The sequence below is a fragment of the Lupinus angustifolius genome, chromosome LG11 (genome assembly GCF_001865875.1).
Source record: "Lupinus angustifolius cultivar Tanjil chromosome LG11, LupAngTanjil_v1.0, whole genome shotgun sequence".
Lineage (NCBI taxonomy): Eukaryota > Viridiplantae > Streptophyta > Magnoliopsida > Fabales > Fabaceae > Lupinus > Lupinus angustifolius.
The window spans coordinates 12278861-12333843 of record NC_032019.1 but is presented as its reverse complement, the minus strand read 5'-3'; the positions used below and the strand labels follow the sequence as shown (position 1 = coordinate 12333843).

Sequence of the window (54983 nt, the reverse complement as noted above, 5' to 3'; positions counted from 1 at the left end):
ATAGATTCATTAGGAAGCATGCGAAATAACTCATACTCATGCGTAAGCGCATTTAGTCTAGCACACTTAACTTCATTTGTGCCTTCGTGGGTAACTTGTAAAGTATCCCATATTTCTTTTGCATAAAGGCACTGCGAGACTCTAAAGAAATCGTCATATGATAAGGCCGAAGTAATAATGTTCTTGGCCTTAAGGTCATGTTGGACCTTTCTTTTCTCAATATCCGTCCATAAGCCCTAGGCTTTTCTTTAAACTCGCCATCCACCATATGAAGTGGAATGTATGGACCATTGACAACGGAATCCCAAATGTCCGTGTCTATTGCCTCGATATAGATTCTCATGCGAACCTTCCAATAGGCATAACCTTCGCCACTGAATATGGGAGGGCGGTTAATGGATGCGCTATCACCGCCAAATGGGTTATTAGAGCCCATATGTAGTCCCACTCGGATCACGCGGATGCAGTTGAGCTAGGATGCACATATAACATGTATATATATGATGCATGAACATATTATGAATGTCATATCTCAAAATAAAATGATTCAATGTATTATGTATATGAGACATGTATTGAGTTTACCTAAGCCTTAGACTCAACCTAAACTAATTACTAGTCTAAGTCTAATACCAATCTTGAGGCTTAAGCACGTTGATTTGTTGATGATCTTCAAGCTCTTATGAAACACAAATTGTCCTCATCAAAAGTGAGCAAGCTTTCCAAAGTGCTCCTCTTGACATGCGCACTTTCAACAACTAGTAACATATCCGTGATTGACAATAATGATAATAACGATGTGTTATAAATAGAACCTAGAAGAAGTAAGAGAACAAGGACTGCTAGAGCGTATGGACATGATTATATGGTCTATACATTGGAAGAGGATCCATAAACTCTCCATGAAGCTTTGATTTCTTTGGATGCTGATTTGTGGATAGAGGCCATAAATAATGAAATGGATTCTCTAGAGTCTAACCAGACCTGGCATTTAGCTGACTTACCCCTTGGTTGCACACCTATTGGTTGTAAGTGGATATTGAAAAAGAAACTGAAACCTAATGACACAGTGGATAAATACAAGGCTCGCCTTGTAAATAAGGGTGTCAGGCAAAGGGAGAATCTAGATTTCTTCGACACCTTTTCACCTGTTACTAGAATAACATCCATTAGAGTATTAATTTTGCTACTTGCGATACATAATTTATTAGTACATCAAATGGATGTTAAGACTGATTTTTTAAATGGTGATTTGGAAGAAGAAATCTATATGTAACAACTTGAAGGTTTTGTAATACATGAGCAAGAAAATAAGGTTTACAAGTTAGATAAGTCACTGTATGGTCCTAAGCAAGCACCTAAATAGTGGAATGAAAATTTTAACGACTTAATGATATCGAATGAGTTTAAGGTTAATGAAAGTGAGAAATACATTTATTACAAATAATAAAAAGACATTTGCACTATCATATGTCCCTATGTAGACGACCTACTCATATTTGGTTCCAACATTCATGTTGTGAATAATGTGAAATCATTACTGTGTAACAACTTTGATATGAAAGACCTTGGAGAGACAAGTGTAATCCTTGGTATAAAGATTACTAGGTCAAAAGAAGGAATTTCTTTGGATCAATCTCACTGTGTGGAAAAGATGTTAAAGAAATATAAATAATTTGACTGTAAACCTACTAGCGCACCATATGATCCAAGTGTAAATTTTTTTAAGAACATTGGTGAAGGTGTATGACAAGTTGAGTATGCTAGCATCATTGGTAGCCTTCGATGTGCCATTGATTGTACTAGACCCGACATTGCCTATGTTGTGGGATTATTATGCAGGTTTACTAGTAAACCTAGTATGGAACATTTGCATGCTATAGAAAGGGTAATGAGATACCTTAAGAAAATAATGAATCTTGGATTACATTACCAAAGGTTTCCAGTTGTCCTACAAGGATTCAACGATGCTGATTGGAACACTCTTTCAGATGATTTCAAAACAACCAGTGGCTATATATTTATTATAGCCGGTGGGGATGTTTTTTGGAAGTCAAAGAAACAGACTATTTTGGCTCAATCTACTATGGAAGCTGAGATGATAGCACTAGCAACAACTAGTGAAGAAGCAAGTTGGCTGAGAAGCTTGCTTGCAGAGATTCCCCTACGAGAAAAACTGATTCCAGCTGTGTTGCTCCATTATGATAGTACCATGACTATTGAAAAAATTGAGAACTACTTTTATAACGGTAAGAAATGAAAAATTCGTCGTAAACACAACACTATTAGATAGTTACTCTCTATAGGAGTTTTTAGGGTAGATCATGTATGTATTAAGAATAACTTAGAAGATTCTTTGACGAAAGGACTAGCTAGAGAGAAAGTTCATAATACTTCTCATAGTATGGGACTATTGCCCTTAGAACGAGGATCACTGATGATGGTAACCTGACCTAACTGACTGGAGATCCCAAGAAATAGGTTCAATGGGTAATAACAAGTCGTGAAGTGATATGAGAATGAACATGCTATAAAATTATGAGAAGCATGATTCTTGCAGCATATGTAAGGATGAGTTAAACTCTTAATGAGATCAATATTCTAATTGGAGTGGAGTACCTAGGTTACATGAGTACTATTAATAGACCCACCTATGTGAATGTGGAAGTGGTGCCACTTCCTATGAAATTTTGGGGCATAAATTTCTAGAGCGTTCACTATACTAGGATAGACGTGCATGGTCTTTAACGCACAGACTTTACAGAATACACCTTTGAAAAGGTTGTATGTGGTTTGATGCTGGAGATAGAGTTCAAGACTACGAGTCACTCTAGTAAAATCTGGATCTTATTTATGCACAATCTTATTGAGACCACGAAAATTCTCGGAAATTGTTTTTTAATTTCAAGTGGAGGATTGTTGGAATTTTTTGAAAGAATGATGTTTTGAAGTGAAATGAAAAAACTCACTAGTCTCACTTTGCTTGGAGGAGGCTTTATAAGCCTTAAGTTGTGGCCCAACATTCTTTTTAATAAAATATTTATTTATTACTTATTTAATTTTTTGAGGACTTTTTGGCTTGGACTGTGTGTTGATCAAGTCAATATACACATGCAACAAGGAAAGAGCCTTAGAGAGTCGTTGGAGGAAATCTCAACCATTATGATAGAGTCGTTGGTAATAGAGCCGTTGGTAATAGAATCATTGGTAATAGAGTTGTTGGTGAAAGAGCGGTTGGAGGCCTCCGGCTGTAAATAGAGGCCTCAGGCTATAAATAGAGGCATCCTTCCCTCATTATAATTTGCATCAAGTTGAAGGTGTTTACCTCTCGACTTCTCTTTCTCCCCCTTATATTCCGCCGACGTATTTCCGGCAACCTTCTCCCTCTTTCTTTCTGTGACACTTGAGAATTGACACATGCAGCCAAAGTATGAATTTCGAGAACTGACACTGGTAGTTAGTATTATGGAAAAAGAAATGGCACGGGTAGCCATATCGTGGGAATTCGAGAATTGGCTCTAGTAGCCACATTTTGGGTTTATTGAAGAGCGATTTTTACATAAGAAATCGTATAATAGAGAACTGAGTTGTTTTATCCCAGGGACGACGTGGTTGATAAAACGTCTTGAAGAGAGCGACTTGGTCGTGACTCAACCAATAATGATTATTTCATGCCATTCAGAATTGTTGCGAGTTACAGTAACAACAATTACTATGGACTACCCAAATGCTCCCTCATAGATGAAATTTATTAGAGTATAAAGTATGCCATTTTTACATATGGTTCACATGGTTTTACAAGTTGAAAGAATAAATTGTTAATTCACTCATATTTTTTCACATCTTCAAATGTGATTGTACCAATTTTTATTATTATTATTATTATTATTTATTATTATATCATAAATAGAAATAGTTATTATATCAGTAAGTTATTTGTTGTAAATCAGTTAGTTTCTATTTAGCTTATGTTAGTGAACTAGGGATTAATAGTTGGATGCCTAGGTCATGACAATCAATGGGATCAACTATCCTATATTTTGTGTCTCATTATATTATAGTCTAATGAAAAGTTGTCATATATTTGAAAGTAAAAATAAAAAAACATAAAATAATATTTTTATGCTATTTAGTGAGATATGGTTGGCTTGAGACATAAAAATATAAAGTTTTGGGGACAGAGGATCCTGATTGCGATTCACTTCTATATCTAGGACTATGTACTCATCTTTTAGTTTATTAATTATAATAGATTCTCTATAGTTCTATTCCATTGCTCTCTAGATTATTTTTTTGGGTTAGTTTTTTTTTGTATTACCAAGGTATCCCTCATTCTTTTGGACTATGAAGCACAGATTCATCAAACACCCTCACGTGTCGGTGTCCGACACGTATCCGACACGGATACGCTCAGATTCGCGAAGGATACGTATCCATAGAGTATCCAAAAATTAAAAAAATAAAATAAAATAAATAAGTATTAAGACACGTATCTCATTCGTTTTCAATAAAATATATGATATATGGATTCGTTTTCAGTAAAATATAGGATATATAAATTCGTTTCCAATAAAACAGGATAAGATAGATTTGTTTCCAATAAAACAGGATAAAATAGATTCGTTTCTAATAAAACAGGATAAGATACATTCGTTTTCATTAAATAAGATAAAATACATTTGTTATGGAGGGCAATGATTTTAGGATAGATTCGTTTTCATTAAAATAGGATAAGATAGATTTGTTATGGAGGACAATGATTTTAAATTTGCATTATATTTTTTACTTTGGATATTTTGATTTACACTTATAACTTTATATCATATTTTATGTGTTTTTATTATTTTATACGCGTATCCCTGAACGTATCGTATCCTGCACTTTGGAAAAAATGCGTATCGACGTATCGGATACGTATCGTACCCGACACACGTATTAGTATTCGTGCTTCATAGCTTTTGGATAAGAAACTAATTCTTTTAGGGTGCGTGACTGTCCCTCCCGACAAGTGTCGCTCCAAAAAATCAGAATCTTTACCTTTTGGTCATCCTGGAATCTAGCAAGACTTTACACCACCAGACCAACACCTTATTAGTCATTCTAAGTTAGTTTAGTATACCAACACCTTGTTGGTCATTCTGGGTTAGTTTACTTCTCTTGCATGTATCACATGAACAATTGTTACTATGATTGGTTTTGTGTAATCACTTGACTCTCCACATGATGCTATTGTTGTGTCTTTACGATCTTCTCCACTATCTCTCACTCTTCCATTTCCATAGATAAAATTAACATATGAGAATTTCTTAGTGTGGTGTTAATTCCTTGAAGTTCTCATTTCCAATCCTAAGTGATTTCTTTATAAAATTGATCGCGTGAATTGGCATATCAATGTTGTGCTTCAAACCTACGAGGAACATGATCATATGTTATTCTTCATTTTAATCAAAACAAAATATGAGTTTATTCTCACATGGAATTATAGGTTGCAAGCATTCATGACAATTATAGCAAAATGTTTATGAATATTGCCATGCACAAATGAGAGATAGGAGCTGCCAATTAAGGTCACAACTTAGTATGATCAAAACTAACAAGACATTGATCTAGTGGTATAAGGCTCTGCTAGATCTCAGGACAAAAAGATTCAAGGTTCGATTCTTGAGAGCGACCAACACTCACACCTTAAAATGGATTAGTTCCTTACCCAGAGTGATATAATCCCCTTGATAGTACCCAAACAAACTTAGTAAGATCACAAAAGACTCTAGTTCCATTACATATTACTTCATGCACATTGAATTTATCCTTAACGGTCTCACTGAGGAGTTTCAACCTGTGATAGTTCAAATCCAAGAGGAATTGCCAATTGTATTATCTTGCGTTTGTGGCATGTCTTGAGAAGAATCATCAAAAATAGATATTAGATGCTCTTAATATGAATATTGGTGAAAGATCATCATTAGAATCTCCAACGTCAATCTTATCATGATGCCTAATCACATTCCACAATCCAGGGTGCCAGTCATGAAATCATTTGCCTCATTACTATAGTGGTTATCGTGGTGGTAGAGGATCTACTGTCTCAAACAACATCTCAAACCATGTATTGGACCAATGACATTGAAGTAAAAACAAAAAATAATAATATTTAATTTTTTTAATTGACATGATATATTTTCATTGGTTTAATACATAAATTGAAACATTATTTAAGAAAGCAGATCATTGTCCCCATTTTAGACCTAGAGACTGTTACTATTGTAAACGTTATGGGCATGTGCCAAATTAGTTTGGGTCACCTACTACTTCACCCTATTATATGCCTTCCAGTTTTGGTTTCAACCCTGTTTATTCCTATGGTGCTTCTCCTGGTTTTGGTGTACTTATGGCCACTATGATCGACCATATTTCCCACATGTCCCATATGACTTTTCATCTACTAGAAAGCATAAGTCTTTGTCTTCTTTTCTTGATCAATATGACTCAAATTGTAGCTATCAATGCTCTCATTCTCATATATAATGCTTATGCAACACCTATTACCTCGAATTAGAGGGATGCTAACCATTCGTAACATGTCTTGTATCTTGATTTGAGTGCTAATAATTATTTTACATCCGACCCCACTCTTTTATAAGAACCATTAAAACACTTCACCTTAGTAGAAAAACATGACAGAAGCCCAAATCTTAGACCTATTAGAAACAAATAGAACCCAATTTGGTTTTTTGATTATGAAGTGAAAAATTAAATATTTCAATTTCTTCTAATTTCAGAATAGGCCTTATGTTCTTGAGCCCAATTCTAGTAGAGTAACCCTATTTCTCTACCTTTATGTATTAAAACTCAACCGAGTTATTATAGAGATGCTATGAATGAAATATTATTTTACAATCTTTTCTCTCTTTCTCCTTAGTCTTCCTTGTAATTTCTGCATTTAGCCATTCCTTAGGAATGAGGGCCTTATTAGAAACAAAATCTACACCATGCACAATAAAGAATGAAAGAACAAGCAGATTATGGGAGAGTGGGTATACCTTAGAAGCTATGGACTGGGTTCTTCTGCCCTACATCCATACTGCAAACATAAAGTTGTGGTGATGTTGGTCGCAAAAGTTAGCACGACGTTTCTACGGGCCATTTCAAGTCACTCGCCATGTTGGTCAAATCACATATGAATTGTCTTTTCCGGCAACATCCTACTTCAACCCTTGTTGTTCTCCTAGTGATGTTGTTTCCACTAAAGCTGCTATAACCACCCTCCAGTTCTGGTCATGACCCTACCATCACTGCCTGGAGCTGCTATGAAACAATCACTATAGCCCACCTTTGCAACCTCACCATGATGGGAGGATACTTTGGTAGCCCATAACAGAGGGAAGAACACAATGAAAGACCACATGATGGAAGAAAAAGAAAAGGAAAGTCCAAGGGTTTTGGAGCCATACATTTTTGAAAATGAAGAGAGTGGAAGAATGGTTGAGAAAAAGGAAGAGGAGAGCCAAAATGATATATAACCGGCTAGGGAATATGTTGCCATTAAAATTTCTCTAAAGAAGGGAGAGGATTATAGAGTCTGTTTTGGGAATTAAAACAATATCCAATGACCCCATTCAATGCATTTCAAAACAATTTCGATGTTCACAAGCCCCAAGTACATGGTTCCCACAAGCAATACCGCGTGTAGTCTACCCTCGTCAAAAGCAGCCGTTTTCCACCCTCATTAATGCCTCCCACGTCTAAAGGCGAAATTAATGAAAAATTTCCATCTCAATTGTCCATTCTAATCAATGAAGTCGCGCCAAAGAATGAAAGAACAAGCAAATTCAGGGAGAGTGGATATTACCTTAGAAGGTCGAGACTGGGTTCTTCTGCCCTCCAACCACACACTGCCAACAAATAGGTGCATGACGTTGGTCCCAAAAGTTAGCACAACGTTTCTATGGGCTATTTCAAGTCACTCGCCATGTTGGCCATGTCGTGTATGAACTGTCTCTTTCAGCCACATCCTACTTTAACCTAGTGTTCCATATCTCCCTTTTGAGACGTTTCCATGGAAACTAGAGGAAAACCTTGTTTTTATCCCAAGTGATGTTGTTTCTACTGAAACTTCCGTAGACCACCATCCAGTTCCGGTCACGACACTACCTAGAGTTGCTACGGAACAACCACAAGATCCCACCTTTGCAACCTCACCATGACGGGAGGATACTTCGGCAGCCCGTAATAGAAGGAATAATACAATGAAGGACCACATGATGGAAGAAAAAGAACAGCAAAGTTCAAGGATTTTGGAACAAATGGCCATACGATTTTGAAAAATGAAGAGAGTGGAAGAATGGTTGAGAAAAAGGAAGGGGAGAGCCAAAATGAAGAGATGGAATCGGCTACAGAACTTGTTCCCATTAAAATTGCAATAAAAGAGGGGAGAGGAAATTATGAAGTCTGTTTCGGGAACTCAAACATATCCAATACAAGCCCCAAGTACACGCTTCCCACATGCAGTACCTCATGTTGCCTTCCCTCTTTAAAAGGAACCGTCGGATCTTCTTATTCCATCTCCACCGTCCAAGACTCTACACCACTCAAAGCCCTCATTAATGTCTCCCACATCTCAAAGCAAAATTAATGAACAATTTCCATCTCCACCATCCATTCCAATATGTGAAGTGGCGCCAAAATACATCACACCATCCACATGGTCTAGTTGTCGTACTGGTCACACCATCCACATGTGGCTTCTTGCCTACTGGTCACACCGTACACCTTGAGGACAAGGTGTCTCTCCAAGGGTTGGGTAATGGTAGTAGCATAAATCCTAGACCCATTAGAAACAAATAGAACCCCATTTGATTTTTTGATTATGAAATGAAAAATTAAATATTTCAATTTCTTCAGAATAAGCCTTATGTTCTTGAGCCTAGTTCTAGTAGTGTAACCTTATTTCTCTACCTTTATGTATTAAAACTCAACTGAGTTATTATGGAAAGGCTATGAATGAAGTTTTATTTTACAATTTTTTCTCTCTTTTTCCTTAGTCTTCCTTAAGTGTAATTTATGTTTAGTAATGGTTTTGGTAGCTCTATAAAATCTTGTGGCAATTTCATTTTTCACTCATCTCTTGGTCCAAATGTCTTTCAATATTCGGAAATTTTTCTTCCCATTTCGTCTATTAGTAAGAATCTGTTTAATGTGTCTCAATTTGCAAGAGATATTCTCTATTTGTTTTAATTTTATCATAACATATATTTTGTGAAATGTTAGGCTATTGATCCAATGTTGCTAAGAGGACCTCTTACACAAGAGGGCCTCTTTCATGATGTGCTACCTACTTAAGCCTCCCGCCCTTCAATTGTTTCTTCCATTCATTATAGCGTCCTATATTATCTAAGATTGTACATGTTTTCAATAATAATAACTTTATACATAATAATTCTAGTTCTAGTCCTAATTCTTACTTCGTTTGGCATTATAATTTAGGTCATGCACATAAAAAGATTGTAATTGATGTGCTTAATCATTGTAAAATATCTCATTCCAATAAAAAAAAATCTTTAGGTATTTTTTCCACTTATATTGTCTTGATAACGCACACAAAATTTATGTTGGTACATCACCGAATGTGTATTACTGTGTATTCTAAATATGGTTTCAGATACTACTTGCCTAGATACAATTACTAAACGTACTTAGTTCTTTCTCCTCAAAGAACAATCTGATTCAGTTACCATTTTTCAATTCTTTATAACCATGGTTCAAACTCAATTAATTGTATTAAGAATAAATGACACTGACACTCCGAGTTTTAGTAAAATTACACAAATTATCAATTTTTTTTTTAAACATACACAAATCACCACTAATTATGTATATACATTACATCGATTACCCTTATTGGAGAGATAAGTATAATTTCTTTAACAAAAAATGGCGATGATTATAATTAAATAAAATAAAATATGGTATATTGTGAAGACAAATCCAAATAGTATAAGAATCAATCTCTATTCAACATTTTAATTACTTACAATATAGTATAAGAGTAATTTAAACATCTCCTTAGAATTAATGATGCAGTTTGTAACTAACAAAAAAATTAATATATATTGACTCTTATATTATTTGAACCTACCTTCACAAAATATTATATTTTATTTAACTTAATTACACTCGTCACAATTTATTGTTTAAGAAATTATACTTATTTCTCTGACATTGTATGTATATATGTAGGTTTAAAAAAGAAATGAGTAATTTATATAATTTTATTAAAATTTAGGGGTTGTAAACTCAAACCATTCACTAATTACCTATAGACTCTTGGTATTAATCGTAAGGTTGTTTGTCCTCACATTGATCATCAACAAGGAATAATTAAGCAAAAGCAAAAACATATAGTTTGTAAAAATATCATTCCCATCCCCTTTTGTTCCCTCTCCATATCTATTCCCATAACTCTGTCCGCTTATGTTCCTTCTCATTTAATGCAAACTAGGTTTAAATCTGGTATTATCAAGACCATATACAATAGATTATTGTTAACACAAAGTAGAACCTCCTAGTTCAAAAGCTGCTCTAGCTGACGCAATATGGAAAAGAGGAATACAATGTTCTATTGGATCTTGGTACATTGCCTCTAGTCCCTTTACCACCTCTCAAACAAGCCTTGGGAATCAAAAGGATTTTTAGAATCAAACAAAGTGTTGATGTTTCTATCAATAGATAGAAGGCAGGATTAGTGGCGTGATACCACCTATCATGTGAACAAAGCGTGAGTGCCTCTATGGTCCCCATGAAAAGCAATGGTCAGCAATAAAAAGAATTCTAAGGTATCTCAAAGGCACTAGCTCTCATGGCATTCTATTGTAACCAACTTATAATACCCCTTTATCTCTGAAAGGGTTTTGTGATGCTGACTAGCCATCTAGTATAATGAAAGGAAGTCCAACTCTAGAGCTTGTTTGTTTCTTAGGCCTAACTTCATAATGCATGTTCTATGAAATAGATTTTGTAACTGCCCCTCCCAACAAGTATCGCTCTTAGGAATCGAATGATCGACCTTGAACCTTATACAGATCTAGCACTGAGGTAGCAAACATGAGTTTAGCTCAAGAGTTCATGTGGATCATTCTATGATTACAGAACTCAACTTTGCTCATATTGTTTGTTTCTTTAATTCTTTGTGACAGTCTTAGCTCAATAACGATCGCTCATAAACGAGTTCTCCATCAGAGAGCCAAGTACATTCAACTTAACTTTTACTTTGTCAGGGATAAATGCAACACAAGACCTTGCACGTCAACCATATTCCAAGTGAATTTCAGACACCTGACATTAGCCCTTGTCAACCACAAGATTCATTACTCTTAAGCAACATGGTTTTTGTTTTTTAATCTTAACTACTTAATTTCTCTCTCCAGATTTCCGGGGGAAAATTAGAGAAACATAAGTAGTTATTGTATAGTTAGTTAAGTTAGGTACTGCTAGTCAGTTAGTTTCTGTTTATCTTCTGTTAGTGAACCAGTCAATGATGGTGGGATGCATTGCTCATGACAACTTTCATACTCTTCTATATATGACAATGTACTAATCTTTCAATTCAGTGGATCATAATAAAGAATCTCTACAGCTCTATTTCATTGCTCTTTAGTTTCTATTCTAGGTTAGTTTACTTCTCTTTCATTAATTGGATTTTTTTTTTTTTTTAATATTTTTACTATCTATTATTTACAACATCACTTACACAATAACCATTTGGTAAGTACATTATGGTGATGGTCAAATCAACCCCTGTACACAGAGTCTATGTTAAGATAGTGGCTTGCTAACAACACTGTTAGAAGTACTTTTTATAAAACTTCTAGGCATGATGTATTTCTCCACAAACCTAGTCTACTAAAATAAGATTTACAGCAATAATACATAGAGATAAAATTATCCAAAATCCTAATCTAAAATATATTTACTAGGATGTTGTAATTCTCCAAAATATAAACTTTAAGACCAGTGTCAAAAGTTGCCCATAATATATACATAATTTAAAATTTATTAGCTTGAGATATCAAACAAGAGATTCCTTACAACAAGGAAGTACTCAAGGGATTGGCAAAGTAATGGTCTCTACAAATCATCTTGGGTGGTTTGTATTTGCTTCCAATGAGATTCCTTAGCAAAGAGGGCACCCCATCAGATTCATTTTGATGCATCTTCTTCACAATTAGGTGTTTATCCAGAACCATCAATTCCAAAAGAGTCTTACAGCTCTGTTAGAAACTCAAATCAGCATTTACACCAAACAAAAGAGTGCAAAAACATAAAATAGAAAACACATAGGCAATATCATAAACAAAATCATCCAATGTCCCTACTAAAGATGTAAAACAAAACCCATTGTACTTCCTATTTAATAGATGACATTGTAACAAATTGTAGTTATTTTTTTAGAAACTTATCCAAGGTTTTGCAAATCCTAGGCATACACATCTCCAGTTTTAGTGTGCACAAAGATCTTCACTTGTCAACTTCTTCTGAACTTGAATGGAGGGTTAAAATATTTAGCAGTAGAGTATGTACATACGAGGGGTGTAGCAAGGGATTTTGCATAATTTGAAACTGGAGGAGTGTGGAAAAGAGCTATTGATTCAAAAACTTATCTTAAAAAGATTCAAAATAAAAATCAAGGGAAGGGAATCTGGTGAATAGCTCTTTAAGAGAACAAAAAATTCATGCAGGCAAAAATTTCACCCCTTTGGAACAAAAGGATTTACTACCCTGGATCAGATTATCATTTTTTTTAATACAAATAAAAATTTATAATCACTATCCTAGAATGAAGAAAATGTGAAACTAGCGACTAATAATTTCAGAATACAAGTATAGAAATTTTAAGTGTTTTGGTTACCTGTGGGTTTAACACACGCATCTGCTGTAAAATACCACCCTGACACAGATACAAAATGAAATTGTTAGCATATTTTCCCCTCATTGAAAAAGATATAACTTGCTTTCCCCCAAGTTTCATTTATTATGTAACTACTATTTTAAAGATAAGTAAAGTTGTCACCATGCATCACAACTTGTCATTCAATTATTTTCAGTTCTTAATATTTAAAAATCGATACTCTTGGCAAACTTTAATTTGCTCAATTATTACGTAACCACTTTGATATGTTTTCATTCCATTTTGTAACAAATAGCAATGCAGGAGCAGTAGAAAAGGAAATAATTAATAGCAGTTATTAATTTTTTGTTGTTGCAGGATCCGGTTATGAGTAGTATTTTAGGTCACATTTGTGTTATTTAAGAGTTCTTTTGCTATAAACCATCCAGCATCTGGACAACAGAAGGGGCACTTGCTAATCCAAGTTCAAGCAGGGAAGGACCACGAGAGTGGCAAAGCTCTCCCTACCTGTAACATCAAGGATTCTTAACTGGCTTGTTTCAGAAGTGAGTGCCAAGGAGTTCAGGTTGGAAGTTGTTTCATGTTGTATTCTAGTAAGCTGTGCCCACAAAGTAGTAGTTTAATAATTGCTGTTTGTAATATCTATGTGCTCAGAAAGGTCATCTGAATGATGTTACTAGATCTATAAAAGCTAAGCCTCAACCTTTTTTATAGGAAGCATTTCTTGAATCCAATCCATATTTATTAAGAACTTAGTATTTTCCTGATATGCATTTGTTCAACCAGAAGAATCTGCCCATTGGCTTTGTTTGACTAATTCTTCTCTCAAACTTCTATATTTATTGGTATAATCTTATCTACAATCTTTGTCGCAACAGATAGCTACATGTAAATGACATATGAGCCCACTTTGAACACATTCTCTTCTAGTCTGTACCAATAGGGATCTAATAATGAAGCAGACTAAAAAGTGGCCAAGGACTCATTAAGTATGCAATGTTAGGCTTAATAGTATAAACTAATACAATACATTAGGACATTTTACATTGTTGGGTGTGAACATTGTATTGTATAACCTTATACATCAAATCCCTCTCATACATTAAAGAGGCATTAAGTTAATATGGGCTAAAGGGTGAGATTAGGCTTCATAGGAGTTTGATGTATAAGCTTTTGTTGAAGTATTCCCATTGCAACCTGTATCACCTATTCACCACCGCCTTCACCCCACCACTGCCCCCACCACCACTATCGTCGTCATCATGACCACCTCTATTAGAATAATGCATATAGTGCATTTAGTTTAGTTATCAATCTGTTACATTTTAGTTAAGTAAAGTAACTAAGTTTGTTACTATAGTTACTTTACCATTTTACCCTCTTTAATTTTTCTATATAAGTAACTCAGTTACTCTTTGTATTTGAAGTTTTTCATTAATAAAGAATATCTTCTTCTCTCCAAAACCTTCATCTTTCTTCTTCTCTCTCTTTCTCTCTGGTTTTCTGTTTCTTACATGGTATCACGCCGTGGCAACTGACAACAACACAACGATGTTCAGATCCTCTTCTCCGATTTCTCCTTCCGCTGCCTCGCCGCTTGATGCGGTGTCTTCTCCTCTCAATGAAACTCACTGAAAAGAACTATCTAGTGTGGAGACACTTCATGCTAGCCACATTAACTACAAATCGCGCTAATCGATTCGTCCTTGGAACTGAAATTTCCCATCGTTTTCTTAACGATGATGATAGGTTAATCAATCGTGTTAATCCTGCTTACTTACGATGGGAAGAACTTGATCAATGCGTGTTTTCATGGATTCTTAACTCCCTATCCGAAAGTCTTCAACCACGAGTGGTTGGTTGTGTGCACTTGTGGCAGTTATGGGAGGAGTTAGATTCATTCTGCAATTCGCAAACAAAAGCCCGCAGTAGACAACTGCGTTCTCAACTCAGGTCCATTTCTCAAGGCTCAAGCTCCATCTCCGATTACTTCACTAAAATCAAGAGTCTAGTTGATGCTTTGATCTTCATCGACACTCCAATTTCTACCTCAGAGCATATTGATTACATTTTGGATGACTTAAATGAGGAATATCAACTGATAATTACTTCTATTGAAAGTCAAATTGATTTGCCTTCCATTCATAATCTTGAATCGTTTCTGTTGACGTTTGAATCCAAGATTAGAGAAGAACAAACACAAATCTATTTCTGATGCTTTGTCTGTCAATATTGCTTCTGAATCTCCATTATCTCCCACTCCTGTTTCTTCTCAATCTCGAGCATCTCTCGCTCCATCAGTTTACTACTCTCCAAGGGGTGAATCGCCTAATCCAGCCTCCTATGGTTTTGGAAATACACATGCAAGTAATTTTCGAGGTTACCGTGGTCGTCGTGAGAGTAATGGTGGTTGTAATCGTGGAGGACGTTATCCCCGTGGAGGACCTTCAACTGCTTTTTGTGTTTACTGTAATCGCTCTGATACCATGTAAGAAACAGAAAACTAGAGAGAAAGAGAGAGAAGAAGAAAGACGAAGGTTCTAGAGAGAAGAAGATATTCTTCATTAATGAAAAACTTCAAATACAAAGAGTAACTAAGTTACTTATACAAAGAGTAACTAAGTTACTTATATAGAAAAACTAAAGAGGGTAAAATGGTAAAGTAACTATAGTAACAAACTAAAGAGGTGTGTAAGTTAGTCCAAAATGTGGAGGTGCATAATAGCAAAAGGCAACATCATGACCAGAACGATTGCAGTCTATTTAATTAATAGACTTCCCTCAATCACTTTCAATCATAAGTCTCCTTATGAACTGTTGTTCAAACAAATTCCAGACTACAAGTTCCTTAAGGTGTTTGGGTGTGCTTGTTTTCCTCTGCTTAGACCCTTTACCAAACACAAACTGAATTCAAGAAACTCTGAGTGTATTTTTCTGGGATACTCTTTAAGCCACAAGGGTTACAAATGTCTCTCTAACGAAGGGAAAATTTACATATCCAAAGATGTTGTCTTTAATGAGTCTCATTTTCCTTCTATGTCTCATGTTTCTACCTCTGTTCAGCATTCTGCTCCTGATAACTCCCAGTTAGCAACTGTGTTCATAAAATTTCATAATTCCAGCTGTCCTACTTCTACATCTTCTTTATCTCCTTCTATTCCTAACTTGTCTGTTTCTCCCTCTCTTACTCACCTATTGAATAATCCTCAGTCTGCTCCTGTGCCAAATTCTAATCTCCAATCTCCAATTTGGCTTGCATCCCCTAATTCAGTTCCCTTGTCTTCTTCATCTCCCAATCATCTCTCCTCCTCTACCTATACTCCATCTATACCAACAACAACTTCTACAATTCCAAATGACTCTTCTCTTGTTTCATATCATCCTATGCAAACCAAATCTAAATCTGGTATTTTCAAAACCATTTATCCTAGTGTTCATCTTACACATATTGAACCAACCAGTGCCAAAACTACCCTCACTATTCCAATCTGGCAGCAAGCTATGAAAGCAGAATATGATGCTCTCATGGCCTTAGATACTTGGACTTTAGTCCTTTACCTCCTATGAAGCAGGCCATTGGGTGTAAGTGGGTTTTTAGAATCAAAGAAAACCCAGATGGCACAATTAACAAGTACAAGGCAAGACTTGTTGCCAAAGGTTTTCATCAAAGACAAGGAGTGGATTACAATGACACATTTTTCCTGTTGTGAAACCTGTCACAATCAGAATACTCCTAACACTTGCTGTCTCCTATCACTGGATGATTGAACAACTAGACATCAACAATGCCTTTCTCAATGGTTTTTTAAATGAAGAAGTCTACATGACACAACCTACTGGTTTTCAACAGAGTGATAAATCTCTTGTCTGCAAGCTAAACAAAGCTATCTATGGCCTAAAACAGGCTCCTAGACAATGGTTTGAGAGATTGAAGGGCTCTCTCATCAAACTTGGCTTTCAAATAAGCAAGTGTGACAACTCACTATTCTTTCAAAGCTCTTCATCTCATCACCTATACATCCTGGTTTATGTGGATGACATCATAGTCACAGAGTCATCCTCTACCCTTGTGAAACAAGTTATCAAAGATCTCAGCAACACATTTGCCCTGAAACAGTTGGGTTTTTTGGACTACTTCCTAGGAATTGAAGTCAAGCACAGGAAAAATGGTTCATTATTCCTATCCCAATCCAAGTACATTCATTAGGGATCTTCTTGATAGAGCAAATTTATCTACTGCTAAAACTAGCATTACCCCTATGGCTAGTAACTGCAAATTGAGCAAGCATGGCACTGACTCTTTTGCAGATCCTACATTCTATAGGTCAATTGTAGGTGCTTTGCAATATGCAACCATTACTAGACCAGACATCATTTATAGTGTCAATAAGGTTTGTCAATTCCTGGAAAACCCTCTGAATTCTCATTGGACTGTTGTAAAACACATTCTCAAATATCTTTAGGGCTCCACATCCATGGGTATATCCATCAATCTTGTCATTAGCCCATCTGATTCAAAATTGTCTCTCATGGCCTATTGTGATGCTGATTGGGCTTCAGACATGGATGACAGAAAATCAACCTCTGGAGCATGCTTATATCTAGGACCAAACTTGGTGACTTGGTGGTCTAAGAAACAAAATACTATCTCAAGGTCTAGTACTGAAGCTGAGTATAGAAGCTTAGCCTTAGCTTCCCAAGAATTGATGTGGATTGAGTCTCTGCTTACAGAACTGCAGATACCATTCACTACTCCTATTATCCTTTGTGACAATCAAAGCACAATGGCCATGTCTCATAATCTAGTTCTACATAATAGAACCAAACATATAGAATTAGATCTCTACTTTGTTAGAGATAAAATTCAAAACAAAACTCTTGTAGTCAAGCATGTTCCCTCTGAATTCCAAACAGCTGACATATTGACTAAACCTCTTCCAAACAATCAATTCCTTACCTTAAGGAATCAACTCAGAGTTCAAGAATTTGACACATCAAACTAGTACCCTAAGGTTCAGAGGGGTATATTAGAATAATGCATATAGTGCATTTAGTTTAGTTATAAATCTGTTACATTTTAGTTAAGTAAAGTAACTAAGTTTGTTACTATAGTTACTTTACCATTTTACCCTCTTTAGTTTTTCTATATAAGTAAACTCAATTACTCTTTGTATTTTAAGTTTTTTATTAATAAAGAATATCTTCTTCTTCTCTCCAGAACCTTCGTCTTTCTTCTTCTCTCTCTTTCTCTCTGGTTTTCTATTTCTTACAACCTCAACCAAAACCAAGGCCACCACGTCAATTATCATCACCACCCCATCCCCATCGTCACCTACACCACCACCTCCTCTGCAAGACTGTCACCACCTCCACCATTATCTTTAGCCACAATCATCACTATGGCCTCTACCACCACCAAAACCACCATCCATTCCCCAAAATCATGTGATTTGTGGAATGGTGTGATCTCTAGCTTTCACCTCTAAGCTAGTGTTAGAGTGCTTCTTGCAGAACATTTCATATGTACCATTTTACTTCTACATAATTAGGACTAATGCTCATGTTCTTGCATAGCATGCCTCTCAGCTCTAGCTTACCCTTTAACATCTCTCTCCATCCTCACACTTAGAGGACATCATCTACAAAAAAGATGCATTGTGACACTAGCTCTTGAACATTTACGTAAGTAATTCAAAAACCCAAGGTAAAAACATGAGTGCCAACGTTGACCATAGGTGTAATCCTACAGTTATCGTAAAGTCATTTGTGATCCCACCATGGTTCGCACACTAGCCCCATCATACTTATCATTGATTGCTTTCGAATATAAACGATAAAAACTCTTTCTTCTCTATAGCCTTCCATAAGACCTCTTTTCTCACTCTTTCATAGGCTTTTCACATATCACTTAGATTTGCTTAATTATTGACTCATTTGTAAAGAAACAACTGCAAGGGTTGTAAAATTAAGATACCACACATCCAATGATTTTTCCTTAGTTGTTTCTTAGCCCCTTTAAATTACGCACAGGGAAATCCGACTTAAACCAGTGAAAGATATTAGCATGCAGCCAGTGTGGCTTCCAGCCACATTAACAAGCAATTCCATTAAGAAATTCTACAGAACAACAACACCAACAACCAAGCCTTAATCCTATTAGGTGGGGTTGGCTAATGGATCAAACGGGCCATAATGCTCTATCGTAAACCATGTTTATTATCAAAGCATTGATCCCTAAACCTTTCCTTATCATTTCACCTATGGTTTTCCTTGGCCTAAAAATTGTACCGACATACATATATTAAATCAATGAATGATGTTATTAAATATGGCTCAAAATTTGGGCGTAACAGGTGTTGTACTCCAGTAAAATCAGAACAAGTTATTTTATAATAAGACTTGAAGCAAATAATGAAGTGGCTAAAAAGTAGAACAGATATATTACTTTTAACGGGGAACACACCACAAGCACTAAAAAGAAATTTATGTTTGTCCATTAAAGAATGCACATACCTCTAATATCCCGGGATTTTGCATAACTATTCCAAGAACGCGACGTTTGAGTCCCTTGTAGACAAGGTTGTTGATGGTCCCATCTCCATTGATCCATGGCAATATTGGCACACATAATTCATCAGAAGAAGCTTTGAGTGTTTCTTTCTTAGGATCAATTCCAGATGAGAGTCTTTCTTCCATACAGCCTTTATTCCTTTCATCAGCTTGATTTTTAGTGTCTAAAGCCACATGAGGAAGATTAAGAATTGTCACTTTGTGCATTTTATCAACAGCAGTGTTTCTTTCCTTCGGAGTTTCAGCATACGCAGTTCCACGTTTGCCAGATTTGAAAGGCTTACATGTATCATCACTTTTCTTAATGGTGTTTTCTGAAGAAGGTAGTGCACCACCTTGAACATTAGACGCAGGTGTCAAAAAGTACTTGTGGCGGTATAAAGCATCAACGACACGCACAGAATCATAAGCATTGACCTGTATAGTAAAGAGAATATTATTAGCGACCAAAAGAGGGGAATAAACAATTCTGAAACCAAATATGAGAGACCGAAAACCTGCTTAAGAATAAAATATTAGGATTTCCAACAAAAAATATTTCAATTTCTTGTTACAGCTGTTGTAAAGTAGTACTTCAGCAAAAGCAAAACAAGCAGTTATGTTCTATTAATATAGTTCCGAACCACCCTGAGTATATAATTGCACTCATACCAGAAATTCAAGAATAAAGAAAACAGAGAGAATAAAAAATATTAACAAGAATCACTAAAGGCACAAGATAACACTATCAGAGATTCCATAGAGTGCAAGTTAGATACAAACTAACCTATCAATGCACATAGCAGCACATTTTTTCGAACATAGCACTATAGCAACAGTCTTTAAAATTCATAACCATTCCAGACAACTAAGTGCATGTTTGGATTATAATTTGAACATACCAAACCCTATCTGGGATATGCAAACTGATTTACAACCAAAACCAACATTGTCGTCAAAACCATGGTTTAGTTGTTTTTGAACAAGACTTTGGGTCTCAAAACAAGGTTTGAATAGAAGTGCAAAAGTTGCTTTCTTGTTGTGTAAAACCATAGTTTACAAACTATAATCCTAATGCTATGAACTGTTGAAACAAGGAGGGGGGCGAGGAACCTTTAATGCTTGTCCATATGCTTGAAGAACATCAACAATCAGCTCATCTACATCAACTCCTGAAAGGCATAAAATATCTCAAATTAGTTTATATGTGTGTGTGTATGTTTGTAGCTATGTATTTACATATGCACACACATGGATAAAACACAGCATCTATACCTGACAAGTTTATTACTTCGGAAATTTCTCCCATGCTTAATCCTTGGTCACCAGCCTTTTGGATGGCAGCATAAACAACCCTGAAGACCTCAGCACAGATGGCACATGTTTGTTCTTGATTGGAAGGCACCAATATCAAACGTTGTGCATATCCTGCCATAGCTTCCCAGATTGATTCACTACAATTTTCTTCCACAGGTACCGGGTCACAAGAGTTAAAGACTTCCATCATATGGTCAGGAAGTGAATAATTACTACTTTGTCCTGTGCTTAATTGATGATTCCCCTGAAAAGGTTGGCCATTTTTCTCATCATCCTTGAACAAATCTAAAATATCAGCACTCGAGAATGTTGCACGTCGTGCAGAAATGATTATACCAGGGAAGCCTTTTTCCCGACGAGAAATAATTTCACCTTCTACCCCAGATGAGGATTTCAGTTTCTTAGCTTTCTCACTAAAGGAAGACTCACTAACATCAGACTTACGCTTTGTACTTCTCAAGTCATCAGCCTCTCCAACACCATTATCTGGTAAGCATGGTGAAATTGAAAGCTCACCTGATGAGACTAAGGCAAACAAATGGAAAATGTCCCCACATTGTAGATCTTCAGCAAGATCAATCCCCACTTCTGTGAGTTCTATATTTTTTTTCTGCAGCCACTCTGCAAATTTAACAGCTCGCTTTCCAGTATTAAATGGAAATGGTGATCTGGAAACACTGTGCAAGAACTGTTGTGATAGTTCAAAACATTCAGTGCCATTGCCCCCAACCTGCCAAATGCTAAGGTAATTAGAACTAGCACAGACACACATATTAAGGTTGTCTCTATATAACAGTAAGATATAGGGGTAAGGAGAAGAGGATAAATTAGGTAGCCAAAAACCTAATGCATAGAGTAAAATAAAATAAATGGGCAATATTACCAGAAAAATATAATAAACATTTAGGCTGCTCTCATAAAAAAGAATAAAAACTGACAATCATTTTTTAGGTCAACGAACTCTCAAGCGATATTACGATAACTACTAGACTTAAGCTATGTAAATCGTGCAGTGTAGTTAGAGTTGTCTTGACTGGCTCTAACACAGGTGGGACATTCAACAAGTTGAGGTAAATAATGCCTTTTTAATTGGTACATTAGAGAAAGAGGTCTACAATGCAGCAACCTGAAGGATTTCAGAATGGAGATAGATCGCTGGTATGCAGACTGCATAAGTCCATATATGGATATAGGAGCTTGGTTTGAAAAGCTCTCAGGCACTCTAATCAGTTTTAGCATAAAAAAATGCAGATTGATCATTCTCCATTTGTTCAACATGGTCTTAACCACAAACTACTTGTTGTGTTATGGGGATGACATCATCATAACAGGGACTTCCCCCACTCTTATCAAGGAGTTGATTTCTAAACTCAACTTGGCATTTGCTCTTATGGATCTAGGTGTCCTGGATTACTTTCTAGGCATTGAAATAAAGAAGATACATACTGGTTCTCTGCTCTTAACTCAATCCAAGTATATAAAGGACCTACTAGAGAGCAAATATGAATGATACTAAGGGCATCCCTACTCATATGGTTGGAAATTGCAAATTGGACAATCATGCTAGAAATTTCATGGACACTTCTTATTTGCACAGGTCCTTGGCTGGAGCCTGGAGCTCTACAATATGTTACAACTTACAATCACTAGATCTGAAATATCCTTCAGTGTTAATAAAATCTGTCAGTTCCTAAACCAACCTCTAGAGCACTGAAAGGCACTAAAGAGAATATTGAGGCATCCCAAAGGGACAGTTAGTCATGGACTTCTTCTCAGACTTGCTCCTATTCACTCTCCTCTAGGTCTCCATGCATAATGTGATGCAGATTGAGCCTCAGATCCAACTGATAGAAAGTCCATCTCAGGTTCCTCTATCTATCTTGGCTCTAGTCTTGTTTCCTGGTGGTCCAAAAAGCAAGAACGGGTGGCTCATTCTTCTGCTGAAGCTGAATACAGGGGCCTTGCCACCACCGCTGGTGAATTGATGTGGATTCAAAGTCTTCTGCAGGAACTTGGTTATCAAACACCAGTTCCTGTTGTATCCTGTGACAACTTAAGTACAGTGCTTCTGTCAAGGAGTCCAGTGCTGATTTCCAGGACCAAACACATTGAATTAGATCTTTTTTGGATCAGAGAGAAGGTCATTAGAAAGAAACTCATTGTTGAACATGTCCCAGGCTCCCAGCTGATCAGGAAGTAGCTGATGTTCTCAATAAACCTCTATCTGGTTCCAGATTTTTGTGTTCTGAGAAACAAGCTCAACGTAATTGATGTGTTCACTGCTCGGCAGAAACATTTGCCCAGATCTAAGATTCAGGGGGGAATATTAGGATAGCTGGACTCAAGCTATGTAAAATGTGTAGTGTAGTTACTCTAGTATCAGCATTAGCTGCTGAGCATGTAAGCTTGTACAGCTGACACTCTTATATAACGAGATGCTTAGCTATTGTACTGGTTAGCAATTCATTTCATCAATAACAGAAACAGTTATTTCTATTCACTGCTTGGCAGCAACATTTGCCCAGATCTAAGATTCAGGGGGGAATATTAGGATAGCTGGACTCAAGCTATGTAAAATGTGTAGTGTAGTTACTCTAGTTTCAGCATTAGCTGCTGAGTGTGTAAGCTTGTACAGCTGACACTCTTATATAACGAGATGCTTAGTTATTGTACTGGTTTTGGTTCAAAGTAAAATGTCCACCATAGTTAGGACAACTCGTTAAACATTAGTTAAATTGAGTCTCAGTATAACTAAGAAATAAGAACACCACTGCAATGCCCTTGATTACTTCAATCTTATTTGGCATTTAATAGTGATTTTACGGTTACCAATGACTAAACAAATTTCTTAGCAATAAGTAATATTTCAAAATGTTGAGGGTGAGCAACAATGAGATTGCTGCTTGGTGACCAAGGGGTCACATGTTCAATCCTGAAAATAGTCTCTCTAGTTGTGGAGTAAGACTGCACACATCTATCCTCTTCAGACCCCACTGGGTGGAAGCCTCGTACATAGGGCTGCTCTCAAGTAATATTTCAGCATAAACAGATAACTATGCCCTAGCTCTAGGGGGCATGTTATATACAGTATACAGGTATTTTAGTCATCCTCAATGGCTCAATATCGTTGTAAACCCTTGTACATGTGTGTGTGTGTATATATACATAAATAAATAGACGTGTTCCAACTAAATTAAGTCAAGGAACACAAAATCTCTCCCTTGGCAACCTTCAAATGTAGAGCCATGTTGTATACCTTTGCCAATTTTAAGTTGCAATTAAATTTCTATAGGAGAAAAGCTTGCTTCATTCAAAAGGCTTATAAACTTCCTTAGATATACTTTTACCATAATGAAGTGCTTTAGAGACAAAAAGTAAAATAATACATGACGGGAACATAATCCTTGATTCATGCATTGTAAAACATATGATGCATGTTATTAATTTGCATGATGACTCATATAAATTTGAGAGACTATCAGTATCAACTTAAGCAAGTAAACAGTCAACATTTCATGCAATAAATAAAAACCATAAGATTGAGCACCATTTACCATAATTTTCTTCTCTCTAAGGTAGTTAAAAGCAGCAAATAGATCATGCTCTGAGTAACGCCGAAGAATGTCTGCTAGTAAATTTGGTGCCGATGGACCTGTTGAGGTGCTTAAAAAAACAAGCTTAAATAGTTCCACAGCATTTGAAATGGCCAATGACTCAGATACTCGTCCATAAACATCAGCCCTTTTATTCAGATACGTAGTAAATCTTTTATCAAAGCGACGACGATGTGATCTTTGGCCAGGAAGTATATGATTCTTCTCATGATGGTTCTGAATGGTCTCACTAGGAGTGGCTAATGCAATTTCTTCGTTTTCTTGAGACTCCTGCCATAAAATGATTCCTTTAGTCAGAAACTTCCAAAATTAGTAAATATTGTATGACATAACAGTATATAAAAAATTAAAAGTTTTGTCCAAGAGGGATAATATACCACAGTCAGAGGAGAGCAAGTTTTTTTAAAATTAATAATAAAATAAGATAAAGACAGAAATAAGTTGTCTCATTTTAAGTCTTGGTTCAAAAGAACCCCCAATAAGATACTTGGAAGCAATGAATCGACATTATTAATGTTAAAGTCTGAGAGAATTACATATCCATCAGCATTTGCATCTGACCACCCTTCATAATGTGAGTTAACTTTTTTGGATGAGGAATCCATCTTAGCCAAGCGAAGAATCTTATCAAGGGCTACCTTCTCAATATCATCCCAAGCTTCTCCATTTAGACTTTCTTTTTGAATGTCAACATCAGGGCTAAAATTATTGTCAACACCTTTACTTGACTGGGATCGCACAAACTGTCTGCAATGATCTTTGTTTAATGACAAGCTCTGGGACTTATCCAGCTGCTTTGCATATTGTTCACTTAGCTTGTTACAAAGTCTATTCACAGCTTCCCTGAATTCTAAGTTATTATTCAGAGTGTTCATTCTCCTTATACAGACTCGTGGTGGTGCTGGAAGATCAGAAAGTGAGGCCCAATCTATGCGATGATATTTGGCACCAAGAGCAGCACGGTGTCTAACATATTGGATCACCAATTGCCTGAAATAAGAGATACAGCCATAGATAATCAGAGAAGGTAGATAATACCATACTTGTAGCTTTAAAGGAGAGGGGAAATCAGTTATCTAAAAGACAGACGAGGGGTAGAAATTTTTATCCGAAATACAGAAAATATGCCTGCAAATTTATGAAACAGTAGCATGGATAAGAACAGGGGGGGACTGTTTGTTATCTTGCCGCCCTAAAAACCCGATGTGTCTTTTTGTTATAAATGAAAAAATAGAAGACTGCTGTTCCTGCAGCAATTTAAGGATATAGACAAGCAGTTTCCCATCCACTTCCTCCTTTTAGGAACTTACCAGGGAGTAAATTTAAAGAACTAATTTTTATAATGTTCATTTGTTTTTTCAAACTAAAATTTCTAAGTCAGTTTCATTTAAATTTAGCAATGTTTTAGATGATTTAACTTTTATAAATAAAAAGTAGAAAAATTTCCATTCAAACACATGTTTGAAAAGAATTATTCTGAGACACTAGCAGTGGAATGTAAAACAATTACACATGCAGCTAGAATATCATGATCTGTATCAATTATTGAGTCACTGAGATAGTCATTGTAAAAAAAATATAAGAAAAATTGATATGAGAAGCTGCTTGTGTAAAATATTAAGCCAAATGGCAGCTTATAAAAAAGAAAGCCTTAAGAAAACCTTCTTACTCACACTTGATTATAATGATAACAAATACTGTACACTTAATAACGAACTAAAAATGCATGCATCAATAAGCTTTAATCGAAGTGGACCAAGAAATGATAAAAGAATGTGTAGAAAAATAGAAGTTGTATTCAACCTCGTACATACTCAAGAGATCCTATTCTTCTCCTATATACGAGTATTCGAGACATCCCCCCAATTCCTACTCCCACCACTCTATTTATAACTACCCTGCCACAGCTATTAACTACCTGTAAAAGGACAATCAAGTGCATGAATCTCTCACCTAATCGGTCTAGGGAGGATGAATGTACGTAGCCCTACACCTACAAACAAAGACTGTTTCCACGACTTGAACCCATAGCCTATTGGTTACTAAGCAGCAACCTTACTGTTGCAGAGGCCCACCCTCGGCGAACTAACTACCTGTAATCAAAAGTATCTAACAACCCATTACATGTTCTATTACAGTTACTTTTTGCCTTGAGGATCTAATCCCTTGCTACCTAGGTATCTAACCATACTCCCCAGACCGCCTTAAAAATTCAGTTTGTCCTCAAGGTGAACAACTACACTAGTGGGTTGTGAAAACAAATAATCCCAAGGTCCCAATGCCAGTGTAATGCACTTAAAGGAGTAGTCAGTTTCCAAACTTCATTCACTGCAGCGACTGTCACTAGCAACTGCAGAACGGAGAGAAGCAGCTCCCCCTTGCAGCATTTGATCCTTGCCTTCCACTGTTAGTTTGCACCTTCCCAGTTCTGCTTCTCTTCCATATTTGTTACCAAATATGACAACTTAGTTTCTCTAATATAACACACCCCTCCCCTGCACAACCATATGGCTCAGCTGGAACCGCCACACCATCCGCCACCTGCAGACTCAGGTTTATCCTTGTCAAACGTAATGATCCAGCCACCTCCCAAAGGTGACCGATTAGCCAACATACAGAGATCTAAGTTCATCTATAGAAGTTCGTCCAGCCAATTCGAATTCCATATCCCCCTTGTCATGGATGACCCACTCAATGCCATGATGGGTATGGCTCCAGTGGTTTCAGCAGAATGAGATCATATTCAGGCTGGGACTGTTTGAACAGTGCCTTCAAGAAGTCTACCATGTAATGCTATCAGGTGTGCCCTTTGCATTGAAATATTGTGTCACCTTGATAAGCAACCAGTATGTGTTCTCTCCTTCAAATTTTGGCATCTCCATTTCAGTACCCACGGACAGCTCTCAGATCAGGAGCTGTGATGACAGTTGATAGAACAGGACCAAAAGATGTAAATGAATGTGTAGAACAGAAATTGTGTTCAACCTCTTAGGATATTCTAGAGAACCCACTCTCTCGTATTCAGGTATTTGGGAGACCTGATTCTCACCAAACAACTATTACCTCAATACAAGATAATCTACCAAATCGCTATTCCCCCTCTATTTATAACTAGCCTATATCTGAAGGCTAACTAACTACATGTAATCAATAACATCTAATAGTCAATTTTAATATCCTATTACAGTTATTATTCATTGTATGGCTTTAATCCCCTACTGCTTGGGTATCTAACATACTGCTTAAAAGTTGGCTTCAATACATGATCCATCTTCAAATTTCCATAATATACAGTATAACAATTATTTGAAAGTATTTAACAGGCTCACAGATTTTCTCTTACCTATCAGTTTTGTCTGACCATATGAATCTCCTTTGACGTGTTGGCTTCATTTTGGATAAGACACACTGGCTAATAGGGGGGCAACAGTCTTGAGAACCCTCCATTTCATTATGATCATCCTCCTCAAATTCATGCAAATGGGTACCATGCTCTTTTGAATGGATACCCAAATTATATTGCTCTTTTGAATGGGTACCATGCTCTTCCATGTGCATGCCAACAGCATCTGTTGCTGCACCAATCCTTGCATGCTTTGCTGGCCTCAACTCAGTAGAATCTTTTTTCCTGTGATGAGATGAAGTACCCTTGCGTTCAAGTGAATTATTCTCAATCCCTTCATCTTTGAGCTGATTATAGCAATGGCGGCGGTTACTATAATACACGCTAAGCACCTGCAAGTGGCATTAAAATTAAAAAAACTTTATTGGAGAGAATAGTAACAGTCACTCATCCTGAAACAATGGCAAAAATACACAATAATTTTCATTTTTAATAATTTTAAAGTTCTAAATTACGAGTGCACATCATATTGACATTAGACAGTTTCAGTCCTTACGTTAAAGAAACAAAGGTTCAAAAAGAATATTGGCTTATAGTGTAAATGAATAATTATTATTCTTATTTTAATAGCCATGAAATTTCTCAGCATAATTGATCAAGGAAAGATTCTTGCCTAATACACAATCATGTTTTCCCAGAGAAAAATAAAAATAAAAAATAATTTCGGAGAAACATATAAAAATGATATCAATGTACATTTTGTTTAAGCAAGATATAATCTATAACAGATTCTATTTAATTCCTCAATTAACCATATTTATTAAAATTGTGTAGGCTAGGCCTAACTAAACCCAAAAAGATAGCTCATAGGGTGAAGAATGCCTTAATCCTTGTAAGTACTATTGTGGCTATATTCTCATATGATGTGGGACTTTCTTAACACACGCCCAAGACTTGACATATGGAGCATGAAGTTTGTAGGACTGGACATCTATGAGTGGATAGTGGCCCAGCATCGTCACTAGGTTTGGTTTTGATACCATGTTAAAATTGTGCAGGTTGGGCCTAACTCAACCCCAAAAGCTAGCTTATAAGGTGAGGGATGCCTTAAGCCTTATAAGAACTATTGTGGTCATATTCTCATCTGAGGTAGGACTATTTTATCACACACCTGAGACTTGACAGATGGAGCATGAAGTTTGTATGACTGAGCATCTACAGGTGGGAGCATCTACGGGTGGGTGGTTGTCGAGCATTGTGACTAGGTCTGCCTTTGATATCATGTTAGAACTGTGCAGGCTAGGCCTAACTTAACCCCAAAAGGGAGCTCAAAGGGTGAGGGATGTCTAAGCCTTAAAAGCACTACTTTGGCAATATTCCAATTTGATGTGGGTGTATCTTAACACCCTCCCTCACAACCAAGGCTAGACATCTCAAACATGAAGATTTCAAGACTAGATATATGTGAGTAGCCCAACATCATTATAGATTTGATACAATATTAGAATTGTACAGGCTAGGTTTAACTCAACCTTAAAAGCTAGCTCATAGGGTGAGGGATGCCTACACATTATAACAACTATTTTGGCTAACATTCCCATATGATGTGGCACTATCTTGACAATGTTGATTTTTGTTGTTTACAATGCTAATATTGAATTTGTAAACACAACAATATCATGGCAGCAGCTTAGAACAATCTAACCTGCTCCAAGGTGAGATTTAGATCCTTCGCAATCTTCTCACAGTCCTTATATGAAATTTTTTCTCTATAATCATCCTTGGGTACACGCTTTAAAAGCTCACAGCGCTGTTCAGCTGTCATAAGACGATTGGATGCCCAAGAACGGAAGCGATAAACCTAACAATAAATAAATAAAAAATTAGTACTTTTGGAGCTTGGAGTAGGAATGAAACTGACAACAAAATACAATATTAGGTTGGAATATGATGTTAGTCAAAACTGAGAAGTTTTGAAATAGTCCACTGAAGACAGACTTGGAGATTACCTCATGAACCACAGATCCAGGAAAAGCATATGAGGCGGCTTTTTTATCAGCAGCAACGTAGCAATACTCTAACGTTCGCCAATATTCATCAACTGCATCTCTATTAGACAGACTAAAGTCGTGCCTGATTCTTGGTCGAAGATCAAGAGAAATAAAATGTAAGGATGCTGGGTTATTTGAAATGGGTTCCTCGATGTAAGGCTTAAGCTCCATCATGTGAGTAAAAGTATGTGGCATTCTAACTCCATCTCTAGATTGCATACCAGTTACCATCCGAATCAACTACAGAAGTAAACACACGTTAAGCATCTGTCATAAAATTCTACCATACTCATTTCTATTAGCCTTCTGTTTTTGTGTTCCCCCAAAGTTTCTTTCTGTTTTGGACGAGTTTTTGTCCTCTAATTTGCAGCTTTCTTTTCTCTCTCAACTTTTCTTTCACAATGGAAGAAAAAATAAAAAAAAGTACTCTTATCCCAGATACTATTAACAAAAGATTTACAGAATTAAGTAACAACTTTGGTTCCATATGGAGTCCTAGACGACAAAGTTTGGAGTCCAATAATTCCATGACCAACTAAATCTACCAAAAAATATATTGTAGAATTTTATGCAAATTAGCTAGCAGATAAAACAAACACAGACCAAAAAGTTTACAGAAAAAACAAATTTATCATAGATGAGAAAATATAGGGTGAATATAAGTTATCCTCCAAAAAAGATATTTCTAGATAAAAAAGTAACATGTAAAGACTCAAGAATGTAGCAAGGCTGTTAAATATTTGTACATGTCAGCAAAAGCAACCCAATACTAGCAATGCTGAATAAAATGAGCATTCTGCTCAAAACATGCCCACCAAAAAATGGCATATACAACACATTGCTACAAAACCTGTTCCACGCCTCAATGCTAATCAAGAATCTCAAAAAGGTTGTTCCAAAGGAACGTGGCTGCTTTACAACAGGAAACACGCCTTAGTCCCACTAGGTAAGGTTGGTACATGGATTGAATGTCATAATGCTTCATCATAAATCATTTCCATTGACAAAGCATTGATCTCTAAATCTTTTTCCTAATTATTTTGCCTATGGTTTTTCTGGGCCTCCTTTACAATGCAAAAAAATATGGTTCATTATCGAAACAGAAGGGTGACATTTTTGGCATCCCTTTGGTGCTCTACACATGGGTTTTTTGGGGTTGTTTCTTTGGTAGATATGCAAAGGGACTGACATGCTTTGTTGTATGGCCCTGTAGATTAGTTTTTAGGTGCTTCCTTTTGTTTTCTGAGAGGATGTCTTATCCTATTCTTGTACTCTTCTCTCTTATCTAATAATACTTTTATTACGAAATGAAAAAGATAAGAAGCAGATTTTCAGTTTACAACCATCGATTTTTCTGTCTTGTCTTTACTCTGAATGAAGCATTAAAAGTTGAGTTCTGTAATGAAGTTCATGTTCCAGACTTGGGAGTACAAGCTCATTGTTTAATTTTCAATAGTGATTCTCTGATCATAAGCTTCTCTGGTGTGAATACTTCTGCCTTTGTGCTATGTGTTTATCAATAGAGAAAGTTTCTCAGGGACGAAGGCAATTCTGGTTTAGTAATCTTGGTTCTGCAGTTGATGCGGTTGTGTTTGAAGAATTTGAGCTCTGGTAATGGGTTTTGTTGTTATTAGTTATTACTGGATAGCATGAGACTGACCCACTGTTCAGAGACCAATTTGGATGTTGAGAAGGCCACTGAGGAGAAAGATCAAAGACTTCAAAACCTGTGTTGTTGTCTTGTGATGATTGCAGGAGAAATTAGAAGGTCGAAGGGGCTAGGAAAAAGATAGAAGACTTATTGGAGCTGTCTACTGAAGACATTTCCATGCTTTTGTTATTTAGGGGAGTACTGGTTGCTTAGGTTTTTTGGCTGAGATGGGTGGTGTTATTTGTCTTATGTTTGCAAGTTTGCTATGTGAAACCTTAAGCTTCAACTTGAGGGTGAGGGCTAAAATTAGGGTTATTAAGTTATTAGTCTTATTATTAGTAGGTCCAGTAGTGCCAGTACTTGACCTAGTTATTAGTATATATAGAAAAATAGGTTTGGATATAGTGACACATAACATCTATCCATCATATTTTTAATTTCCTACCATTAGCCATCTTCCTCTCTTTTTCTTCTTCCCTGATCCCAATATAGATAGATTTCTTTTGCACAAACCTATCTGGAAATCTAAAGCTCACTCTAAGGTAATATTTTTTATTTTGATTACCATTCTTAACATGATTAACAGTTAACACTTCTAGTGGGTTACTTAAGTGTAACCTGTAACTATTTTGTCTCCCAAGATGTGTATTAACAGTTAACACACTTAATATTTCTTCCTTAATAACATTCTTTTTCCGTCTTTTAGAAAAAAATGGCTCCCATGAGCCAAATTGGATTCCCTTGATAAGGTCTCTCTAAAAGAAGCACAAGAAATAGCTTTCTACGACAATGATGAGTGAAGCATGTCTAGGAACTAATCCGTCATGAAGATGGTAAAAACTTGTACTAAAAATAATACAAATTTTTACTATCTTTATGGGACGGGGGTAGTATTTCTTTATTCTATGAAGATAACTACACTGCTATAGCATGTCAAGCAGTTGATTATTCCACCACTAAGAACATAGTAACACCACACCCTGACCTTAAAAGAAGGAATCGGCATTAGTCCCAAAAATAGAACTATAAATAGAAGATAAATTTTAAAGCATTCCAGTAAAAAACAAGACGTCAAATTTAGCTTAACATTCAAAATAATAATACCTTCAATCTCCGTAGAATGTCAATAACTAATGACAGTCTTCCAGTTGCATTAGTATCCATTAAACACTTGTACTCCTCACGAGGAAGATCAGAGAGACATAAACCCATCTTGCACTTTTGAATCATTACTTCAAATTTTTGAGTGGATCCAACAACTTGCAGGAATAGTTCAATCGGAATCGCTTTTATAGCTGCTTCCAATGAAAATAATTTGCTGCTACTATGAGGATTATTAGTTAGCTCGTAGACACATTTTTCAGATGATAAAGAATCGTTATGGCTTTCTAACTTATGTAGATAATCCCAAAGAAAACTATGCAGAAGTTTTGCACGAAGCATTTTTGCTAATACAAATCCATTAGCACGCATGGCTTCTGCTTTACCACCCTGCCCATCTGGAACTACAAGGCTTCGAGTTTTTTGAATATCCTCTATTACAGGTATCAATTCCTCATTTTTCTGATGAGAAGCACTCCTGCTGTGACTATTACTGAAAATTCTCGCCCTATCTTGAATTTCATCAATTAATTCAGGAGATAAACTTATAGATGGATGCAGAACCACCACCCAATCTCTTGTCCTGGAATATTCACTGACAACAGGGGAATGTACTGTTATGCATTTGCACTGCCCTTGTTCCTGAAGTTTAGTCAATATTCGATCTATAGTCTTGCGGTCCACTTTTGTAGACTTACCCTTCTCAAAGCTATCAAGCCACCTGCTTATCTCAGATCTCAAAATGAACCTTTCATCCTGCACATGTAAAAAAGGAAAACATTTGTCTTCGAAACTGAATAACTGATAATAAAACATTCAAGGCAATAGACAAATTTTTCGTGAGCATTAGCTATAGGATGCAGAAAATTACAGAGACCTTGAGTCTTTCTAGTATCCTATTTGCCCTTCTAGTGTTATCCACACTGAAAGATGAACTTGCACGTCTTTTAAATGATCCATTAGAAGATGGTTTCAATATATCAGATGGAAAAACTCCTGATGGTGCAATGTCTGCCTCCACTGGTAAACTGATCAAATCATGTTTCTTGTTAGATCCAGTACACCTTGGCTCAGTAGTTGACTCTTGCAAGTTTGTTGGTGTTTCTACATAGTTAACCTCTATATTTCTTGGAGATTTACAAGATACCTCTGCACTAGTTCCTCTATCTTCCCATTTTTTAAAGTCAGCAGGTCCACCATTGGAAATTGAAGTGAGAAATTCAGATATTAATTTTGAAGAACTGTCAGGCATATGTTGGTCTAAAATTTTATTTTCATCAAGCTTGTGAATAAGTGGAACTTCTGGTTCAGGGTTGAAATTTCTAGATGTCCAAACTCGAATTGTCTTGGATTTCAGGCATTGTTCTTCCTGCACCTTAATTCCAAATCTATAGCACAAATTTATAAGTCGAGTGTGGTTCTTTTTTAGTTCAATCCCAAGTCTCTCGCAGATCTGTTTGTGAGAAACATCAAATTAAATTAAAAGTGCAAAGATAACACTATGAACACTTATGGATGCATAATTGAGAAATAGCCAAAAGAAAATCCATTTAGAGATAGAATATATACCCTTTACACTCTAGAGTAGAATAAAAAAAGTAGAAGCAAAACAATAAAAAAATGCAGCCAAGCCCCACTTCCCATAACTGGAAAGCCAAAGTATATACTCCCCTCTTACTTTAGTTTACAGAATGTTCTTATATTTTGTGTGGCGTTGCCATTGAAATACTTTATAAGGACATTACATGCTTTTTAGGCTATTAGACACGGTATTGGAAGCTAACCAAGGCCTCTAATCAACTTAACATCTATATCTGACAGTAAGGACTGCATTGCATTGACAGAATAATAACATAGTGACTAAAAAACAGTTACCAAATTACATGCATCAGACATTCACATTCGCCCAAAAAAGAAATCAAGGAATGCCACGCAAATAATTTACTGCTTTACAGGTCTTAATAACAACTAGTCCTGGTTCTTGTAGCTTAAAACTTTTGGTTAGATGGTTCATTGTCGTAGTATTAGAGCCTTTTTGACCATGAAACCAGAGATTTCTATCTTCATAGCCTGCACTCTAAATTAAATTCCATCACAAGGTCTTGGCGACCTTGTGCACTTTCCATGCCCCAAGCCCGAATAGCATTTGCGTGAGGGGGAGGCCAAGTGGCTCAAACTTCACCCTTATCATATCAATAAGCATAAATCAGTTTATAAAAAACCATTGCAATGATTTGATTGTCAGTGCTACATTAAAAGCCACAAATTACAAAACAACAACTAAGCCTTAATCTCACTAGGTGGGGTCGGATAAATAGATCGAAGTCATCGAACAACGTCATAATGCTCTATCATAAATCGTGTTCATTGACAAAACATTGATCTGTAAATTTTTCCTAATCGTTTCTCTTTCTCCTTTGGTTTTTCATGGCCTCCCTCTAGGAATTGGACTAATTTCCATTTGATCTACTCTCCTTAATGGGACTTCTACCAGTCTCCTCCGCACATGTCCAAACCATTTAAGGCACAATTCTACCATATTTTCTACAATATGAGCTACTACAACTTTCTCCCTAATGCATTCATTTTTAATCTTATCTTGTCTATTGTGTCCACTCATCCAATGCAACATATTTCCTCTAAAATCTTCTCTAAACAACAAAAAAAGTTCGAACTAAAATTCATCGCCAAGCTTATCAAAGGACTTTTAGAAAGAAATACCCTCCTTTAATCTGTCACATAATTCACTAATGTTCCAAACAGGGCTCTAATTATTTTTAATTCTGTCTCTGTTTCTGGCATTTATGATAGAACATTATGGTATCGTTCCATCCATGTAGTCGACTCCAACTAGTGGGATAAAGGTTTGGTTGTTGTTGTCTCTTTTTCTGCCATTGTCATCTTTACATGTTATACCAAATAAAACAATATAAGAATCAAATGCACACCTCCTTTAAAGAAATGCCTCCTGACCCTGCAGCATCAATCATATCAAAAATTTGATGCTCAACAGGAAGCTCCACAAACAGATCAATGGCTTGACATTTTTTCCCAGAGTTCAAGTTTTTATCTTCATTTGCAGATCCGGAAGTTATTGGGTCAAGAAGTCGAAGGCAAGACTGAACCTGCAAAAAATTAAAAACTCACATGAAGTATACTAAAACAAACCAAAAGAACTGAGAAAAAGGTTGGTTACTTAGACATTCAATATCAATTTCATAACATGAATAGTAGAGAATTTCTATTGCTTACCAAGGGAGACATTGATGGACAATTCTATTCCAAAGAGAATAATAAAATTACCATTCATTAAACAGAATTTGAATCATAAAAGCTTTTGGAGAAAGTCCTTACGAATTGGTATAAACTAACTAACCTTGCCATTCACCTTAGCGTCGAACTGCTCCACAATACCATCTGCTTTCAACTGGCGAAAGATCTATCCACACAACGAAAAGGTCAATATGGCAATCTAGACCCATATAACATACAATATATAATGGTAATCTTGAAAAGTTTAGAGTTGAAGAACATACTCCTCTCCAAGCCCTATGTCCGGAGCGTGATCCGCAATAACCAAGTTCCTTTTTAATATCAGACACAATAAGAACCTGAAAGAAAAAAAAAACATACAAAAAGTTAATCATAAATAACTAGTTTAGTTAGTTGATTACTTCAATGAAAACGAACCTTATCATTAGCTTCTGCAAGTTTGTCACAAATCTCTTTCATTTGAGGCGCATAATCCTTAAGCATGACATCAGTTTGAAGCCTAGTCCCGTCAGCATCCTCATCATCATCATCATTCGCGGTGGCCGAATTCGATTTGGTTATTTCAAACCTCTGATGAGAGGCAAGTTGTTGTTTCGCGTAGCGATGCAAGTACACCAAATGTGTGGCAACACTCGGAAAATAATGATCAGATTCTTCTCCATCATTGTTAATCTGTTTCTTCTTCTCAATAGCAGAGTGCTTCACAATCAAGCCTTGACACTCAAGGCTCCTAAGAACATAATGGAAGTTATTCGCGTCAATGCGTAACTGCTTGGCGAGCTGGCTCTGCGTGATTCCGTTGGATCTGGCATTCGCGAGGAGGCGAAGGACGCGCATTTGTGGCTGTTGCAGGGTTTGGGAATCGTAGAGGCCGAAGAAGTTATCGGAGAGGCTCTGTTGAGGGAAGATTTTTACGGCTTCGGCGTCTTCGAAAGAAGACGGCTGGGGCTCGAAACGGAGGGATGGAATGCGGATTAGGTTTGTCCAGATGGCTTTCTTGACGGAGGAGGAGAGAGAGAGGTTGGAGGAAGTTAGAGAGGGTGAGTTTTGAAGCTTTGACCATAGTGATTCTAGAGTGATTCCTTCTTCGAGTTGCGCCGCCGCGCATATCTCTTCCACCGCGGCGTTTATGACGGTGTCCATGTGAGTGACTGTGGTTAATTGAAAACCACCGTGAAGTGAAATTAACACGATTTCATTCTTCTGAATGGCGGCACGATTTGTTAATTGGTATGTCGGAGATGGCGGAGGGTGGAGGTTGGCTCCGTCAGTGGTGGCGAGATTTGGGTGTCAGGGTTCGAGAAGGGGAGTTTAGGCAGCGCGGTGAAAATTACCGGCCGACGACTAAGAAGCACATACTTATGTGACTAATAGATACGATTAATTAAATATTCTTATTTCACTAAAATATATTTGAAAGATAATGTTTTGTCTTATCTATACAAATATATATCTATGATTATATGTTAATAGTTTATACTTAATAGATAAAAGAAAAACATAGAATAATCATCACAGAGTAATTTATATTTGCTTATTTTATTATTTGCAATTCTCGTTTCATGTTTATAAATTCATGGTTCTTTTCTAAAATGTCACAATAGTTATTAAATCTATCTTTCACTCCCACTTTCCATATTATAATTACCTATTATAATTGTTACAGTTTTTTCAGTTTGAAGGAAGGTGCATTAGGGAATCAATAGAACATGACATAGATAATTAGGTATACATCCATATGGTGATATGGAGGGGTACACGCATGCCATTTTCCAACTAATTACCCCGCCCAAACAAAAGTCTATGATTATGCATTTTCATGCATATTTGGATGATTGTGAGCGGAAACCATTTTCTAAGTATGTCTTCTATGTTTGGGAATTACTTGTATCTTAAAAAATAGTATACATTGGTTTCAAAACATTGAGTAAATATTATCCCAAATTTAAGTAACAAAAGGGATATAGTGAGGGAGGCCTGGAAGAGCCTTAGTTTCTAAAATTTATGTTTGCCTCTTTTACTTTTTATAATTTCTAATTTCATATTTTTATAAGTTACGAGTCTTTTAGTATAAATTTATGCTTTTTTTTTTAATGGTCGCATCAATTCTTAAGCCTATTTCCCATTTCTACTTTTCATGTTATAGTTACCTATTATAACCGCAGTAGTTTTACTATTTTGAAGGGAACATGGATCATGAAATCATCACAGTTTTCCTATTTTCAAGAAAAGTGATCTCTTATTTTTGTTAATAGTTGATGAGCTTAAAAGTACAAAGCAATACAGTTTTCCTATTTTGTGGTTTCTTATTTTTGTTAATAGTTGATGAGCCTAAAAGTACAAAGCAATACACCAACAAATTTGCTTCTTACTATTACTATCACTTCCCACTACACACTTTTCTCTCTCTCCATTTTTACTATCTCTTCTCTTCTTCCAACTTTCTTTCCCCATTTTATATATTTTAGTCCATTAATATAACAATGAGTTGATGTTGCTTCATTGTTATTGGTTAATTGATACAGTGGTGTATATGTTAAGAATAAAAGTATAAGAAAATGAATATTTATACATTGTGTACATGTTTCAACTATTAGAACAATTTAAAAAGGAAATTATTGATATAAGAATGATTTAGCAATTTGACATGACAATGAATATTGTTTTGATTTGGTTGTGATTCATTATCATTGTTTGTTTTTAGTGTATTAAACGCCTTCATGCATTCTTGTTGTCTTCGCTCTATTTCATGTTGTTCCTTCTCTATCTAACATATTCTCTTACTCTATATCATTATTGTTCTTGTAATTCACGTATATCTGAATTTTCCATTATCTATAATAACACCTAACATAATGTATTGCCATAGTGACTTCTCGATCTTCATGGAAATTAGACCTCAACAAGGCCAATTCCATCTCCTTGAAATACTAATCAACACTTTTAGACCCTTGTGTTAGTCTTTGTAGTTTGTTGTGAATATCTCTTTGATATGAGTTAGGAACAAACCGTCTCCTCATGTTCAACTTTATCTCTTCCCACGTATCAATTAGTTCAGCACCAATTCTTCTCCTCTCCTTTTGAAGTTGATCCCACCAAATCATGGCATACTCCTTGAACTCCAAGACTGCCACCTTCATTTTCTTTTCCTCATTGTAAGAATTGTAATCAAACACTTGTTCAATTTTCAATTCCCACTCAAGGTAAGCCTTTGGATCATTTTTGCCAATAAAGGTTGGCACCTTTATCTTGATCTCTTCTAGTTTGGTATCCTCCCTTATTCTTCCCCTTCTTGCTTCCCTCATTTGCCTACCCTTGCCTCCTTCATCATCCGAGTCACTTGAATACATGTAAGCACAGTTATCAAGCTTTCTATCATACTCCAATTTCATTTGCTCCATTTGTCTTTGGAGTGTTTGATATTGTGTTGTTATTATGGAATATAGGGTTGCTGTCCTTGTGGACAATGGAGAACTATCACTTTCGTGATTAGACATTTCACTCAAACTCACGTGTATCACTTACTTTTTGTTTGTGGAAAATGTAGGGAATGGTATATCACTCAACACTCTATCCTCCACGACCTTCTTAAGTAAACCAAGTTTGAACCAAGAATTTTGTGAAAGAAAATCACTCCAACTTCTCAAAATTGGAACGTTGTGACTTGAGTTATACCTCAAAGAAAGAACTTGACAATTTGACACCCATTTTTTGACTCTTTCTGATTCTATTGAACTTTTGTAGAATCACTTTGACACTTTTTGATTTTTTTTGGACTTTGACACTTTTGACACTTTTTGTTTTTGGACTTTTGACACTTTTTGTTTTTAGAATTTTTGACACTTTTTGACACTTTTGAAAGATAAAGACAAAGATAAATATACTCACGACCAAGAAAGAGTAGTGAACACCAAGCAAGAGACTAGCTCTGATGGCACTTGATGTGAACCTCTTGGATAAAAGGCTCTTGGACGATCTATCTTGGTTGGTGCTTGACTAAGCTCACGGTTGACTAGAGCGTGTTAGAATAAAATAGGCAGCATAAATATGAAATTTGGATAAAAGAAGATGAATTAGATTTGAGGTGAAGGCGCCACAACACTTGAGGTGTTGATAAGCCAAAGTGATGCTCGCCACAAGAACTTGGTTCTTGATAAGAACTTCTAGTCTTGGTTCGGCCAAGAAGGTTTAGAGAATACTCTCACAAGGATTCAATCCTTAATTCACAAAGAATTCAACTTAACAACTGTTTATTCCATTGCAAAAGTCTTACATTTATAGGCAAGCCACTAGGCTCCCACAATTGGCTAACAATAAGATAGTAATGCTAATGTATGGTAATCTAACATAGGATACCATGAGTTAAATGAATCTATTCCTAAACTAGAATACATTCGGTTTGTAAAGAAATTAGCATATGTGACCCGTGTGCTTTATTACAATTGAAAGACAAACATAATGACTTATGCCTAGGATGCCTTGGATGCCATAGATGTAATTTGAAGAGCATAGGATTCCATTTCCTCTTAAGTGCACGACCAACAACTAAGTCACATGGTGAATGAGACTTGATGACTCTTTAATGCTCACGGCTAGGCTTGATGAGCTTCATAGCATTCTTGTTTGACCTCCAATTCAGTACATGTTGGATTGTTGAAGTTATGGCCTTCTTAATGGTCCTCGGGTGCGCTTACGCTTGGAATTGGATTCCCTTTGTCAATGAAGAATTTTCCCTCAACTGAATGATGAGTGATCATGCACTAAATAGGTTAGGATGTTATTGGTGCAAGTTATTAGGCTGCCAACGACTAGAACATGTCCATAATGCACCATTAATGCATAATTAAGGTCTCCAACTGGCACATGTTAATTTCACACAAGCATCTTTGCTCCAACAGCTCTGAAAGTGACATAGGATTCCCCTAGATGAAATGTGCCCAGATGAGTTAAGCTCCAATGGTCCAGACAAGGTGTTTAAGCACCATAAATGCTCCATTAAGCCCCTCCATGGTCATATTTTGATTCCCCTCGAGCAATCCTCCTCCAACGGCTACAATAGTCTTTATTTACCTGTCAAATAATAATAGACTAAGTTAGAAAGACTTAGGTTCATGAAAAATAAAATTTGGTCCAAGCATTCATTAAAGTGTCGGTTACACTTTTAGGCTTCACTTGGTCTTCCACGAGCTGTTTCTCAAACTGGACATTATTTATGGGCAAATTTATGATCAAAATACTTAAAATAAATGAACTAAGTGTTGGACAAAAATTAGCCCACACATTTATTGTCAAAATAAAAAATGTTCAATGCTAACTAAATTGGCTAGGCCTAACTCGGTCAGGCTACGCCCAATGGCCGATGCGGCATGCTAGGTGCATGTGCCTCGGTCAGATTTCCCGGCAAGGCCAGATTGACGCAGCGCCTAGTTCAGCACTTGGTGCGCCAGGGACCTCAACTCGGTCAGAGTTGTCTCAGTCAGGTTCCATGCCTGATGCGCCTAGCTTCATGCTAGGGTTAAATTTGGCGCCTGTGACAGACCCATGGCCTGTCTCATGCGCGTGACGTGGTCCGTCTTTGGCTCGGTCAGAACCATAGACCAAGATGCTACTAAGCATATTTAAACCCCCTTGGGATATTTTTGGCTCACCATCATGGATGAACCCTATGAGTTGTCCAAGGACATTTTGAGCCCTTTTTGCCATACTCTAGTCATAGGACCACTTATGCCTTCAAGGCCATCATAATCAAGGTTAAGCTCTTTGGGGTTCACATCAGAATGTTTGACTCAAAAGTTGATGAAGGTATAGTTCTTGGTTATTCTGCACCTAGTAAAACATATAAAGTCGATAACAAACATACAATGCATGTAGAAGAATATGTTTTTGTTCATTTTGATGAATATTCTCCAAAAGAGAAGAGAAACTCTGTTTCTAATGATGTTTCAGGTGCTTTAGAAGATGCATACATAAAAGATACTAAAATAGAACATGTTGTACTAGATGATCTTGAAGAAAATGAAGATCATCAAGATATGCCAATAGCTTGGAAGACAAAGAAAGACCACCAATTGACAAAGTATTTGGTGAAATTTCTATGGGAGTGGTAACCCGAAACTCATTATGCAATATTTGTAATGTTGTAGCTTTTGTTTCACAAATTGAGCCTAAGAATGTTGATGAGACCTTAGAAGATGAACATTGGGTTATAGCTATGCAAGAAGTGCTAAACTAGTTTGAGTGAAACAATGTATGGGACTTGGTCCCTATGCCAAGTGATCATGCTATCTCATTGGCACAAAATGGGTCTTTCGCAATAAATTAGATGAATCAAGCTTAATAATTCAGAACAAAGCTAGATTAGTGGGTCAAGGTTATAATTAAGGTGAAGGTATAGATTATGACGAAACCTACACCCCTGTTGTGGGGTTGGAAGCCATTAGAATGCTATTAGAATATGCTTCAATAATGAATTTGAAACTGTTCCAAATGAACGTAAAAAGTGCCTTCTTGAATGGTTACATTCAAGAAGAAGTGTATGTTAAGTAACCTCTTGGTTTTGAGAATTATAAATACCCAAATCATGCGTTTAAGCTTAAAAAAACTTTATATGAGTTGAAACAAGCCCCAAGAGCCTGGTATGATAGACTAAGTTCATTTCATTTAGAGAAAGGGTTTGTGAGAGGTAAGGTTGACACTACACTTTTTAGTGATATATTGTTTTTACAAATTTACGTTAATGATATTATTTTTGGTGCTAGTAACGATACCTTGTGCAAGGAATTTTCTAATTTAATGAAAGGAGAGTTTGAGATGTCTATGATGAGAGAATTAACTTTCTTCCTATGGCTACAGATAAAGCACATGAGTAATGAAATCTTTGTTCATCAATCAAAGAATTGTAAAGAGCTTTTGAAACGAATCGATATAGACAAATAAAAAGAAGCTTCTATACCAATGACATCATCTTGCTATTTTGATATAGATGAAAAGGGAAAAGCAATTGAGGTAACAAAATATCATAGAATTATTATCTCTTTATTATATCTTACATATAATAGACCCGATATTATATTTAGTGTATGTATATGTGCTAGATATCAATCGTTACCTAAGGAGTCACATTTTTTAGTTGTAAAAGAATCATGAAATACTTGAAAGGATCTATTTAAATGGGACTATGGTATTCTAGGGATGCCTCTCTCTCTTTGATAGGGTACTTAGATTCCTATTTTGTGGGATGCAAATTGGATCGTAAGAGTACAAGTGGGGCTTGCCACCTATTAGGTAGCTCCCTAGTTTCATGGCACATAAAAAAGCAAGCTTGTGTTGCTTTATCAACTGCGAAAGTGGAATACATTATCGTTGGTATGTGTTGGGCTCAAATTTTATGGACGAAGCAGCAATTGTCGAACTTCGGTCTAAAGCATGATAAAATACCTATCAAGTGTGACAACACCAGTGCCATAAACCTATCTAAGATTCCCATATTGCATTCAATAACTGTGCTTACAGAAATTAGGCATCACTTTCTTAGAGATCATGTGCAAAAAGGTGATTGTGTTATTCAATTTGTGGAAACCTCGAAGCAACTAGCCGATATTTTCACCAAGCCCTTGCCAATGGATACATTTTTTATTCTACAAAGAGAACTTGGAATTCTTGATGAATCATATCAAATTTAGAATGCATAAGGGTTCATATATGTCTTAGCCATGCCTCTAATGTATGTTGATATGTTATTTGAGTTAAATACACAATTCTTTCGTATAATTGAAATAATGTATGTTTTTCCTGTTTATTAATGAATTTTAGGCTCTTAAGATAGATCTTATCGTAGCATTTACCTAAAACCACACGAAAAATTACTTAAATCTGAGTTATTATTGCAAGTAATCGATTATGACATAGTATAATCGATTACATAGGAAAAATGTTTTTAAAATAATCGATTATTGGTAACTTTTACTAATTACCTGGTGGGAATTTTTAAAAATTTCTGAAAAATCCCTCTTTGATAATTGATTACCATATGTAGATAATCAATTATCGGTAGTAGTGATTCAAATTGAAGTATGCATTCCAGCGTTCATTAACATAAATCCTAATTCCTCAATCTGTGACACCCTTCTAAAATTTCTTCAAATTAGTTGTCTTAAGTCAAAACTCGTGCAACCCCTTCTCTCCAATACATAATCTCTTCATTCATTCTTCTCAAATTGCACAAAATCAAATTTTTCCCAAAATTCCCATTTATGCAAAAATGAGTGAAAAACGACCTCACCGATTGAAGCACTCGACAAAACACAATAGAACATCAGAAATTGATGGTCCTTCACTTTCTAGGACAAGCAGAGGAACTGCAAGGAGTGATCCTTATTATGCTCCAAATCTACAAGCTGAAAGATTAGCCAAGTTATTGGGCATAAAGCAAACTTATATCAAATGTGTTAATCTCACTGGGATGGTGGATCAAGGGTTCAAATTTCCACATTATTTGGAGGCACAACGAGTATCTAACTTCACTGAGTTGAACGGTAATATCTATCCCCCCTTAGTTAGGTAATTTTATGCCAACTTCCAATACAAGAATGGTGTATACATGTCATTGGTTAAGGGAATTACTTTTTAATTTGGATTTAGAGTTGTTTTTGAATGTCGGGGGACTGACTAGCGATGGGGTTCCTCTAGGAGATTGCGAAAATGAGTCTTGGTAATCATTTGGTTGGGAAGAGATGTATAAGTCCTGTCTCAGAGGAACTCATATCTATGTTCAGGGAGAGGCAACTAAAGTCGAAGGTTTTTCAGTTGAGAACAGGTTATTACATTACATCATTTCATACATTTTAGTTTAGTGAAATACTAATCACACTCAACCAAAACAATCAACAACTTAAAATTGATGTTTGCCATTAAGGAAGGAATAATGGTAAACTGACCTGCTGTGATCCTGAAGGTTATGTTTGGGATTACATCCTCTTCTTCAAGACTACTGGCATATGAGATTTTCATTTCCCGTATTATTGATTATCTAGGCATTGATACTTCTAATGAGGACATTATGAATGTTAATTCCCGAAAAAAAACTTGGTAAGTTACAATCTGATACATAAGATGGAACTTAAAAATATGATGGAGATTAGAAGTATAAAGATCACACTACTGTGGATCTCCAGATGACGAATGAAGAAGATGTTGGTATTCGAAATGAGTAAAGCTCAGAACAACAACATACCGAGGCTTCAAATGTGCTTCGTGAACCACCATTTGGGTTAGCTCATCTTGGCGCCTTGGAGCAACGTCTTCATGCTCGTATTGACACATGCTTTCAATGTTGCGGAGGTCAATAGACTAGAGGAAAGGATGATTCAGGAGATGGAGCGCATTGTCTTCATTGGCAGAACCATTGGTGATTTACCACCATCACCTCCACCTAACAACTAGTCTAGCTTAGGATTACATAATTTGTCCTAGGTAGGTGTTAGTCTGTGTGTCTGTTTATTTTGAGTTGTTATACTCTGAAGTATATTTGATATGTTTGCATTCATATTGCTTAACTTTTATGTCTGTAACCGTTTTGAACTTCACATTTCTCGTTCTATGGTTTGTATGCAATTTCATTTTAATGTTCACCATTTTGTCTTAATGAGTGCCTAATATATGCTATTATTGATTATATCATAATTACCTTGTCATTATGTGCCAATCTGTATACAAAATGGATGAATATTGTACTTAAAAGTGTTATAATATTGCATATCCTAAAACGATAAAATGTTTCTAATTATTGTGAGTGATAGTCAATTACTGCGATGAGATAATTGATTATCATTAGTAAACATTGTGAATTTGTTCATTTCTTTTAACCTGCTTGATCAAACATAATAATTCTGCTTTGATTAAGTCATTATATTTAAATTTTATATCTTTCCTTACTTTTGTCAATATTAATCATAATATTTCATTGCTTTTTGATCATGCCAAAATGGGAGAAGGTGCTATTTTGATATTTTGCAGGTTGTGTTTACACATGCTTCCGCAAACCTAGTTATATGGGAAGATGAGATTTTCTACCCACACTATATCTTGCTCAAATTGAGGGGGAGTAAATGAAGTTAGTGGGAGCAGAGTTTTATTTCTGTATCATCACAACTGTTGCAAATCATTGGTCATCTTCAAGCTTATCGAGTGAAAGTATTCAAAGTATATCAAAGTTTGTCATCATCAAAACAAGGAAGATTGACATTGCAATAGGATTCAAACATTGCAAGTGTCATAAATGTACTTAGTTTTGATGAAGATAAGAATTTGAACAAGACAAAGATTATGTGAAAACTTAAAGATGAAGTCAACAAAGCAACATGCCAAGACTCAAGGTTAGCATAGAGTTAGGGTTCTTTTATATTTTATAGTAGTCCTAAGTTGATTGTTTAGTTTGAGTCTGGGTTAGATGAACCTATGATGAAGGTCTCACACGAATTATACTTGATTTAATTAATATTGAGACATTTCATTTATTCATCAATACATGATAATATAATGTTTATGCATTGCACATACATGATTTATTGCATAAAATGTATTTATTTTGGAATCATACATTACAATACATTCATCATGTAAGAGATTCATTTTTATATTAAAGAAGCTACTTTTCAGCTCTTTTAATCGATTTGCTTAAGATGATAATCCATTTTCTCTTTATGAAATTTGACAATCGATTATACATAGTGATAATCGATTATTTAGAGTTCTAGTAGCTAAGAATTTGCACTTATGACGTTGATAATCGATTACCTGTCTTCATAATCGATTATGTCTCTCAGATATTATGTTCTTAGCATATCGATAATCGATTAGATCAATAGAAAAATGTTTTGTATAAAAACCATTTTTATTCTCAGTGGTTCAGAATCCGAGTTTTCAAAATTTCATACTTTTTTCTATGAACTCTTTGAGTGAAATATTCTATGATTAGAGATAGTGTTTCTATATGAATCAAGAGAGAAAAGTTAGCAAAATTTCATATCTTTGAGAAAGTGCATATTGTGCAAACCATGCATCAATCATATTAAAAACTATGAGTTCTTGTGTGATTTCTGTCATTGAGTTTTAGGTATGATATTATAGTCATATTAGCACAATTTAGGTGCATTATTACTCAGATTTAATTTTTCAATTTAGTTGAGTGATTTGAAGGTTCTCAAGTGTCGTGAGAATTAGGTGCAAAATCCTAGATGTGGTTGGGTTGAGATATTCACTATTACAAGGTTCTTGGAATTGAGTTAGGATTGGGTTGGGACAAAACCATAGATGATGAGGATTATCTATAGAGGGTTGAGGGTCAAAAAGATCATGGATCTCCATTGTCCAAGAAAGAAAGTCTAGTATTGATTGGAAGTGTATTTTGTAAAAATACATTGAACTTCATAGTGAAGAAAATTCTCCCAAGATGAGACGAGAAGGCTTGGATGTAGTTTGCAAGTGGACCCGCAAAAGATCCAGGTTAAAATATCTTGGTACACTTTTCTCTATCCTTAATCTCGTTACTTTATTTTTTTACGTATATTAGTTTTGATTCTTTATAAATGCTTAATTTGAATCTTAATCTGCATATGTTGTTTAGTATACTATTGTTAAGAAATTGAATCTGAAAGATCTATTTTCGTGAAACTTGTTCAACAAGAGACAAATTTTTCCATGATTTCAGAGTTACTAAGTAATTGATTAGTTCTATGAATAATTGATTATCTGAAGTGAATAATCGATTAACCCTTTATAAAATTGATTATCCTAGTCTGTATTTTGATATTTGTGATAAACTGAAGAAGCAATTATAATGCATTGCTTCACTTATTCACCCCCTATAGGTGTGAATACTCTGATTTTATCCCAACAATTAGTTTTTGGGATCCATTAATTCTCATCAAAGACTATTTTGAACCACATATATGATATTTATGAACTAATTTGAATTTTTACCCTTTTAGGGATCAAATTAATACATATAAACAATTATTTTTAAGAATTAAAATGAGTATTCACTCTTTTCTCTCTCTACAAAGCTACATCCTCAAGATCCTTTGTTTGCACAAGATTAGTTGTTTTTTACTAAGAAGGATCATATGGTATAATGGTTTCTAATTCATGTGTCATATTGTTCCTAGACATTTTTAAAGGGCTTCAAAATCATGAAAAACTCTTATTCCACTTTTTCATCTCAATTATATAATTTTCTCCTTCAATGTATATGTATAGATATGTCATATCATATATTATGATATTTAAGTATCTTGGGTCAATCGTATAAGATGATGGGGAAATTGACGGAGATGCGAATCGTAGGATTGAAGTGGTTTGGATAAAATAGTGGAGTGCTTCAAATGTCATATGTGATAAAAAGTTATCACTATAGCTTACATAGGGCTGACAATGAACCGAACCAACTCGGTATTTGTTCGAAACTCGATTCGTTATTTAGCTTGATAAACTTGGTTCATGAACCAAATGAGCTAAACTTGAGCTGGAAATTGAGCTCGTTAATTAAACGAGTTGAACTTGAGTTAAATATAGTTCGACTCGTTAGGTTCATGAGCTAGCTCGATAGATTTATTTATATATATATAATTATTTATTTATTTATATATATACATATGTATTTATATAAACTAATTTTTATGTTTATTATGACTCCTACATTATTTTTAATATTTATTGTTATTATATATATTAAAAATATTATATTTATATATATAAAACAAGTATATTTCAAATATTAATTAATTATTTGAGTTGTCCAAATGAACCATTCGAACTGAACCAAACAGTTCGTGAACTTTAACCAAGTCGAATTCGAGCTAAAAAATAACTCGTATCAAACTTGAGTCGAGTTTCGAGCTAAGCATATCCTTATCGAGCTGAACCGAGCTAAACCCTGGTTCGACTCGTTTCCAGCCCTAAGCTTACGTGGAAATTTTAATGCATGACTATAAGGGACTGTATGTTGGGCTATAAATTGTCAACAAGAGAATAGACTCTATGTTGTAGAGGTAAGAATGTGGCATTAGATGAGTGGACACACTAGACAATATGAAACTAAGATGGCAACTAAGGGGGGGGGGGTGAATAAGTTGATGGGGGAAATGATCAATTATTCTTCGTATCAGAATGTTAAATCATTGGAATAATATTGCAGGAATTTAACCAAGTTAAACTCAAAATTTCAATATAAGAAGAGGGTAGAAGAAGAGTACACAATGATTTTTATACTGGTTCAACTTCTTGTCCATCGATGGTTACATCCAGTACTCTTGTTGCACAAGAGATTTTTCCACTAGATCTTTGAGTTGTAATTACAATTTCTCTCCCGAAGACCCTTGTACCTTACACATTCACAAATATCTCACCCTCGAAAATCAACCTTTCCAAGTAAACTATTTTCCTTACCACCACATCCTTGTGATGACAAGTTTACAATGAGATGAAAATGATAATACTGGCTGGTTTGCCTTTGAAAGATATGACAATGCAATAACTTGCAAGCCCTTGACTCTTAATATACTTAGTAAACAAATACTCTTGAAAGTGTTTAATGAAAACTTTAAGAACTTGCACTTTAACAACTTCAAATAACTTCTGAAAATTTAGAACAAAGAGTTGAATGAAAGTGCCAAGAATTGTTTACAAAAGTTATGAAACTTCTCACAATGTTTTCATGTCTTGTGTATGTTCAAATGGATGTTCCAAGACCTTTAAATAGGCTTCCAATCTGCTATGGTACCCTTCCAATGGTTGGACACGATTGGAGCGAAACCCATTGAGTTTTAATGAAAACATTTCTTTTTAATTCTGAAAACCTGGTTTAACAGTACAGTGTAATCGATTATATATCTGATGTAATTGATTACCAATAGCTTCTGTTCTTCAAAATAACCGGATAACATATTTGGGTAATCTGTTACACTATGACAATTATTTTCGAAAACTGTTTTCTTAGTTAGGTAACCTGTTACGTAATCCAAGTAACCTGTTACCAACTGTCATACAATACTTGTAACCTAATACTCTCATCAAGTAACCCATTAATTGGCATAAAATATTTTTATAAGAGCTTTCAATTCTTTTCAGAAAATACTTTTAACTTTCTTTGAACACTATTACTAACTATACTTTGAGTTATAAGGATAGAAATACCTAAAAAGACTTAGTCTATGAATATTCCTTGAATCTTGATAATCTTGTCTTCATGGTCTTCCTTCTTTTATTTCTTTTTGTGATCTTGGTGTCTTCATCAAAACCAGGCAAAGGTCAGAAGCAAGATCTTCTTCACAATCTCCCCCTTTTTGATGATGACAAACCAATGTCCTTTGAGAGTTAATTTTTCTGATGTAGCATACTTCATAAGATATAATTTTGAAGGTTTTGAGTATGCTCCTCCTATCTTGTAAATTCCCTCTTTGTTTTTATGTATGTGCCTGAAATAGATATAATAAAAAAAAATACACAATCCAACTTTTCTACCCCTTATAACTTCGTCAAAAAGAAGGAAAGATGAAGTTTCACGCTCTATATATATATATATACACACACATATAAAAAGTGTAACAAGAAATATTTATGACTTTATAAAAAGGCAAGGTCACGATCTAATTAATCATGCATAACAATTGATATTGCTATATAAAATGGATAAGACTTTGTAAAGACCATAGCATTTAACATAATTCAGCATCATCCTCATGTTCAAACATCAAAATAAAAAACATATACCATGTTCAGTTTTAAACAACCATAAAAGGGAATATATATCCAAAACAAGATTTAAAAACATCAACATAACAACTTAAAACAAAAACTAATCCTAGATCACTACTCTACGAGTCTGGTATAGGTTGCTCACCTTCCAAATCCATGTAATCCAAACGGTTAGAAAGTCTATGAAACTCTTCTTGGACTTGTCTGTTCGAAGCATCAAGAGCATTCATCTTGGTACAGATGTAGCTCTAAAGAGAAGAGAGTTTGTCCATGATCATTTGGTTGGAAGGAAAAGAGCCTGAAGAGGAGGATTCAGTTCGAGTAGGCATATTAGAAAAAGGATTTTCAAAAGGATTTTCTAAAGAAACCCATTTTATGGGCAACATCCACATCAATTCTATTTTCCTATGCATCGAGAGGAAATTTTGACTCTCCAACAAAAGATACAACACAGTGCTCTAATATGACAGTGATGATGATTGCACAAGGCAAGGATAAGAAATCATCTATAAAGGTCCACATTTGCCTCCTTATCATCTAAGTTCAATTAATTGGAATATTATGCTTAATAGCATACATTATTTGTAACTCCATATCACTAATTTGTGAATGATTAGAAAATTTCGGGATTACAACATAACTAAGAAAATAATGAATCAAACGATCCCATAGGTTTAAATTACCTACAACAAGGATATTTCGGTTTTTGACCGAGTCATTGACAGCCTTTTGCTTACGCATTTATAATTCCTTTTTTTTGGAAAATCTACACATAGATTGATAGATTTCTTGTTTATCATACTCTTCTAAGTCACTTTGGAGTTCTGACTCTACTATTATCCCTGTAAAGGATAAGTTCTCTACAAATAGAACTCAAGGTTCTGTAGTCTATGACAACGTCTTTGCCTTTGACATTTGACATATCTTATTCTTCCTAAAATGAAGATTGAAGTAAAATACTCTAATTAGTTCAGGCTAGTAAGATCAGTGTATTCCGCAGAAATCAAAAAGTTTTTGTATCTTAAACATGGTAAGGAATAGAAAACCATCATCCTCAAAAGCCGATAACATACCATACTTTGGATCAAAGATGTGTCTTTGATGGAAATTCTCCTTCAAAACCTTTCATTGTTCTTCATATGCTAGAAGTCGCGCCAAACCCAATGTATTAACTCTGATTGATATATTGGTATGAGGCTTCTTGGTCTTGGAGGAAGATGTCGTTCAAATGAAGTTTTGAGAAAAACTAGGTTTTGAAGAGATGAGATTTGGGGGATTTTGATTTTGGTTACTAAACACAAAATGAAGGTTGCAAAGTCTTTAGAATTGAGAATGTGATATAAATAGATTAAAAAAAATCACCCAAAACGGTTAAGAAATGAAATTTTCGAGAGATATGGAGGTTACACGGTTTATGCAGGTTTGAAAATGGAGAAGATGAATTTGAAAAGAGGCAAAAAGACTTATATACCACATAGTGTAATCGATTACACTAATTAGGATAATTGGTTACATCAAGTACAATTGCTCGATTTTCTAACTTTCACATAGTTTAACCGATTACGCCTCCAGAGTAATCGGTTATGCAAACCTAGTATACAAATTATTAATCGGTTACACCAAAGGTGTAATCAGTTACTGAGTATAAAAAAACGAAATTTTTGAATTTTTAAGTATATTTAAGCACAAGTAGGATTGTTATACATATAATGAAACACACATAATAATTCATAAACATGTTTAAAATAAATATGCTTCATCAAGAATGCCTAATTCACGTCTAATCTTATAAAAAGATTCTTTAACAAAAGGTTTAGTGAAAATATCAGCTAATTGATTATGAATATCAATAAATTCCAAGAGAACATATTTCTTTTGGACATGGTCCATAAGGAACTGATGCCTTATATCAATATATTTGTTTCAGGAATGCATAACCGAATTCTTTGTGTAATTTATAGCACTAGTATTATCACATCTCAAAGGAATGCATCCTTAGTCTAATCCATAGTCTTTCAAATGTTGCTTGAGCCACAACACTTGGGCACAACAACTACATGCTGCTACGTATTTTGCCTTTGCAGTACTTAGAGCAACACAAGCTTGCTTCTTACAAGACCAGGAGAGTAGAGCCTTTCCAATGATATGACAAGTACCACTTGTACATTTCCTCTTAGTTTTGCATCCAGCAAAATCTAAATTCGATTATCCCACCAAGTCACATAGACTTCCTTTTGGATACCACAATCATGCATCCATAGTGTCTAAAATATATTTCATTATCCTTTTTACAACAATTAGATGTGACTCTTTGGGTTTTGATTTATACCGAGCAGATAGATATATACTAAACATGATATCAGGTCTACTTGCAGTAAGATAAAGAAGAGAACCAATTATACCTCGATACTTAGAGATGTCCATACACTTTGTAAGAATGAGATTGAAACTAAGAAGGGGGGGGGGGGGAATTAGTTGACTTAAAATTATGGCCACTTTTTCTGCAAAATCAAGAGTTAAAGTGCAGCGGAAAATATATGTAGAAATTAATCAAATAAATAATAAAAGAGATAAGGGAGAAGAGAATACACAAGGATTTTTATACTAGTTCACCTTCTTGTCCACCGAAGACTATGTCCAGTTCTCTTGCAACACGAGAGTTTTTTCCACAAAAGATTATGAGTTGCAGTTACAACATCTCACCCCGAGATATCTATATACCTTACACACTCCCTAATCCTTATTCACTCTTGGAAAAACACATTTCCAAGTGATTATAATCCCCTTTCTTATCACACCCTTATGAAAGAAAGTATTCTGCAATAATAATGAAGAATGTTCAACAATGACGGAATTGCCTTTAGAAGTTGAAAGTACTGTAACTTGCAATCCAATCAACTCTTTTGTATTCTTAGTAATAATGCTCTTTATAAGTTGGTAAAATTGAAACACTTTACTTTAAGCAACTTCAGAAAAATCAACTTTGAAAGTTTAAGAAGTAGTTGCCAAAAGTGTAGAAAATAATTTCAGAATGTATGTAAGAGATTTTGAAATTTGTATGAGAGTTTTGTGTGTTTGTATGTGAGATTCAATGCTTTTAAATAGACTTTCCAATCACCCATAGTGCCTCTACGAAAATGTAGGAATGGATTGGAGTGAAGACATTTCGCTTAGGAGGAAAACCTCTCATTTTGAAATATGAAATCTGATGCAACAACACTTAGTAATCAATTATAACACTTTACTTTAATCAATTACTATTTTTGAAAATTGTTTTAAGTATTTTGAAGTGTTTCAATTTTCTTTTAAAAATAGTTTCAGCATTACTACTAGTGTATATGGAAGAGTATAGGATAGAAGTACTTACTTAGACTAATTTGTCTTGAAGCTTTGTCTTCTTTGTCTTCATAAGTATTAATCCTTTTCTTCTTTTTGGTGATGTTGGTATCTTCATCAAAATTGTGTCAAGGTCAGGACTAAAGATCTTCTTTACAATCTTCCCCTTTTTGATGATGACAAACCAATATCTTCTTTAATAGTGTAGTTTTAAGAGAGCATCATACTTTAATATATGTTGAGATGACTTGAATATGCTCCCCCTATTTTGTATGCTCCCCCTTTCATTTGGAGTTATGTGCCTGAAAGATTTTAAACAGAAAATACACTCTCCCAACTTTTCTCCCCCTTTTGACATCATCAAAAAGTAGAAAAGCCAAGAGTTTCCAGCACAATATATATATATATATATATATATATAGCATACATATTCATAAGATATAAAATAAATATCGCAATGCATATCATAAAAACATAGATGTTCAAGAAAACAACATAAAGCAAACTTTGCCCGAAAATATGAAATGATTACAACCAGAAAAACAATAAATTGTTTAGAAAAATACATTAGAACAAACAGAAATCCTAGACACAATCTAACACTCAGGCTTAGAGATGTCTTCATCAACGTCCATGCTACTCAGCTTAGAAGAGAGACAATGAAGTTCAAATTGGATTTGTTGATTTTGAGTATCAAAGGCATCCATCCGGTTAGTGATGCAGCCTCGAAGAGTAAGCAACTTGTCCATAATCATCTGATTCGAAGGCATGACAACAGATGAGGAAGATTGAGCATGAAACTCAGAAGGTTGAGGTTCAAGAAGGTTAGGAAGGGCAGGTTCTAATTGATTAACAAGAGTAATCAGTTTATCAGTTCTATGCTTACAGGTGCAGTCATAAGGATTTAAGGAGAATCCCATTTAGATCGATGCTTATAGGTGCGTTGGTCAATAGGATCTATGGAGAAACCCATTTTGTGGAAAACTTCCACATCAATCTTTCTATCGCGAAGATTTAGAGCAACCTTGGTTTCACCATTTGTAGAAACACCGAAATGTTCAAGAATATTGGTTATGAAAATTGCATAGGGCAA

The 54983-nt window shown here is 35.4% G+C and overlaps 1 protein-coding gene across 1 annotated transcript; it reads right to left on the bottom strand.

Moving 5' to 3' along the window:
• Positions 11878 to 37152, bottom strand: LOC109360501. The gene is made up of 16 exons (XM_019605447.1): positions 36221 to 37152; positions 36067 to 36141; positions 35907 to 35969; positions 35479 to 35655; positions 33408 to 33983; positions 32534 to 33286; positions 29737 to 30018; positions 29433 to 29588; positions 27728 to 28119; positions 24921 to 25374; positions 24325 to 24654; positions 20729 to 21500; positions 20567 to 20625; positions 19418 to 19891; positions 12905 to 12943; positions 11878 to 12266 (listed from the first exon to the last, which is right to left on the bottom strand). Exons 1-16 carry the CDS (start codon positions 36944 to 36946, stop codon positions 12081 to 12083), a joined length of 5514 nt encoding a protein of 1837 aa, XP_019460992.1. The 5' UTR covers positions 36947 to 37152; the 3' UTR covers positions 11878 to 12080.

Excerpts from the sequence above, each read along its gene's own strand:
- LOC109360501 (XM_019605447.1), bottom strand. The coding sequence starts at position 36,946 with ATGGACACCGTCATAAACGCCGCGGTGGAAGAGATATGCGCGGCGGCG. Across the intron at positions 33,984-35,478 it reads GAGGCATTTCTTTAAAGGAG|ATCTGCGAGAGACTTGGGAT; the intron begins GTGTGCATTTGA and ends TCTCACAAACAG. Across the intron at positions 24,655-24,920 it reads ATGCAAATGCTGATGGATAT|GAGTCTCAAGAAAACGAAGA; the intron begins GTAATTCTCTCA and ends ATTTTATGGCAG.